Source organism: Sander lucioperca, chromosome 21 (genome assembly GCF_008315115.2).
Source record: "Sander lucioperca isolate FBNREF2018 chromosome 21, SLUC_FBN_1.2, whole genome shotgun sequence".
Taxonomy (NCBI): Eukaryota; Metazoa; Chordata; class Actinopteri; order Perciformes; family Percidae; genus Sander; species Sander lucioperca.
The window spans coordinates 6,508,213-6,572,624 of record NC_050193.1 but is presented as its reverse complement, the minus strand read 5'-3'; the positions used below and the strand labels follow the sequence as shown (position 1 = coordinate 6,572,624).

Below are 64,412 nucleotides of genomic sequence, written 5' to 3'. Positions count from 1 at the left end.
CAAAGCTAACTGGCTATAGTTAGCCTTTATGTATGCTAGCAGACATTAGCTAACGTTGCCGAGCCAGCCAGCAACTTCGGCAGTAGAGTTTCGGCGAGCTAACCATGACAGTATAGAGGGTTTTCACGACGCGTCATCAGACGCGTCATCAGACCCGAAGTCGCCATGTTGGAGTTACTCCGCATCACAACAAAGCACAGGCACTGAAGTAGATCCCGAACGGCGTCAAGGAAAATGGTTAATTAATTAAGTTTTAGGTTGTACCAATAGGTCAGACCGAGAAAAACATTTGGAATATTATCGACTTCCAAAAGTTATTAAAAACCAGGGAGCTGAATGCCAGAAGTTATCAGAGGAAAGGAGGCGCTTGTGGTTGGCAAAGCTTAACCAGGATCTACGAGGGAAAACTCTGTCTTGTTCGGTCTTTGAAATGAAAAAAAAAAAACTATTGAGAGTCACTTGGCTACACCTTGAGTATCGCAATGATATCATACAGTTAAGGTTAGGTAGATTAAAGACGTTATTGCATTACTTACTTTGGCTTCGCAACACATTGGTCGTTAATGACTTGGTACTGCGTCTCCCTCACCCATCCACACACCATCTGGTTATAAGCCTCCAAACTTTTGTAGAATTTAAGGTCTTCCACTGTGTATGGGCTCGGCGAAAAAAACAGGTAGTTCACTATATCGGGATATGCAACTGAAGGAAGAATCACCGGGTCGCCATGGATCCAAGAAGAGGGAGCCAACTTGTAGGGATCTGCACCGCCAGTAAACTTTTTTGTGGTCCAAATCCTTCCATGCCTTTGCATCTTGGATGCGTTTTGATGAGCTTTTCTGTTGTTTAGATATAAAGTATTAAAGCATCCAAAGTGCACAATACTCCATTGCTCCATTCAGTAGTTTACACCGAGTGCCTCCAACATGGCCGCGCATCCAGGTTACCGCCCAGAACGTGACTTCGGTGAAAACCCTCTATTGTCGCCCACAATCAACCTCTGCTGCTAAAAGCAGTCAACCTGCAGTGATGTTTGAAATGGAGACACACATATCGTGCCTTTTCCCGGAGATCCTGGCCATTATTTTTTTCTGTCCTGGACTCGGTCTTGTCTCGGACTTGAACCTTTTTGGACTCTGTCTTGTCTTGGACTCGAACCTCTTTGGACTCGGTCTTGACTTGGTCTCGACTAGTCCTGGTCTTGGACTCGACAAAGGTGGTCTTGACTACAGCCCTGAAATGAGGTACAGCTGCAAACATTACAGGTACTTAACTGAAGCCTGGTGCATGCCTCCCTGACTGTGCAGCGGGAAACAGCGTAATTTAAGCAGGTGCCTGCCTGTTTTCACTCTGCTCAGGGTAATTATCTAAGTAATGCACAAGGCATCATGTTCTCCCACACGGACCATAACACACCATATCACACTACACCTCCATCAATCAAGCCTGATTTCACTGGAATGCAATAAGGAACGAAACTGATTGATTGTCACACACCACTATGTGCAGCAAATCGCTGCTATCTGCACACAAATACACAGCACACAGGCATGCGTAAAGCCATCTGTAAACACGAGCACACGTGGGGTAAATAACTGCTGGTATCTCTTGCAGCGTCGGGAGCAGTGGCGCGAGGCTTCCCCTCAGATTTTGAAAACCCTATCTGTATCAGGAACAGCAAACCGAAAAAAGCAATTTGCTTTGTCACACAGAGACATGCTTGGCTTCACTGAATAATTGCACTGCAGCTCTGGAAAGAGCTGTTTTACTTTTATCTAATGAAGGCCTTCAGGGGAGGGAGCACGGGTGTGTGTTTTGTATCTGCATGTGTGTTTGTTTTGTGTGTGTGTGTGCTGTGGAATATACATGTCTCAGTACTTCTGTATATACATGTATATGTCAACATATCTAAATGTGCAACTGAAAGATAAGCGGTTGAAGCATAAAGAAATCTTTCATTGCTCTGTCTCTATCTGATCCAATCCTGCCAGTTTCCCTCTGCTACTCGCCTTCCTTCCACACCGTTTCCACTGCAATTTATTGATGCATCAAATCTGCATGTTGCCTCTTTGCTGTGTCCAGTTTCAGGTTTGAGGCAGTCCCCTGATTCAATAATGTAGAAGCAGGGTGGAGAATAAAAGCCCCTGTGCCTGCCCTCAGATACTAACTCCTGAGAAGTGCTGAGTCCACACTCTGCTGCCTGCCGGCGGCCTGCCTCTGTGGAGCTTGGCAGAGGAGTGTGGAAGCTGGAGGGACAACTTCAGCTTTCTAACCACTACATAACAGTACAGTACTAAAATTGTAATTTTACCATTATGTCACTTCACCATTGTGTTGTGACCTTATCTTTATATAATTTTATAAATTTTACAACCTGTTTAAATGATTTTTTCTTTTTACTTCTCATTACGCAATTTTCTTTTTTTACATATTTAATGAGCATTGCTGGAGCATGAGATCCAAGATTTCCATTGCTTCTCTGTAATTGTTGTTAGAACTTGAGTACAGAGGACCAGAAGAGGCCCTAGTTAGGATTTGTATAGTTAGGTTAAAGACAAGCCCTTCTTTATGTATAATTGGTCATAGTATCCAGAGGCAAATGAGAAAGGCGTGTTTGATCGTCGGGCTAAGGAGAAGGCCATGGAGATGGGAAAAATGGCAATGCAGACAAAGAGAAAGCAAACATGAGGGAAGACAGAAAGCACCTTCTTTGATGACTGTTTGTATGTTCAGGAAAAAGTTTGTGAATTGCCATAATGACTCTAAAGCATTTATTCCACTGTGGAACTGTAATTAAGCCATCAGCCACAGAGTCTTTAACTTCATAATGAGGCTGAATGTGCGCAGTTCGTGCTCTGTGGATAAGCTGCTGTAATCACTTCTATCTGCTTAATTATGTAAAACCATTCTTTTATCCTAGTGGTGTCTCGCTCTTTATCTCTTCCTCTCACCCTCTTGGTCTCTGTCATGGTCTCTTCTTTTGAATATAACTGGTACCATAAAAGCCCGGGGACGCGGAAGCAATGAGCACACATGCTGGGAGATATCAATCTGAATCAGCTATGCTGGCATTTGTCCGTCCAAATGGCTGCTTGGAGATATCACCCTGAGACAGCTATGCCGGGAATTGTCAAATGGCTGCTGGGAGATAAAGTACAGCGAGAACTGAGTGTTAACAAAGGGCACTATATGAGGGAAAAGGTGAGTTAGCTGTAGCTACTTTAAGAATAAACACAAAGCTCTCACCATTCTGTAGAGCATTTTATTACCTTTCGCCATGTCCCCCTTACTATTGGTCAGAGAGACATTACAGCTCAGATGGAGGTATTGTATAGGCATTTTGCTTTCTTCTCTCTCTCTCTCTTTCAAGCTCACAACTTCACTTGCACATGTTTCCTGAATTCCAATATGAATTTTATTATCATTAGTGGTCCTGCTTTATTGAAACGGAAGTGAAGATGCATGTTGCAGGTTATTTGCAATGGAAATAAACACCTTATATCACCATGTCCCTAATGGAGACCACCTACTTGTTCTCTTTTCCAATAGACCCACATCAAAGCTCTCCTTCTACTTCAGAGACCACTACACCACTACATGATGCACACACACACACACAAACACATGTACTCACTCACACATACACTCACTCTTGTGGCAGTGGAGAGTGGAATCTTGTGATGCTCTGTAACTTTGCATCACAGACAGGCTGCAATGGGGGAAATAAAAGCCCTAAGTGCATGAACAAACATGAAGCTGCTGTGTTTCAATAGAGCATAAAAAACAGTAGAGAAAAATGTCAACAACAAATAGCTGCTGGTTTCTATTGCCGCAGGCGACATGGACTTTGGTTTCCTCATGTTTCTTTCCTCCCGCATTATGCATCATCTTTTCATCCAATTAAACACAAACACAGGCAACAGAGTACAACTCAGGGAGCATGTAGGACTGCTCGTTCAGCGGTAAACAGACAGAGGAGGGATACAGAGGGAGACGTGTGAGGGGAAGAAGGGGAGAAAGGGATGGTTTGAGATAAAGCGATGGGCAGGTGGGATTGTGTGTGTATGTATGGGACAGCTTAGCTTACTTAAAAGATGGAAAATAGTCTGCACACTATGTAATTATACTAAGTGACGTTTCGAGCATCAAGCTCTTCTTCAGATGCTCAAAGCGTCACTTGGTAGTAAATAAATATATGTTCATGGGATAATTATCTACTATTTTTACCGTCTTTTACATGTTCTTCTGTCCAGCACCTAGTATTTAACATCTGGAAATGTGTGCTTTTTACTTAAAAGATGGACCTCTTGGCAGACCATCTGTCTACCAGTCTCCCCTAATGTGTTGATTCTGTAAGTCTGTGGAGGGCAACGCGTCACTTATTTTTGATACAGAGACATGAGCACACTGCCGTGCAGTTCATCTAGATGATGATTGACGATGTTTGCTGAAGTATGGCAAGGCACAGTCAAGAAGCATGGCAGGGCCTCCTTGGCCTGGTTGCCTTGGTTACCTGCAGGTAGTAAAGTGACACAGCCCAAAGAGAGGGTGTGAAAAGCTTTGTCCATCTTCAGGCAGCCCTTGAGGATTTCACACCTTTCCCTCTGGGGCACTCGGGCGAGCATTGCTATGGCAACTGAGCACTCTTAACCTTCTGACCCAACCTTCACACCATCACTAACTTATTATGTATTATTCCAGATGAAAATACATGAGGCTCCTCATTGGTACAAAAGGAGAGAGAAGATTTAGTGAGCTGTCTTTGTCTTAACACTGATCTGACAATCAAGCCTTTCAGAATGGACATTTTAATTGTAAGAATAACAGCTTTTGATGAATTTGGTTAGAAACAGAGGTCCACATTGACCATGTTCAGCAAGCTTTTGCCTGGAATCCTGTATTTTTAAACTTAAATGGTAATTTTGTTTTTTTCAACCTGTTCAACCATTGTCTTCAGACAAGAAGTCATCTTCTGAGATTGATAATGTTGTCAGACACTTTTAATAACAATCTGAGCCTATCAGTGCCAAAACAATCACTTTTAGTGGGCAAAAATCTTACATTGGAGCTCGGTTCGCGCCGGCCCTTCACTGCGTTCTTGCTCAATAGGCTTACTGGACCAATTTCAAAGATTTTTGGTCACATCAGTCTGTTAGACACAAATGCATGGGGAAATGGGGTCCAGGTTGAAAAAAAGCAGGTGGATGAGTGTGAGCTGTGGGAGTCCATTTGGCCATACAAAGACATTGCACTTTTGGGAGTGCTGAATGACGTGTTTCATGCCGTTCACATAGGCGAGAGTTGATTAGACATTCATTAGGAAGCATGGTGTCAACTATGAGATGCATGCATGAGAATGTGTTGTAATGTTTGCACAAGGCTTTTGTGGTGGTTTAGATATCTGTGTTATGTTTGCAGGGGTGCCAGGGTTAACACTTCTTAACATCTGTGTTTTTATTGACATGTTGATGTTGTAGTGTGTTTGTGTGTGACAGATTGCCTGCATGTGTATTAATCACAGAGTATTAAATTTAAGCCAAAGGCAGATAGCTACATCAGCTTAACATTATCCTGTGTGCCCAATGGACTCCCTAATGTAGATGCAACATACTGGATACTTTCAGGAAGCATATGGTCTTTCAGTCCAATTGCATAATAACTCTGCAGTGCCTGCAGTCGCAGTAACATTACGAAGATCAATAACAACCACAATGCTCTGTTATAGGACAGACTCCAATGTTTGCAAAATGGATAGAGCAACTCATGTGTTCCAACTTCACAAAATCCAATTAGACTGTCTATGTATGTTTGTGTGATGATCTACAATATAGTCACTCGATGGGCCTATCCACCTGTCTAACATTCACTATAACCACGAACAAAACATTAAGCTCCTCTTTTTTTGCCTCTGCTCCAGCGCAGTTAATTCTAAGTGTGTTCTTGCTTTCCAATTATTTGTAAGAGAATCAACTCCTGGAAATTGAAAATCTAAATAATGATAGGCTTGGCAATGGTGGCTCAATGCAAATAGTCCTATTTAAACAGCTGTTTCTAATGATGAAGAACTGTACTTCTTGTCAAGCAGATTGCCTGTAGGTAGATCCAAACACGCACGCACGCACACACGCACACACGCACACACGCACACACACACACACACACACACACACACACACACACACACACACACACACACACACACACAAAGCACAGAGATGCTGGTGGTTGTTAAATTTAGACCTAAGGCCACTTCAGTAGATATGTTGCATTGCTTCAAATATTTTAGCAACAAACTCACAAAGAGAAGCACAGAGACAAATCTCAGATTAAGCCACAAATCATGACATACAATCAAACAACCATAAGTCAATAACTAACATAAGTGCCACAGTTGACCACAGTGCCACATTCGCCGAACACAGTGCAGTCTTGTGTGATGTAACAGGAAGAGAGAGATAATGCCTGCCTGAGAGGACACGCTGTAGCCCTAAAGCTCTATTTTTTCCCTTCTCTTGGCCTTCTTGGACTGATCGGGGATAAAAAAGGAGAAAAATGCTGCATCTTTGACAAATGGGTTATGCTTTGTTTGCATTTACCTCAAAAACATTACCCCAGCTCCCTCAACGCCCCAGGTCTCTAAACTGTAACTGTACAGGATGGAGAGTGAGATGGAGGAGAGCAACCAAGACAAGGGAGGAGTCTGTTAGTACAGTGTATCTTGTCAGCATGACCATTAAACACACTGGCACTCTGACCCCATGCAATGACTCAACATCACTTTTACTCACCTTGGCAGCCTTGGGCATCTCTATTAATCTCAGCCTCATGCTCTACTGTATGTACTGTATCTGAGCTGAGGCACTATCCAGGATGGTTTACCATCTGTACATAGTAAAATACAATAACTGCTGAAAACAGCAGCACAGGAAGGCAGGAGTAATTCCTCTACATTTCTTATACACCACTCTTCCCTTGCTCCCCCTCCGCTTCTCATTTCACTTTCCTTGTGGTTTTTTCCTGCTGGTAAAAGAGGTGTGCACCATGCCACTGAGAGCAGCAGGGGTGGAGAAAGTCAACCCTCTGCTGAACCATACAGGGGCTGGAAGGCACAAGCCATCACACTGCCTGATCTAAAATCTTCTCTGAATGTGTTATGAACTAATACCACTGTGTGTTCTAAGGGCGCTTTTCACACTCGATTGCGATGCGGGTAAAGTTGCAACTTTGTTAGATTTTTTTCATTTGGTTCAGTTTGCGTTCAGTCTCTTTTGGTTTTAGCACAAAGAGACTCCGGATAACATTTCAGCTCAGTTTTATAGGGTCCAACAAACATCTTTAAAAAATAAGCATTTACGTCACATGGTTTTGACAGTCCTGCAAACACCCTTGCACACTAAGATTATCTTTAACTTTATCTAACGGTCAGCTTGACCTGCTGTGCATGATGTGACAAATTATCCCCCTCCAAAATTTCAGACCCTTCGGCTTGGCATTTCCCTAATTTTACGTACTTGCTTATGTTCAATGTTCCCCTAGAGAGGGCTGTTATTTGGCTAGATGCTGTTTCCAAATTCTTGGCTTGGTGTTCTCATTACTTTTCAGTAAGGTGTTGATGTTCACTGTTCCCTGGAATGGCTGTTGCTTAGCTGAGATCAGTGGAGGACATCTGAGACCAATTTGACCACCATATATTGTAAACAAATGCCATACGGTCGAAACGGTTCCTTGTTTATTGGACAGAATATCCGAGTGAAACTTGCCGACACTTCCTGGTCTTAGAAATAATTTAATTACTTTAAAGGAAAATGGAGTGGGAGAGCTGAACACCCTCTTTCCAGCAACAGTGTTTTTCATGTTTTGTGGTTTCAGCTTTCTTGACGCTGGTCAGTCATTATAGGGGATTCACCACAGGTGACATGTTGTGCATTTACATCTTTTTCATTCCCAATTCAGGATCCCCAGAAGCTACAAACACAGCCTGCCAAAAAAGCAGGGGAATCACAGGCACACACTGAAACAAACATACAGAGGTTTTGTGCACACCCAATTCCAATCTCACCTGTCCTGGAAAATACTTATTAGAATGCCTAAGCATCATTTAATTATCCGTGTTTGCTAAAGACATTCATTATCTCTATTGTAACTGGGCTTAGAATAATCTTTATCATTTCCCTAAACCCCAGAGAATCCCTCTATTTTGGCATCTTCTAATTTGATATGTGTCCGCGCTAAATTAATGGCATTAATGTGGATTTGACATTCACTGTCTCGATCTTTTACAATGCACTATCACTCCCCATCGGGCTTATAAGCAGGAAGACATTATCAATGCTAAATGTCAGCTCTTTCTTGAGGTATCTGTCACTGTAGTGGAAACATTTTGTGCAGCAAAAAGCTTTATCACTGGAAGCTATCTATCTATCTCTATATTCTCTCTCTCTCTCTCTCTCTCTCTCTCTCTCTCTCTCTCTCTCTCTCTCTCTCTCTCTCTCTCTCTCTCTCTCTCCCCACACGCACGCACGCACGGCCAAGCTTGGCTGCGTCAAAGAGTGGTACTTCTTTGACTGAGCTTCTGGCACATAGCCGTGCTGCTCCTAGCGTCCGCACCTTGCAAGCACAGCAGTCACCTTCCAACCTCTGCGATTCTCCTCCGCTCTTTCTCGCTCAGTTGCAGTTATTCTGCAGGAAGGAGGGGACCGCCGACTGTCCGCTTCGCCAAAATACATTATCGGAGGAGTTTTCCACGCTGGGAAATTTGGAGGTTTTGCTTTCGCTACCCGCAAAAGAGTCTATGCTCCACGGAAGACACGCGGCTGGTCGCTACCGAGCCAGAGAGGGCTGCCGTGCGTCTTGGTGATGAGGTTGGGGGCGCACAGCATTAAAGGAATCCCTCTGTATCTGAAGAAACCGCCCCAGTAAGGGACAATAACGGGGGGGAGAACTGCGGGAACTGGTGTCGGCTGGGACGCTATCATTTCGACTAGGATGCATCTCTTCAGTGCCATGTTCCTGCTTGTGATGTTAGCTGTCATGCACTGTGAGGTGAGGACTCCGGCACAAACGCTTGCACGCTATGAATAAGCATTATTTAAAAGTTCCCAAAGCAGTGCTGAGCGCCTGTAAATGAATTCTGAAATATAGATAATTTAAGTAAGAACCAATGGCTTAAGAAGAGCTGTATCACAGTTAAAAAAAAAAAAAGGGGGGGATATGATGTTAAGTCAGTGCAAAGACTGCATGTTGCAGCATTAAATAGGAAAACTGATATTGTTCTTCTGAATGTATTAGTTTGAAACCTAGCGTGCTAACGAGAAGCAAGGAAAACGTAGCCGAGGTAAACTTCAGGGAAGCTATGACACTAAGCAGAGCTGCAGTTGACGGTAAATCCACCTGAACTTGACTTAACTCACTTGCCGTTTCTTTTCCTGGAATTGATGCCTTGCACATTTTTAGACTGACATAAATCGTGATGCAGTTTATAGTACGAATTACAATGAGTGGAATACATGATGGTTACATGGTGACGACAAAAGGGAAAAGTAAGAATATAAAGTAGCGTGTCCCCTTGACAGTAGGCTATAATTGATTTCTGATACCTTTGATGCCCGGCCCGGAGGTCGTTTTTTTTTACCGACCTTACCTCTCCATCACTGACAGAGGTCCAGGGGCTCCGCGAGATACACTGTGACCGATCGCGCTGATTACGCTGAAAGAACGGCAACACTGACACTTTGTCTACAGTATCTATGTGTGATTTGTGGCTGTGAATACGAGCCATGCGTAATTAGGATCGCCTCAGAGCAGCTCCAACAAATGGTTGTAGATCCTGCAGATGTTTGGCGTGCTGTAGTGCATGACACTCGAGTAAAGCCGCGTCCCTTTGGTGAAAATGACGAGCTTTGATGTGACAGTTGTAAATTGAAGTGAAGGACGGCAAATCATTTGACCCAGAAAAGCTTTCAGTTAAGGCACGAACATTTGAACTTGCAGGGGTTCAGCTGGTCAGCATACATGTAGTGTTGAGCATAAGCCATGACAGCTTAGAAAGTATAAGGTCTGCTTATAAAGTAGCTGCTATGTGGCTGTTATTAGGAGTGCATGAAATCCGATCATTTGTTGGACGGCGCCGGTTCGCACCTTTAGCTCCATGCAGCAATATATTCAGGACCACGCACAGCGCCGTGTCGCGCCTTCGGTTAGTCAGTCTGAGTCAATGTAGCACCACAGACAGCGCCTCCTCGTTGGCGGGGAGTGTTACCATTTGGCCAAGGCCACCAGACAGATCGCGGGGCCTTATACAAAACAACACAAACAATATAAATTTAAAAGGATGCTAAACAAATGAAACAGCAATGTATGCTATTTATGAACAATAAGTGATATAAGAGATGAAAGTAACAGTTAGTGGGATACAGTGTGGTCACTCACCAGGTGTTTCATCTCTAAGGCCCCTAAACAATACAGCTAATAGGCCTATGTGTTTTGGGTTTGGTAGACTTTTCACACAAACTGTCTATGGTTACATCTGTCTATCCTTTGATATATTCAAATAAGATGTGGTCCATTGTTGCAGATGTATCTAACTGAGGAATATGCTGTAACATGTAAAGGCCATATGTTGCAGCATACATTAGTGTTTTATAAACCATGTCTACAGGGCAGGTGGACACTACAGTTGACTTTTAACAGAAGCTATATGCTTTCCGCCTACAGGATGTACGCTGATGAACAGGCTGTACTGTACACCTGTGTGTCAGGTTCAAAGTATAACTTGTGCAGCACAGATGGTATTAGATTAAAAAAACAATTGATTTCATTCTGAAACAAGGTGCAGGAGTTCCCTGGGCTCTTATTGATGTAACAATCACACTGAACACATCCCTAGCTGCACGACAAAATGAACCATGAAGACGTGTTGATGTGCCTCTTAAACCTCCTTTACATTAAATAAGTTATTAAGTTCCCTGATGCATAATAACTAATTTAACCTCAACTGAAAAATAGTCTAAAATCGAATCTTATAACTAATTCTAACACTTCAAGTGAAAAACTGCAAATCCTACAACGTGTCTATGCTAAACACATCCACAGTGCACTATGGATGTTCTTTAATAAATGAAGAGGAATAAATGTCACTGTAAAACACTTGTGAATGTGACATGGAAAATGTAGCTGATGACTTACTATGCTATCTCAACCCCTTCTTCAGTGGGTTCATACTGTAATTGGCCTTAGGGAGCAATTTGTTGTAAGTGTTTACATTAAATATTTAAAGGTCTGAAAGAAAATATAATGCTACCAGTCTCTCTAAGATTGCACGGCAAACATAAAGAATTGATGACTTCTTGCGGATCTACTACAATGAGGGTAACACTCCTAACCAGTGGAGTTGAGATATTCACATATTTTCCGTCACAGTCTCAGTACAGGCCTGTATGAAATATTTACAGGGCTTTAATGAGACAGACGCACTTGTTCGTTCACTGCATGGGTTTGTTAAGTACCCATAAAGCCCAGGGGTCCTTATACAGATGGGCACCTGCTTGACCTTGGCACAGATGTCTTGCTGTGGTGTACACATCAAGCCATGCATGACAGGACACACTGATATGTATGTGTGTGTGTGTGTGTGTGTGTGTGTGTGTGTGTGTGTGTGTGTGTGTGTGTGTGTATTTAGAAGTAATGCATTTACTATACACCCATACATACACTGTACTGCACCATGTACAAACTGTAAAAAGATATAGATAGAGGATATATAATATAATATATAAAATAAAGTATAATTTCAAATGAACCCAAGGCAACTCATCTCCTCTAAAAGTACCAGACATTCAGAGAAATGTGCGCTAACAATCATTCTGCAAGATGCAAACCTTGTTAAATGTATATCATTTTGAAAATTATTTTCAAAATATAAAAAAATATTGCATGAAAAAGCGGCATGTAATGACTCTCATCAGTCAGGAGTTAGACATGATAGTATGTTGGCATCATTTTCTGTGAAACTCAGCATCTTTTCATTTGTCTGGGAAATATTAATGGCTTAGTATTGATTGTTCAGAATGTAAATTTAGTGCAACAGCAGAAATTCTAATGCACAGCCTAATTCATCTTGGAAGTAGAAGATGCTCCATTTAGTGTATGTAGACTTGGATTTCGTGGTGAATTAAAATCATGTGAACAATGAGATTATCAGACATTGTGTTTATGTGTTAAACACAAACAAATAAAGACCACAAGAAAAATCAGTGTTTGTGAAATATCCCCTTTTATCAGTAAATAAATATTAACTTATTTGTTCAAAACAAAGACTTTTATTTAAATCAGCCAAATTCTCAAATGCAAGAAGAATGTTTGTAAATCACAAAGATGTGTGTTTCACTAATATTCCTGTCCAACCATCAAACCAATTTAAAAAGCTTGCTGGAGCCTAACTGAAAGGTGAGGTAATATTGGTTAAGGGGACAACATATTTCTTTGTATCGTTTTCTGTAGTTACTCGATTTCTGCTTAAGTTGTCAAGTATAAAGATTGTTTTGTGTACGTGAAAGATTTACATTCAGGTTTGGAGGCAAAAACTGTTGTGTTGTCCCACTGGAGCAGTGAGCAGCGAGTTATTGGTTTAAGATGTCTGGCCTCGAAGATTCCCAACACTAGCATGGTTGAGAGTGATGGAAATGAACACCTGCTTTGGTGTTTTTCTGTGTGTAGGGGAGAAAACATAATTGCTTGTCATTCTCAGAGGGACTCAGAAACGATCAGTAAGAACAGACCATTTAGGACCTCGTTAAGTTGTTTCCTCATTCTAGATTGGTGTGATGTTTGCACCAGAAACTCACCCAGCCAGGGTCGATTTATACTGTAACTAAAAGTAGTGTAAAGGAGCGAGCACTTGTAAATCACACTGCTGTTTAAAACATCATTTGGCACGGACGTTTAGTTTATTTACACTGAGCGAATTACTGTATACAGTGCTGTACTTTAGTGCTGCAATCAGAAGTGTCACTGAATTGAGATGGTTTTATTGACACAACTGAAACAGTAGCTATGATAAGAAGACTTTCTTAGCTATAAATACTGTAATAATAACTTTTATTTATATAGCGCCTTTCATGAAACCCAAGGACACTTTACAGAATTACAGTGGCTAAGCTAAGGGAGGTTGTAGGCTGTGGTGAACAGGTGGTGTTTCAGGAGTTTTTTTTAAATGTCCAGGGATGTAGCATTTTGGATATCTGCAGGGAGGGTGTCCCAGAGGGACGGGGCTGCAACACTAAAGGCTCTGTGTGCTCTGTGACACTGCTATGTCAGTATTATGAACAAACCTGGCATATATTAGGTCTGATTCCACATACAAACAGGCAAAGTGACGTGAAGCAGTTAGCTGATCTACAGTACAGTGTCTCTGCTTGTGAGGACAACAGTGACAGATCTCAGCTCAATCAGTCAGGCAGGACAAGCAGCTGGATTGGATAATGTCCAATTGAAACAGCTTTAAACAGTCCACCAACCTGGCAGTGACCCTTTGGCCAAAAATCTCTTTTCCTGGTGCCAGTCCAATGAGAGCAAAGCAGCATGATAGCAATAAAAGCCCTCCCCCAGACATGACTATAATCGAGCCACTTGTGGTAAATTTCTGTCCTTGTGTCCATGCCAAAAGCCTATTACACAGCAGTTCTACCAAAACATTAGAGCTTGTCAAACCCTGTAAAAAAAAAATACTAAAATGTTCCCTCTGCTATTATTATCAGTGAGCCTACCTGTTAAAAGCTTTTATAAATATGGAGGAATGCGGCTGGATGTACAGGCAAGAAGGGACAGAGATGTTTCCCAGGAGGAAGGACACTAGGTAGCAGGCTGGACAGAGTGTGCTCTGCCAAGCGGCAGCCTAACCTCCACCGAGAGAATTAAACAAATGAAAAGCTGCGAGAACAGGGTTGTAAATCTGCCAGTGTGAGGCAAAGACACACACTCAACTGTTAAAATCACCTTGCTATGCTACGACAGGTCCGGCTCTTGTCTGAATTACTAACATTGCATGACCACACAAGCCCATTGAAAGGTCAAGCTGAAACACACAGATACAACTTTAAATCTAATAGGAGGACATTACATATTCTGCATGCAGTTCACGCAACATTCATTTTAATAATGTTAACATTTGAAGTACACTAGTATAGCTATAATATGAGCTATATTTTTCTAATACATGTCAATAATATGGAAGCTTGTGTTTCTTGCTCTGTTAAATAAGATAAGCATAACCTAATTTCTGTGTTGCCTGTCAGTCACTAACAATCATCTCAAGCACTATGTGGGTGAGTAAGTGAGCAGGCTGTGTTAGATTAGCCACTATGCCTGCATCCACCTTCATGCACTCCCCATTAATATACAAAGGTGCCGCTTCACAATCATCCACAGATAATGAGGTTGCATTATGCTTGAGTCAGTGCTGCTTGAAGAGATTGAATAGTATGTGCTTGTGTCATGACTGATTAGGGTAGAGCTTGAATCAGTGCACAACAATAATCCCACATTGTGTGAGTCAGAATCTTACCACTGTAAAAGAGATCTGTAAAAGCGATGCTGCTTAAGGAAGGGGACCGGAGCACAGAGAGCTATTGATCCTTTGTGCTGTCTGCTGTTCACTCCCTCATCTTAATGTTTGATGAGCTTTCATGTTGCCTGCTGCTTCATCATCAGAGGCGTGTTAGTAGGAACAAATAATCAGAAGGGACATTGTGGGGACTCACCTGCCATTTGAGAACATAAATTTGGTCCTCAAAGGGTTAAACATTTTTTTTTGAGGTAAGACCTTGTTTTGAGGTTGACTAGTTCAAAGTGTGAAACATGGGGTGTTTGTGGTTCGGAGTTAAAGCAAATCGATGCTGTACAATTTCCTCAAAAATACAGTGTGTGTCTGTGTGGTAGATAAAAGAAGTGGTGGTTAGCATGTGTGCTTTTTAATGAACAGGGAGGTTTGTGTGCCTGTATGAGTGTTTTGCTTTTTGATGATGCTTTACCTGTTTCTGGGTCAATTTTCTAAATGTGGTCTGTTCATGACTCACACAGGGGTGATATTAGCGTATGATGATGGTGGCAGTGAGTTTTTTTGCGGTGCAGCCCTGGGTGTAATGGGTGACTGATTTTACTACTGCAGTGCATGGGTTTGGGGCACGAAGGCAGGCAGCGGTCTGCGTAGTAATTGGTTAACACATAGAAGGCCGGGTAGAGAAGCGTGTGAGGTCAGTGGCCCGACTCTCAGACAAACAATGTGTCCCTGCCATAGTTGGGGCCCCTAAGGTATAGAGGGTATGTCAGCATGGCTTTACCTTTCCAGCTGGAATGCCCTTTTCCGTATGGGTACATATGCAAACACACATGTCCTTCCTATTGAAATAAACAAAACTGTGATCTTATCGTCATACAGTATATTAAAAAAACAAGTGCAGGCTATAATATAAAGTCTAAGACACTCCCCACTAATTAAAACTCCTACAGACGAATCCAGATCCCATGCATGATTCTGATTTTTTTAAGCTTTGTTGTTGAAACCCTGCAAATTTGAGTATTTTGCAGATATTGCAGAGGACATGGGACACTCGCTTGTAACTGGGATTGTCAAAGTCAGAGAGGAAAGTCTGGTAACCTTGGTATTTAGTCCATGTTTTAAATGACCACTTACTCATTCAGAGCCACAGACTGACCACTACTTATGCTTCAGGGCTGTGTGGGCTTTAAATGACCTCTGTTGCCGTTTTCTGTTTTGTTGAAAACCCAGCGGCCTGCTGTACTAAAATGAACATTAGCGACCCCATGGACTGAGCTGGCTGACTCTAGGGCAGCTTATAATTGTCATTAGAAAGGTCTTTAAGGTCTTTTGGGACTGAGTACTGAATACAGTTGTTAGAGCTTTCTCATTTATACAGACATGGTTAACCTGGCAGCTAACCAGCAGCCAGCTGCACACTCAGGGACTGATTCTTTTTTTCATATACGCAGGAGGAAAGAAAAGTAGATTTACATGTGTCCTCTGAGCCTGTTGTGTCGCCTTTTGACCCTAATTCTCTCTTCCAGACAATTTCACAATGACTGACTGATGCACAAATATTTTCTTAAACTATTCTGTGTGCTCGTATAATGTAAAGGATGTTACTTGTATGCTTGCTGTCAACAGTGTATGGATGGATCAGCTTGACTGGTGGGATGAATATCATCCCTATATCGCATTCTCTCCCCCACTTTCTCTCTTTCCTTCTGTGTGAGTGTGCTGGAGGGTGCAGGACTCCCAGAGGTTTATGTCTGTGACTCTAAGCAAGAGTGACATTTCTCTGACAACACCCAGAACAGGCACACACATGCACGCGCAAACGCAGTCTCTCTTTCACACGCACACACACATTGTCTTTTTTCTCTCCCCTTTGCTCTTTCCCTCACAAAACATGTGAGCAATGGGATCCACAACAGACAAAGAGCGAAAAACAACGCATTTAATCGATACCAACAAACATGGCTAAGGCTGTTAAGTCTGTCGTAGGTTATAGTACGAGCAACAATTGAATGCCAATTAGAGTGCAGACATGCTTGATCATCTGGTCAATGCTTGACACACTGCCACCACCAGTAATAAGGGCAACACGCGTTACCCTAGTAACTGCCACTGTGGGACTTACCCAATCTTTTTTTTTTTTTTTTTGGTCCATCTGCTCTTTTTTGCATTGCAGTAGGCACCTCCTGACCAGTTTTTGTACGACCTTGCTTTCCCCTGCTCGATGAATCTTTTATGAGCCTGGCATTGTGGGTTTTCTGTGTAGAAGATTGGAATATAAATATGGCTGTTGCGCCTAGAGCTCCTCTTCCTGCTCTGATACAAAAGCTTTCATAAGACAGATTGGGCAAGCTGCTACTTGAGCGGTGCTCTTCACATCTCTTCGCTTTTATCGGAAGACACACATGCCATATCAGAGAGCGTTACGCATTCTCAAACACCAGACGTAGATTCTGCCTCCACATGGCTGGACAACACACCACACTCCCAGGAAATCTTGTTTCCTTTCAAAAAGGGTTTGTCAAATGTTTTAGTCAGCATAGTTTTACCTTCGAAAGCCCTAGTTAATTACAGATTGCTCACATATATGTTATGGAGAGCTGTAGCAGCAATTGACATTGAGCGCTGCAGAGGAGGGTCTGGCGAGTCCACACAGCATTACGGGATGGGAGAAAAACGTGCTCTGGTTTATTGCCATTTCTTTGAACTAATCACAATTGTCTTGGGCTGTGCAAAGCACTGGACGGAGCCATGGTGCCTCTGCAAAATAGCCTCGGGAAGGACATGTGTACGTTCAAAGATTGTTTTAGTCTTGCAACAGCAAACTCAGATTGGACAGATAGCTGTCTGGATTTACCCTGCAGACATCTGAGGAGCAGTTAACCATAGTCCTCATAAATCGACCGGAGTTTAGAACGCTAACACAAAGAAAGAGGAAGGTAATGGACATCCGGCCGAGATGAGTGACATCCGGCGTAATTTCCGGCGGCACCAGAGCAATCCTGGAAGTGGAACGTGATGGATATAGACTTAATGAGAGGTGATACAAAAGTGCGAGAGTAAACTCCTCAGACTGTCGTAATGCTATTTCTTTGTCACTACCTCTCTCCCTCTTGTGTTTTTCTCAACTTTTTCTCCATCTCCTCCTATTTCACATGATCCTTGCTACCTTCATTCCAGAGAATTCTCTTCTCGCCACCATGTGTGAGTGTGACAGTGTTGGCTCCCATGTTGAAAGCTAACTCAATTACAGGGCTTTCATTTTGGGGAATGAAGGATGAGAGCTATGTGCTGCGGCAGAAGCGGGTGGCAAGAGGAACCATTTAATCGATGTGTTTTCCACGTGGCACTGTCACTGCCACTCAGTAGGGCCATTGATAAGGGAGGCTCTCTCTGACTGCGCCAAGGCTTAAAGGCTCCAGTCAGGGAGGCGTAAGAGCCCAGCAGCCACCAGACACTGCTGCATATCAAGCAGGCTGGCAGAGCTGCTCTCTGCAGCCCCACGATGAGCAAGGTAGAGAGGTCCTTTGATAGAGAAACTACATGTAGGAAAGAGGAGATAACAAGATACTCCAGTGGAAGGAACACCAGCTTACATTACATTATGCTGCCTGATTCTAAACCCCTGAGATTTCTCCAAGTCTACAAAACACACACAGACACAGCAGTGTGTATTACGGGATGCGAACACCACATCTAGAAGTAGGAGTCACAACTAGACCACTCAGTATGTATCATATTAGAGAAAAAGTCAAACGGAATAACATATGTATAGCATTGATGAAATTAACCGAAATACATCTAATCTAGCTTTGACGGATTACATACAATTGGAAGAAAATGATGTAACACACTTGACTTTTGCATTAATTTTTCATAGATCAGAAGGCTCGAATTTAAAAAAGCATATTAGTCGAAAGCAACTTTTCTTGTGAGTTAGTCCTGTGTATCCAGCAGTGCCATGATTCCATTGCCCATTATGCCCTTTTGATTATTTAACAGAGTATATAAACAAAACACTATTTTAAAACCAATGGCCTTGAGCTTGCCCCGAGTGCTCAGTCTGCAACATTTGCCACCTTTTCTTTTTCAATAATCTTCAGCCACAGCCTGTACAAAGAACAAAATGTATTTCTTCCATACTCTAAAGAAAGCTCTTGTCCCTTAGTAATACTCTTGGCAATGGGTATGCATACTGTATGTGCATGTAAATTATGTTATTGAGTACAGCTAAGAAAAATGTGTAGTGTATTAAAAAAGCCTAATGTGCATTACAAATAAAAACCAGAAAATACCATACATGAATAACATGCATTCAGCAACATGAACATACACTGTTGACAGATGCTGTGAACTGAAGATGCTGTGGTGATCAGGGTTGGTGGGCAGTGTCAGAGTCGGCTACAAAGTGAGAGGATGTGGACTGGGTTTGAATTAGTGCCCAGTGGAGTAGCTGAGCAGGGCAGCTTGGTTGTAAAGTGAGAGAGAGAAAGAGGAAAAGACAGAGTGGAGTTGCTAGAAATGAAAATTGGAGATTGCGGGCAGGGATAGAGAAAGAAATAGACAGAGAGTGCCTTCTGACTATGCCTGCAGGGTTATTATCTCTCCCATCATAACCAAAAGAGAATAATAATTAGAGGCCTATTGCTCCATGATTTTATTTCCCTCAATGGCACCGACACTCCTTGCAGATTGTCTTTAATTAGCTCCACATCCCTTAATCAATATGGCCGTGACCGTGACAAAACAATGGCATGTGCATCCTGTCGCTCAGGCAAGAGAGACACAGGAAGCAGCAGGAAGAAAGGATGAAGTGTTGACAAGATGAGAGAGGAAAATGATGTAGAGTGGCATTTCTGTGTGGTGGGGGGGGAGAAGAAACGTCATGCTCTGATAAAAACCTGCTCCCATGACGATTAGAGACTGCACTTGTTTATCTGATATTGAGTTGGTGTGCATGCGGATGTGTAGCAAGATATATATGTCTGCATCTTGCTGCATCACAAGGTGAGAATAGCAAGCGGGTTGAAGTCTCGACTCGCTGTAAATCAGGCAACAGCAATAGTCCTATCATGTCAGAGTATGCTACAGGATCCAATGCAGTAATCCTCGTTATATTTTTGAGCAGCACAGCTGAGTGCTTCAGCCACACTAATGGCGATGTGATGAATAGGTATTCAGGAGAGGTCTCTCTTTAAGCCTTAGTGCCTCAGGCTACTGGCCCTCTCAGGCCCAGCTCTCATCTCTTACTCCTCTCAGTGAAAGCAACAGCATGCAGGGAGCTGGTGGAGGGATCTTCAGTGGAGTACTTCTCACTTGTCAGGCGCATTTTTCTACTTGGTATGTTCTGGATGGATATCTGCAGCTGCCATCCTTTAATCTTTGTTGATCCTTTCCAAAACAGCCCTGAACAAGACTATTAAATGTGAACAGTGATATACATTTACACTGTGAAATAAACGTGGGTATAATCTGTTGATTCAGGGAAACTCCACTAAATTGAGAACAAGGAAATTAAAAAATCTCTTTATTGACTGCAAGGGTAGAATCTTCCTCATATATTAACCCTGTCAAATTAACACCAACACACAGTGGTTTTGCAGAGAGGCCCCTTGCATAGGTGTCATTCAAATCCAAACTAGTGATTTAATCTGTGGGTGGCAGAAATGTCCCCAGAATATGTTATGCTCTTAAACTCATTATTAAACGGTATTTCTGTCATTCTAATCTCCAAATGCTTAGAGGTTGAATCTTATTTTGAATTAATTGTTATCGGTCCATTTTAGCAGAGGCAATCAGGCAATAGTCAACAATGACTTGTCCCAGGGGGAATGAGCAGTGCAGTCGCAGACTGTCATGTCTTAAAGACACCAAATGAAAATATTTATGCTAACGATTAGCAAAGGAAGCGCCTCCTTAAAGGGAAAATTATCACTAATTCCCTCCTGTGCTGCATGTAATATTAATGCAAGGGACGGCCTTACTGATATCGTATCTCTCAGGCTGCATCCACAAATATCATCATTAAGCACTCTAGATACTGTAGATCTGCGTCGTGCATAGAGTGAAGAGCATGCTGCACAACTGCTGCATCAACTAGAATCCTACAGACATAGACACAGTCATACTGTTTCTAGAAATCCACACAGCAGCTGTTTGTTTGTGTATAACACAGATTCGCATTTTGGGATGGTAATGCAGGTTTGTCACTACATTCATTCACTATATAGTTTATTGCCTTGTACCTGCTGAACACGGCATCTGTTGCTCAGAGATCCAGCCTGATGATCCAATGCAACCCCCATGTGGTAAAGCACCAGACTCTATGGCCGCTCTTTACCATTAGAAGCCTGCCTCTCCTCCTTCCTCCCACCAACACCTACCCACTCACAATACTTCTCATCTCACACTCGGCTAACTCTACAGAACATTACCCCTTTATAATATGCAACATACGGCCCTCTCTTTCTGCTCTGTATACTCATTTTCTCAAGTTTGTTGATATCTTCCTGTCTGTTTGTTTGTTTAATCACTGAACGGATCAGCGGCTCCTCATCTTGACAATGCAGCCGAGACTTTGCAGATTACATGGCTGGAATCATCGGCAGAGTGTTGGGGGAAGGAACAAGGAACACGGGCTAACACAAGACTGTTTATTTATACTAATAACTGTTTCAACTCTGTCCACCAGCAAGGCAAAAGTTAATAAAAGCACACAATGACAAGCTAATTTGTTATTTCTCCTAGCCTAACCATTTTTGCCCATAAAATATGTAATATTCAGTTAGGGGCTGTTTTGGTATTTCTCTCTATTGCACACTGTGCCTGTGTTGTACTAATAATGTGTCTCTAATTAAATGTTACAGCTTCTCTGAGCATTAATAATTGGAAGACAGAGGATACAAATGAAGGCTTCAGTGTGAGCTCGGAAAAAGGAGCTGGACACACGACTGCAGGCTGGTCCTGTCCCCTCATTACTAATATACAGTTACAGCTGATGGGTTCTGGTCATTGTTTGCTCCTGACCATGTCGAGCGCAGCAACATTAAGATTTCCTTTCACAATTGGCTGCTGCAAACTCTCAGTCAACCAGACTGTAATTGGCAGGATCTCACCACTCCTCTCTGGCCCTGTTAGTTTCGCTGTTGCAGACGTGGCAGAAAACAGACAAGATGTAAATTCATCACCTCAGGGAGTTTCAAATGCATCACCCGTCCTTTTTCTCTCTTTAATCGGTTTCTCTAGCTGCCTCTCTCTCTCTCTCTGCCTCTCCTAAACATCACAGTCTCTTCTATTACCTTTTAGTCTAAATTTTGTGTTATTCTTCGCTTGTGTTCCTCATGTGTAGCCCACCACAGTGGTTAGCTAATCCTGGTGATACCTTCACTCTGTGACTGGGTGACATTTGTAAACAATGACTCAGACAGACCAAATAAGAAAACGTAGACACTTTGACCACTGGTTTTCTCTTTAGTCATCTGATAACACTAGGTGCATTGGATCTAAGATCAGATCTCAGCTCTTCTGCAGGTAAAGATAGATACATCATTAATGAAACAAAGCACTTTGCCATTACAGTAATAAGACTCTCACTCAACTCCAGCAGTGCAGAAAGAAATTTAAAAATGCTCTCAGCAGAACAGCTATATTCAATATACAGTAGAGGCCTAATACAGATTTGTAAATATTAGCATGCCGAAATAGAAGTATTTATTAGCCGCTATTCAGTTATTTTGGGTGATAGTGGCAAGGCCAGAACCAAAAGTGGCCATGGGGGGGCAGTCTTAATTAGCAGGCTTTCTTTGAGCCTCAGCTACCTTTCTGCCAGACGGAAGACTCCCAATTTGCTGACAGTAATTACTCCATTTACAGGAATAGCTTTCCCTATGCAACAGAGAGAATATTTGATTAGATGGGGTGTCAGAATGCGGTAGTGGATTTCTGCAGATGGATCCAGAAAATGGTGGGTTTTGTGGAATATTGGTAATCAGGTCATGTAGCCAGGAAATAATCATAGTAATTGTGTGTCTGATTGGCGTATGTGTCTCTGTGTGTGTGTGTGTGTGTGTGTGTGTGTGTGTGTGTGTGTGTGTGGGTAATTCAACTGGGCACGTTTAGTACTGCACTGAGTTGTATTCAGCAGGCACTGTTGGCATGAGTAGGTGCAGAACAGTGGATAGAGGCATGCTGTGCTGCAGAATGCATGGCAGCTGATTGCCACATGTAGTTCCTGTCTATTGCTTTGATCAGGCCTTTTCTTTAGCAAGCCTCAAGCAAAATGTGGTGCCCTGCTTGTCCCTGATTGAGCTGATATTCAACCATATACTGTTCATTCATACCAAATACCCTACAAATAATAATGCATAAGCCCCCGTGAACTTTTGAGATTGTAATCAAGGGAGCAATCAGGAGCAATCAATCCTTCTATGAATAAAATTTGACTGCATGTTCCAGCAATATACTCATGAAGCGTCTAAAATAAAGTACACTGAACTAGGATATTTTTTCTTTCCTTTTTTTTTTTTTTTGAACATGTAAATAATTTTGCAATGTAGCCTCTTCAACTGTATCTGTCCCTCTGGTGGGTCATTTAAAAAAGGCAGGTTGAGTGATTTAAGGGAAACATAAAATGACTGTAAAGACATCTACATACTCGATCAAACAATATAATTTGTATACTTTTCACTTTACTAGTACTTATAGAACATTTTGAGAAACAAATTGAGGATGTCAAGAGGCCTGCCATGAGTCTTGGTCCCAGATCTGCAGTCCTGCCTTGTGATATAATATGAATACTTGTCTTTAGTGTGGGTTGATTAGATGGGCTCTACGGTCTATACTGTAAAGACAATGGATGGACTCACCACAGGATATTCTAGGTGTGTTACAGTCAATACAGCCAAGCAGACACATTTACGATATTGATTTTCTTTCTCACATGTTCCCACTGGAAAGAGTAGTTAAGCACTATTGGGCTGAGCCTCTGTTTTGTTCCTTACTATTGTTTCATACAGTAGTGACCGAGATACTGTATATTACGTGCAAGTCACAGCTCAACCGGATTTCTCACACAACACTGTGGCAACCACCATTAAAGGGTACTGTAGACATTTTACAGCTCAGTGGAGAGAAAGCGTGGCTCATGCAAGTGGACACAAATACGGAGAGGCTCACAAACAAATCTATGCACGCATATGTAGACACATACACACAGAAATGGACACATTTATTGTATTTTAGGAGATTAGAAATCCTAAAACTGTGTGTTGATGCAAACTGAACATGCAAGGTTATCTACTCCCGTGTCTTCATGCAAGCCACATTTATCATGTGATGATTCATGACAGTATATGAATCATCACCATCAATGAATCAATCGCCTCTGTGGTCAGAGTGGGACAAAGGTTCATTTGTGGTTAACGCTCACTGCTTGAAATATTGAACATTTTCAACTCAATAGGATGTGTTCTCTGCACTTTTGCATGCAGGGGTCGATGCATGTGTACTCTATAATCCTCCTGTGGTCTCAGTCGCTACTATACAATTTAAAAGCCCAGATGAGTTTCCCTAATCAAAGGCCCACAGGAGCCGTTAATAGATTAAACACTCCATGTTGAAAGCACACCACTGTGTCTGCCTGCCTGAACCCTGGGGTACAGCCTATTTATGCCATTTAAATAGTTGCCATAGTAATGAGGTCACGCTTTGTTTAAGCTGATTTTGATCTTGATCTATTTAGAAGGCAGTGGGCCTCCATGTCCATCATCTAATTAATGAATTATGACTCAGAAAAATAGCCAGTATTCTTTGAGCCGGATGACTCCAGCATCTTTCAGAGCTCAGGCGGGGGCTCGGTTTGTGTGCGGCCTCGCTGCCTCAGTCCAAACAGCTCTGCATCATTATGAAGGATGTCTGTGTAATTAGCTGAGGTGTAATTTGGTCCTGTATTCCAGCTGTGAATCTGTAGCTGGCTGCATGTTTGTGCTCAGTAAGAATGTGGCTAGTGTTTCCCGCTTTCTGCTCCCCAGTATTGTTATCTCACCCAGAGCTTGTCCCTATGACCTCGGGGCTTTGTAGCACTCTACTGCCATCCATGGGTGTGCACAAATGCTGCCATTTCTGCAGTTGGTGGCCATTTTCACCGTTTGAACTGATTAAAAATGCCCTTTATAGAGCATGCCCACAGGCTAGCAGCAGAGTGGATTTTTTTAGATGTTTACGATAAAACACAAGGCCATGTTGGCATTTCTATGTGGACACACTAAAAGGCTGCACAACATGTGTGCATGTAGATGTTCCACAGTGTTATATCTCCAGTATGTAGTGCAAATCTGAGTCCAAGCGTGTGACAAGATAGCTACAATCACCATTGAAAGTGTATGAGCTCAGGACAGAAATAGTTGAAACTAAGACACATGCAGGGTAAAGGAGAAACACATGATATGATGCCATTCTTTCTCTTTGCCAGGGGGGCCAAGAGAGACAACAGAGAGAGGGAGAGAGTAAGAGGAGTTAAAGGCTAAATAAAATTCATAGAAAAGGAGAACAAAAGAGAGCGACAGAGAATTGGAGATAATGACAGAGCAAAGTAGCGGCGAAAATGAGGCTGGACAATTTTTAGAGTGGAAATTATGAGGAATGGCTTTGAAAATTAATCAAAAAGGATTAAATCAATACAGGTTAAATGGCTGACTTCCTCTCTAGCTAATATTTAATCACAGCTTGTTCTGCCAACAGACTCTGTGATTAGACAGTTGATTGGCAGAGTCTGGAATTCTTTGAGCTATGGCAGATTGTCCTTATGACACTCATTTTTCCCATCCTTTATTTGGTCCATCACTTTACAAAAGATGGCATCTGCATTCTGTGAGAGAAATATTAAGTTTGAAAGAGTTCAGGTGCACTTTCGCTCTACATGGGTATAGCAAATACATAAGTTATTTTAGGGTCAAAGACGTGGCATGTCAATTATGGTGTCCAAAACATATTCATAATGCAAAAGATAAATATCAATTTTAAAAAACTACATTACTCAACTCTCCCCTCTTTACTCACATGTATAGGTATTTATTGCAAAAAAATTTAATTCAAAGAGTTATTGAGCTGAGAAGTACCAAACTGTCCCTCCTGGGTAACGTCCGGGCTTAAAATCTAAGTATAAAAATGTGACAAAAATGTCAAAAATAATAATAAGAGCATTAATTATCTACTTTGGCATAATTGTGTCGATGTTTGCAGTGATACCTACAAATATAGTAACAATCCTACCGTTATTTAAAATGTTATTCAAGAAATACTTTTGTCCTTATTTTTGGATTTCCCTAATGTCCTTCCTGGGTAACAGACCTTAAACTCCATAAATTACCCATAATGCAATTGCATAGTCATGAAATATGATATTACATCATAGAGAAGATTTTGGAGGACCCCAAAACATCTGGAGTGTTTAGTAATTCTCTCTTAAAAGTTTTTATTTTGCTTTTTCGGTCACTGGTGCACTATGTCCAAAAATCATGTGTCTTTCTGGATAACGCTAATAAAACACATTTGATGTTTTGATATTTAAAAAATGCCTATTTCATGTGAAATATGGCATTAATGTTTTAAAGGCTAAGATATATTTTATCTGAGTATGCAGTGTTTGACAGAGTTTTGGTGGGAAAATCATGTTTTTGTCCTTCCTGGATAACAGTTTGTCCTTCCTGGATAACGAAGATCTTCTGTTACCCAGGACATGTCCTCTGTTATCCAGATTGGACATGTTAATGAAAATAGTTTTTTTATTAGTATTTATCACTTTTCAAGCATTGTGTTGATAATGTCAGATTATATTAATAAATTAATATTTATTTCTTTAATCTTTTATGGCATTTTTGCATTATGTCATTCCTGGCTAACAGGATGTCATCCCGAGTAACACTGATTTTTTGATTTTTTGTTTTCCTCAGTTGAGTATACAATAAAAACCTGATAACCTTTACTGTAAAGCATTTTAAGACATCTTTCATAATTTTTCTGTTTTTGGCATGGAATATTGTGTGACCAAAATCAAACGATGAGCCCATTTAATTATAAATACCCAAATATATCATATTAATTGTGTTAAAAATGTTAAAAACATTTATATGCTAAAAGATTTTTATATATATAAAATTTAAATATTTTTTAAATCCATTCCTGTTACCCAGGAAGGACATTTTTCATGGAATAAATCACATGATTGATAAAAAAAATTAAATTGCATTTCTAAATTAAATTCCTGTTGTTGAGATGTATATAGAACACTCTAATAAAAATAGAAAGTGCTTGAGTTGCCATTTTTTGACACGTTCATTTATTTTCAAATTTTAAATCCTTATTCGTCTTTGACCCATTAACAACAGTTTTAGATGAAAAGACGCCTTGAAATATAGGAAAAAAGGGTGCAATGGTGACATGATGTGGGGGGTCTGATGGCGGCCGGCCTCTATATAGCTTCAGTTATTATACATTCAGCAGGTGCAGCCTGCACACACAATGTTTTGTAATTGGCACAAATTAATAAAAGGTATCAGAGAAAAAAACAAAACATTGTCATCAAACAAGAGAGAAAATAGAGTTGTCTACACTGCTATTACAAAGAGAGAATAATATAAAGCTGGGGAAACAACAGTTGCCTTTAAGGTTTTCTTTTGATGTGGTAATAATCTATCATCTAAAGAAATAAGAGTCTTAATCCAAAGTCACTGTATTTGAATCTACCTGTGCATGAGCACAGTCCCTTTAGTAATATTACAGTAATATATATGTCTGCTGACTGATTAATATTTATCAGAATTTTGCACCTGTTTATTTAATGATCCCACAAGACAGTTTGGTTTATTTTGTGGCCATGAAAGCTTGTTTTATTATTCTGGAGATCAATAAAAAGCTAAACATAAAAAGAGTTACACACGTAGTGTCTGGCCCATTAAAACTGCTTCCAACTTTGTGAGCACCAATTCAAGTTTTGAGTGACGAAAAAAAAAATGGAAAAGTTAGGACATCCTGGCTTGTCCTCTGTTGATGAAATAGTCCTATTACTAAGAAATTCGGGGCCACTGGGGGAACATTTAAGATATCAATGTACTGTTGATTTCTACTCGCAGTGAATTATCTAGCTTACTTCTTGCACAGTGGCCACAGTTGTACATGGGGTGGGTGGTCTCATTAATTATCCAAGATGGTGCATGAATAAGCAAAATCTTGAATGATTTTTCTTTTTCAGTCAGCCCTCTTACTTCAGTGCCAGGCTTTCTTTGAGGAGGCTGAGTATGGGAGCTTGGTTAAATATAGATACAAGGGTAAAGGACATCCATATCCATGTTTAAATCTTTGCTGCCACCCTGTGAATGTGACGATTACTGCAATCTCTTTAGACGGTGCATCAAACGGAAATACACAGTATGATACATTACAAAAGCATCCTCACCCACACAAAGCTTGCGGGCAAAAACCCTTAAATATATTAATATAATTTCAATATAAATGTTTACACATTATTGTTGCACATCATATTGATCTATTGGATATACTTGTTTAGCGGTTTGTTGAGACCAACTAGATCAATAAGGAATCACCTATGAAATGTAATTACATGATAGATATGTTATCTTGACATGGCTCCAGTCTATTTCCAGCATACCCCTGGACATTGGCATAACCCTACTTAGAAACCAGCAGCAGTGTGTTTGTGAGTGTGTATACTACTCTGCATAGAACCGTTTACTAAAATCTCTGTTAGAAAATGAATGGTATGATTGTAAACAGAGCCGCCACATGCCCCCTCACATCTCCTTGACACACTCCCATAAAGGGACAACTACCTGTCACCAGTTTCAATATTGCACAACAACAAATGACAGACACTTGCTCGCTCTCTGGCTGTGTGTAATGCAGCGTGTTGGGTGCAATGCTACTGGTAACCACACGGGGTCAGTCTCGCTGCAAAAACAGGAGCAGACCCAGGCGTGACTGGGAGCCAGCAGGTGAGCTGAGGAGTGCTGACATTTTTTGGATGGGGCTCAGAAAGCTGTCTCTTCTCATATCACTTCACAGTACACCACACACAGAGGAGCCTGTATCACTCACCCCATGTGACTGTGTGGGGAAGGGAGCCCATCCATGGCTGACAAACTGAATAAGTCAGCAGACCAGGAAGCAGGAAAGAAAGGGAGATGACCTGGCCGTTTTGTCTGAGTAGGCCATTCTGTCATCATTATTCATGGTTGTTTAGGGCGTAACACCACACTGCCAGTGTCCCAGTACCTTGCCGGAAATTGTTGCGAGGAAGGCGTTCAAGCTTTTAGCCAGTTCCCATACCCCTCATTCCATCTGGGCCATTGCAGTAGAGCTAAGTGGCGAATTAAGACCGTTATGATTTGGAGACTGTAATCTAAACTTCAGAAAACTTAAATCTGTCCTGAAATAAACTCAAATTAGGCTCCAGACATACAGTAGTCCCTAAGGTGATATGACACTAATAGGCAGCAAAGCGATGGGTAAGATATCTGACGCGGGCTTACCTGCTGTGATTGTGCTGAAAAGCTAAAGCCATTTGGATTACAGCAATAGAACAATGGTTCACTTGAAAAATAACACGTAATCCCCCTTATTCAAGGAAAGCAGGCTATAGCAGCCAGGCAAGAACAAACTCAAGCTTTATTCATCAGTTTTACATTCAAGGTGTTTTGATAGCTCTAATCTATTCCATCACTTATGTCAATTGAATCATCATCCAAATTTCAACTTGTGCACTAGTTTTATAGCAAAAGGAACAGTAAGTGTCAAGAAGACATGTAGCTGAAGATAGTGATATGGTTACGCCTCAGGCAGAGTAAAGTTGGTAAGATACTGTAAAAGTGCAAGCTACAGGCTGATTTAAGATATGTCATGAAGCAGAATGACGGATGAGCTGTCAGAAGCAGCCGTTGGCAGGAGCTGGATCTCTTCCACATTAATACCTTGCTGCCCATGTCTCCCCCTCACGTCCCTGACCAACCATCTATCCACTCAACCCTCTTCATCCCCAGTCCTCCATCCAGTGTGATGAGGACAGTCTACCTTGCCTGGGATGCCTTTGGCTCACATGCCACATAACAGAGCACAGATCAGCCCTCTGAAATCAGTCTCTCTCTGATCTCCATGCCACAGAAATGCGTGTACACACACACACAGACCAAGATGTGAGTCATAAAGGAATAAAAAGAAAAGCCTTTCAGAGAAAGAGAAAAGAATGGATATATGCATGCAAAACAAGACTGGCAAGAACAGAGCAAATGCTGATTGGGAGGGGTTGAGACAGAGAGGCAGCCAATGCGCAGCTCTGCATCTTGAGGAATAGAGTAAAGAGAGAGGGGGAGAGAGATAAGGGGAGAGTGAGGAGGTGATAGAGATGGAAAGAGAGTGAGAGAGAGGGAGGGGGTGAGGCTGAGGCAGTTACTCTGAGAGGGAAGATTCCAGCGTGATGCTGTTGGATGTGAGCTGCTCTCCTCTAATCTGTCTCTGGCTGTTCCTTTGACTGAGCCAGTGGTGTGTGAGTCTGGTAACTGTGCTTTACCAGCTCTGGGGGCTCTGCCGCTGCTCTGGCTGAGGCAGAAGCTGACTGGCTGGTTCCCTTCCTGGGCTGTCTGGAGCAGAGAGGGGTTTGACTGGAGCCGAGGTCCAGGGCAGGGCAGGGTAGGGCTGGCTGTAGGGCCATTTGCGCCGGGGCCCCACAGGGAGCAAACATGAGTGTTCCCATGCTAAAGATCGGGGCGGTGCTCAGCACCATGGCCATGGTGACCAACTGGATGTCTCAGACTCTGCCCTCTCTGGTGGGACTCAACGGGACCACCATCTCCAGAGGGGGCACCTCGGAGAGGATTGTCAGTGTGCGTATGACTTCCTTTGCTTTTTTGCAAGTGTGTGTGCACTGTATTTGTTTGTGCATGCTCTCGCTGTAAGAAAGAAAGAAGGATGAAAGAGAGTGACACAGCAGAAGACAGAGGGAGGTTGTGAAGAAATGGAAAGATACTAGCATGTGAGTTTGTGTGCGTCTATATGTTTAACTACAGAAACAGCAGATGGGGTTTCAGAGAGTGGTGTATATGGGAGTGGGACTTCGAGACTCTGTCTCGAGGGCTATGATGTATTAATAGTAGAGAGATGATGGAGGTAGACATGCATGTGAGAGCAATGTTTCAACCAAACATGAATGATGCACATGTTGGTCTGTGAGTCACATCAAGTATAATGATGCCAAAATGTGGGCTTGTGACTGTGCGTTATGGTGAGAGGCGGAGGATGCAGTTAGGACGGCTGTGGTAAATCATATGTTTTTGCCAGGGTGACGTGAGGTAGAGAGCTGTTCTGAGTGATGTTCAGGCTGATCCCATCTGTCAGTCACCTCCAGGGTGAGAAGGACAGCGCTCAGATTCAGAGGCGATGGGGAAGATGGGCAGGTTGAGACAATGTTACAGTATGTCTTATTTGTCCCTCGCTCTGTTTGTCTCTAAATCCTCTCAGTCCTCCTCTCCTCAAATAAAACACTCTGGCATGTAGGGAGGTCATACAGGTATAGAAAGGGCATTGGAGGGGTTTTGTAACAAAAAAGTTCCGATATTTAAATTTTGTTTACACAGAAGTTTTTCTTCTGTTTAATGCACACACAAATTGTATGCGTCTGTCTCAGAGTGCTAATAGGGGTAAGATAGACGATGAGAAATATCAAGCCGACAAATAAATTTGATATTTTCAGGTTCATCAGCGGTTAATGATTGTCTTTGCCTCTATCCTGAGTGAGTTTTATGGCACTTTACCCATTAAGCAAATGCCTTGGTCTGTTGAAATGATTGAATAAAATTGAACGTCCCAAGAGATCTGTGACCATCTGGATGTGTGTGTGTGTGTGTGTGTGTGTGTGTGTGTGTGTGTGTGTGTGTACGTGCATGCCTGCGTGTATGTGTGTTTGTTTAAATATGTACCCCGAGTATGTTTTGGCACTTTTCTCAGGGGTGAAGGTCCATCTGTTTAAAGAAGAGTGTTATAATTTATCACGGTTCGTTAAAACATCATGCCTGCTTTATATGTCCTTAATGTTGCAGTGAGGTGTCAGGTTGAAATGTTTTATTTAGATATAAGGTTGTCTTAGCACTTACAGTGTTACCTTTGTGAAAATGTCAAGCATTTCAGTAAAAGCATTTTGCTCCAAATTTGGTTTTATTTCACCTACATATCTCGGCAGGTAATTTTGAGTACAACATCAAAGATGATAAAATCACAATCTAATCTCTGTAGCAATGTCAGAGTGTAAGGCATGTTTAAATTATTTACAGCACTAAACTATATAATCCTATTGAACACCCACCTTTCCCCAGGGGGTATGGCCTGGATAAGACTTCCATTTATTTTCTATACTTGCTTATCTTGCTCAGGGTAAAGGGGAAAAAAAAATGTTGCAAGGTTTCTTTTCAGTAAACTCATTCTAAGCAAGACTCATGACTGGAAGCCTTATCATTTGCATTTCAAAAGACTGGAGACAATAAAATATTATACATAGTTATGAGTGGATATTTTTCTTTCAGGCAACTCTCATTCACAACCAATGGAGGAAAAAGGATGCAGTTGCAGTTCATTTCATCAAAGTTTCATCAAAACTGATGAGCCAGTTGGATTGTGCCAGGAATTATTACAGTATAACAGTCTGTTGTGATGGGAAATGTCTTCGCTTTGAGACAGGAATAATCTCCTCTCATAAACAATGCTGAATAAAACTTTAATGTAAAACCTCGCCTGAAAGTCCCATCACTATTAATGAGACATTTGCCTGTGATGATCTTAGAAGCAGTCATGACTCACACAATGTTTAGAGCTATAATCAAAGACAATCTAGCCACGGTCTTGTGACACAGTGTTGCTAGTGCGCCAGTGGCCATTGCATGGCTGCTCCCCACCCTGGCACTCATGCATGCTGCATCCCATATTCTCCCATCAGCCATTTTCAAAGTCTGCTTCACTTGCTTTCAGTGCCTGTCTTCTAACCAGCTAATCCAAGAACACAGCTGACTGAATTTATATGCGCCTTTCTGCGATGGCACTGAGCACAACACTGCCTGGATGCTTGTTCACATCTGGATAGTGCAAACCCATGTTCTTTAATGGGTTGAAGAGACCCTGGAACTCTAACACTTACATGGAACTGGTGTGGCTGCACAGGATGGTCAAGCCAAGATAAACCACAGACCTGCCAGGCTGTGCACACACAAAATCATATATATAATCATATAATAAGAAATTAATTATTAATCTATTAACAAAATTGGCATTCATTTTGCAGTTAGCTATAATTAATATTGCTTAAGTGGAAGAAAAAACCCTTTTTTCATTAGTTTTAAAACTGAAATCAAGTCAAAGAGAACACATAAAAATCACAGTCACCGCGGCACTGCCATATTTGTTTTGCAACATGTTAATCACTAAAAATGACAACTTTAATTTTATCTGCCTTTAGCTGGAAGAAAATTCCATCTGTAATGCATGGCATCATTTAGTTTAGTATGGTCAGAAAGACATCATACTTGCAAACAAGTTTTCCCAGTGGTTAGATATATAATAAAAAGAAGATTGGTCTAAGACTTGAGCCCTGGTATACTCCACAAGTAGAAAGTCTATTAAGATAAATTATGTCAGCTTTACAGTTCTAGACAAAAATCACTTCAGAAGTACCTGCTTACTGATTCTCTCAGTCTGGATAGCACTTTTAATAAACGCAATAGCACAGTAGTTAAATAAATACATTTTGTCTGTATGTGTTCATGTGTGCATGTAAGATGTGCATACATAAATAAACCTTTACGTACTGTGGCTGTATACCCATAATACCGCACTGAAAGACAGCACAGTAGAGTGTGTGTGTGTGTGTGTGTGTGTGTGTGTGTGTGTGTGTGTGTGTATGTGTGTTTGCGGTAACTCTCCCTTTGATATCTAAAATAAGAAAGCTGTGAGGCAGAAGAGTGAAGAAAATATTCTCACCATCAAAAAGGAGTACGGAACAAATGGCAGAGTACAAAGAGCTAGGGCTCAGAATCTGATTGAGGTCACCCTTGTCTGTTAACGTGCGGGACTGTAAACTTTATCACATCCACTCTGCAATCCAATAAAGCAGATTGTAAAGAGTGATTCTTGGCTATGGATTAAAGATTAAACACAGCTGCAAAAGTTTATTTCAGCACTTTATTTTTATGTTTATTTGTGCTTCCTTCAACCAAACTTTATTTAAGTTCAAACCCTGACAGGTGTCCTCTACTACCTAGTCAATGTGAATTGGTGTGCAAAGCCAGAATCACAGCTAAAGCCAGTCTTGTTATATCATTTCAAATTGTTTTGATACATGCTACAGCTAATTGTGTTGCAGACTGTGTACGAAGCAGTATTGATCCCAGACTCTATAGTTGGGCTCATAATCAGGCTTTTGACATGGTTCATTTGCAGTAATGAGTGTAATTTCAATCCAACTGAATTTATGCCTGAATCATTGCTTTGCCCTTCAAAAGCAATTTGATGATTTTACAATTCACACACTTCTGCAATCCTATTTCGTTCATTGAACCACTGACTGTTCTAACAGTTTATACAGTGTTTTCTCGCACTTGCTACCCTGCTACTCTCGTCTCCCCCCTCTATTTAACACTAGCCGTGATAGAGCTATCTTGTAGCGTCTAACAATAGAGTGGATGCCAAATGCATTACAGGCATGGCACTAGCAGCCTGTTCCAAAAAGTATAAAGTTGTGGCTTGTAAGCGCTGAGCAGGGGTGAGTGTAATTTTCTCTCACTTCTCCAACAGTTCTCCTAAGCCCCCCACTTAAAAAAGAGTGCTTGACGCATCTGTCCAAACCCACTGTCATTCTAGTATGATCTGGATTGGAACGAGTGAGCTGCAGATGGAAAGCGAGCAGGACACCACGCAGGAGGAGTGGCAGTCACGGGAGTGATGGAGTGGGAGGGAGTGCGAGGCAGCAGGGAGGAAAAAGGAGGCAGCAGGGAGAGGGGCATGATAAGTTTATGAGTCATATTATTGACTGGCAACCATGCTGTGCTGATTGTGGTAATCGGTTGTCCTTGGACACAGGAGAGACCAGGGACTTCACTAGGAGTCTTTATTGAATTTTATTGTAAAGGCCAGCAGCTGGCCTCTGCATTAAGGATTGACTGATTGTTCATTTGAAGAGTGGGTAGGGATGTAACGGTATGAAAATTTAATCTCACGGTTATAGTGACCAAAATTATCACGTTTTTGGTATTATCGTGGTATTTTTAAAAGTGTGTTCAATATGTTCAGAAAGCATTGATAGGCCTACACAAGCTGAAATAGTTTAAAAAAGTGTAACAGTGTTTATTATATTACAAAAATATAGGCAATAGGCTTGTAAATACTATTGAAAACTGGCTACTGAAACACTGGCCCGCTGATCCAGGAAGATTTATTTACTAAATTAACTCAAACATGAAGTTAACTATGAAGTTGTATTTGACGTTACATGTGAAGTTGGATGTGGTTCTGAAATATAAGCAAATAATAATGCACATTAATAAGCATCAGACTTAATATGAACATTATTTACCAAAACTAAATGTTATAGCCACCAGAATATATCAAGAAACAATACTAAGAATTACATTCATTTCTCTGTAATAATGAACATAAATGTAACATATTGCTCAGTAACACAAACTGAGAATAAGCCACATCTATTACAGCATATATATCCATAACAGAGCAAACAGCGTAATACACCTTTAATAGCTAAGCATGTGGCTCCACAGCGCTAGTCTGTTTACTGGCGATTGCACGTTGCTAGCACATTGCCCTAACACAACCTGAATATCAACACGTGGCTGCACAAGTAATATTAAACAATCTGCACATCTATCAGCTATGCAATAAGAAACACAGCAACAGCAATATCAAGGCGATAATATATCTCTCTCTCTCTCTCTCCAAATAAATGTCACGTCGTAACACGGGCTAAACTTATGTAGCAGAACACTTATTGAAATATGAATACACGTAGCTTTAACGTTTACACAGATAACGAAGCAGTAAAACCCATGACAGTTTAGCAAGCTACAGAATAGTTTTAACTTACGTTCTGGGCTACACACATCACTTCAACAAGTCTGAAACCGGGGAAGGAATGATAAAGAAAAAGGTTTTACAGCTGCTGCATGCTGTCCCCTTCTCCTGTCTGAGCGAGAGTGATTGGCAGGAGATCAAAGCGACGACTCTTGTCACTGATTGTTCAATCATCTCAGGAGAGAGAGCAAGTGTTACTATGGCCTTTTTTACAAGGCTGATAAATGTCCTGAGCGCTGTCATCTCCTCCTTCCGCCATGATTCCAACTTCAAGAAACGCATGTTGTAGGCTACGCAGTGCGCCCGCGCGGCAACTTTAGGAGACTCGGATGAAGCTAGGAAGGATTAAACACAGAGTTTCCACACTTTGGTAATCCACCGTGATAATAATGATATTTTAAGTGAAAATGTAATTATTATTGTCAACATTATTACCGTGGTTTACCGTTACACCGGTAATCGTTACATCCCTAAGAGTGGGAGTGTGTATTTGCACGGTCAATTAAAGCAATACCCAGCAAATGTGAAAAATGAGGCCTGAATGTTTGGCCATAGTATAGATAGAAGTGAGCTCTGTGTAGCAGGGACAGATGTTTCTACTTTTCTGGGGACAAGCATTTTAGAGAAGTTATTGACTGGCATTGAACATAATTCTGCTGAGGGAGAGAGAGAGGAAAACAAAGTGAAGCTGTAGAACTTGGATTAACAAAGTTGGGATGGAAACAGAAGAAAGAGATGGATTACATCGGTAGCACCTTAATTTGTTACCCTTAGTCGCCGACTATCTCACCTTGACGCCTTTAGTATTCTTAAAATGCTTATTTCTTTCTCTCGACACAACTTTATCTCAGTTCTACTCTTCTTACACTGTCCGTCCCCTGTGTTTCTCAGATGTGATGGCAAGCTCAGTTCATAGTGTAGCGGCCAGCTCTCTCACATATCTCTGGTTTATAACTTCCTGTTTGCCCCTTCTGCGTGCTGCTTATGAAAGTTATTATAGACTTCCCGTCATGCTCATGAAGTAGGGAGCTGTAGATTTATGATCTCATTTAGCTTTGACTTTACAGCAGCCAGCTCCAGAGTCGGTCTAATAAAATGCCAGAGGAAGTTCATCCTGCAACTCTCGACAGCGATACCACCAGCTCGAATGTCTAATTGGATAATCCCTCTGAACTTTGTTAATCACTAAAGAGTTCAGAGCGCCTTTGCACTTTGAGGATGCGCTCAGGTAATAGCACAAGGTGATTAGTTAGTTTTCATAATAATTGCCTCTAAACTACACATATTATCTGATCTGAATCTGATCTCTACTGTCTGCAGTGTACAGGAGGCAGAGGAGGAAAGTTGGAATCACATTTGGTTACTGCTTTTAGCTTAGTAATGGCCACATCCTCTTATCTCATCTCCTCTATCCCACTCTCAGCAGGGATTTAACTAAAGTTGTCATTCAGCATTGTAACTGGGCAGCGTCTGAACTAAGCTCGATGAAATTAGAGCCATCTCTCTCTTTCTCATCAGCCTTTCTAAAACCACAACTCTTTTTTTTCCGCCTATCAGTAACTCATCTTAAATACTTTTTGTATTAGGAGAATGGGAGGTTGTGGTTAGAAGACATACCAGCAGTGGATGGTGGGACTTCATAAGCCTAGGCTGTCACATGTGATGTCATGGGAACAAAGGAAAGGGACAGGACAAAAATCTTAACGAGAAATTTTCACATTAGTGAGCAAGCCCAATTGATTTTTTTCATCCCTTATGCCCTCTGCGGTTTCCTGTTGTTTTCATTGCTGCTGTCTTCTTCCTTAATGGGCTTTTGCATGGCAGCCATGACTGTGACAGCTTCAAATCTGTCACTTACATATTCTATTTTATTCCTCACATCTAATGGGTGGATTTCTGGGACAGTGAACTGAACACCTCCTCTCTCCAGAAACCACCGTCTGCATCTGGGAGGAGAGGATTATCCCCCAGACCTGAAGTGCCCCCAGCTAGTCGCCACTGATTGAATGGCAATGATAGCACAGGTTATGTTATCAAATGTTAACACTGAGGCCTGACCTGCCTGTAGTATGCAAACATCCATTTCACTCTGCTTACCCTGAATATTATTCTGTATAACATTAGATACTGAGGAAGTTGTTTTTCTAGTACTAATGAGATATCTGATGCTGCATGGTGTGCTCAATATGTTAAATGAACCAATGTCAATGACCAACTATTTGCTGCAGAGAGGAGATTTAGTCATATTTACATTTAACCAGTGTTTCAAAAACCTATTCAAGTTTACTACTTGCACCCTGAGAGATCATTTGGATATGAGCGCTGATAGATCGCCATGCAACAGCTCAGGCACAAAGCATATAGGGACAAAGCACATTTGCATTTAAGAATTACCTCTTTCCTGCTGCTCTCAAAACTGCCACTGTGATGAGAATGGGGAAGTTAGTGCAGAATGGATAGGTGGGTAGTAATGAAATTGGAACCAATTCAAATAAGCTCTTAATTTCAGCCCAGCATTTATGAAACATTAATGAAGAGAGGAGATGTGATGCTGTGAAAACTCCCTGGCTAGGGAAAAAGCACATGAGGAGCACAGCATGAGTTTAAACATGTTGGAAAATGAAGAAAGTATTATGATAATGGAACTGACATGCCTCCAATATTACTTTGTTTAATTTTTAATGTATTGCTTATTACTGCCCACTATGTAACATATCATAAAAAAATCTGTGTGACAAGGAACTGTGGCTCACTTTCAGGCTGATAGCAGTATGAAATATTGATGCCCACTTGCATCCTTTTGCAAGAATACTTAACCAAAAGTGAATATTTGGTGCATAGGCAGACAGCCCCCACATGTATGGATATAAGGCAATTTAATTGAATGCAGGAGGCTGCACGTACCCTCAGAGTGAGTAACATAAGTGGATTCGGCAAGCTAACCTCCACCTGTTAACACCACAGGATCAACTGTAACAAGAAGCCGGTGTGCCATGCTGTGGTGTCGAGCACCACTATCTTAAACACGTCCACAGTATTGTAGCTGCCATTACATATGTTCTTCTACAGTCCTGCAGTAATCGTGCATACAGCTGCAGGGATTTCCAAACAAACCCTCTCAGGGGTAGATCAGTAGTGGAGCTGCAGTTTTAAATGCATGTCCAAATGCATGCATTGTCAAAAATCTGTAAGAATTCCATCATGTGCATACTTTACGTAAGACTACACGTATACTGTATATGCTCTTCTTGTACACCAGCAGATATTTACAGATACACACATTAATGCTCACAGACATAAAACACATGAGCACTCACACACTCAAACACACATTGCAATAAACTGCAATAAATCAGAAGTCCTGACAGTAAGTGAGATGCGGGCAGAGCAGCAGACAGAGGAAAAGAATCTCCCTCTCAGGCAATGGCAGAATGAAATAAACAGTCAGATGCAGTTGAAAGAAATTGAAGGAGGCTCTGCTGTGAAGACTAGAGTCACTGCAGGAACTGGCTGCACACTGACTCACAATTGTGCATAAATATTAAGAATAACAGAATAATACTTTAGCAAGAGTGCCAATAAGTTCCACCGTGAGTCATTCGGTCATAGTGAAATATCATTAATGTATGTATGTAATACTGTATGAATAGAATATTACTCTTTCCGTAGTTTAATTAAATTCAGAGAGTCTAGAGAGTCTACTAAATAAATAATGAAAGAGATCAAATAAAAAAAAGAATGTATAATTCAATTGTCATGGCTGACATTACAGCACATTTAAGTGCCTCACGTAGCTATAGTCTGTTGGCCACAATTCGAGTAAATTGAAGCAAGTCCGATTTAAAATCCACTCATTCTGAGAGAGTGAGGGAAAAAGAGGGAAAGGCAGTAAGTGCAGGAGAGGAAAGGGAGAGAGGGGGTGGGGTGCCGAGGGATTGGTAGGAGTGACGAGATGTGACAGTGAGCACATTGGCTTTCAGGGTGGTTGCTACTTTACACTCCAATCACACAGTCCCCCTGTCCCCCAAGACATTTTAATCTGATCCTCCGACCCAAGGAGACAAGAGCACAGCACAACACTGCTCAGAGGAAAGCAGAAGAGTAGCAGCGAGCCGAGCCACAAGATTTTATTTCCAGCCTTTTCCTACCACTTATGTGGATGGGTCTTTAATTTTATCACTAAAATGGCTGCTCCTGCTCTCATTACATTTTGCTTTATAAGCCGAGTGTGTGTAGGTGCAGCCTGAATGAACGGGTCGTCCTGGCCAGGCTTTGCATGTGCTTGCGAGCACACAGCACTACTTTTGATTGGATTAGTCAGAGAGAGACATCCACCCTTTCAGCCTCGACCCTCCTCCACTGGTTACGGGCTGCATTATCGATCCCAAACAGCTCCATTTCCTCTCTGTGTCCTAACTTATTAGATGCTCTGCTTTGACACAGCCTGGCCTGATCCCTCCCTCTTCCTCTTCTCTTTGAAACTCCCATTTTCCTCCCATTCGTCTTTGTCTTTTTTCATCCTCCATCAAGCTCTTACTCTATCTCTGTCATGCCGTTGTGTTTTTCATCCCTTTGTGTATTTTCCACCAATGTTCTTTGTCTTATCTTAAAGGACAATTCCGGCGTAAAATGAACCTAGGGGTTAATAACATATGTGTACCGAGTCAAATGTTCTCTGGGACATGTTTTCATGCTAATCAAATGCGTCTCTAGCTTTTAACAAGCTACTGCAAAACAGGTGGTTACCTGCTAACGCTAGCTTTCGGGGCACTTGGTAAATCACTATTTTCTACCACTAACAAGGCTCAAAATATCACCACACTTAAACAGTAGCATAATGAGGGTCCCTACATGCAAACCGAAGCATTGAGAACTTTGTAAGTGTACAGACAGTTTATTAAAAAGATAGATTATAAAGACAGTAGTGTTCGTGTTTACATTCTACATCACAAACGCTGTGTTTGAGCTATGTTACTGGTTACTGGTTGCACAGCGTTCGTGGTTCGACTGCTCATGACTGTTATCCAAGATGGCGGCCGAATGTAAACACAAACGCCACTGTCTTTATAATCTATCTTTTTAATAAACTGTCTGTACACTTACAAAGTTCTCAATACTTCGGTTTGCATGTAGGGACCCTCATTATGCTACCGTTTAAGTGTGGTGCTATTTTGAGCCTTGTTAGTGGTAGAAAATAGTGATTTACCAAGCGCCCCAAAAGCTAGCGTTAACAGGTAACCACCTGTTTTGCAATGCATTCGAGAGATGCATTCGATTAGCATGAAAACAGATCCCGGAGAACGTTCGACTCGGTACACATATGTTATTAACCCCTAGGTTCATTTTATGTCGGAATTGTCCTTTAATCTGCACCCATTTCTGCTTATTTTCTCCCTCTGACTCTTCTATCCCCCATCTCTCTCTTCCTTCTCCTGTCTCTGTCAATCTCTGGCTTCACTTTCTCTCTCTCTGTTGACTCCATGTAATTTTGAGTAGTTGGAGGGATCAATTGCCATTAATTGCCTTTGGGGAAAAGTAACTTTTGACAGGGTTGCAAGAGAAAAAGAGAATGCCATGGAGAAATTATGACTTTGCAGCTAACGTATGGTGACAGAATGGGCACAACTAATCACGATATGGAATGTATTAAAGAGTCTTTCTTTTCTCCAAACACTTTCAAGTATTAGATACATCTATTAGTTTAGAAATGTTTAATAAGGGTGGAACACTTTTCAGATTACTGTTGATACAGTCTGACAGAATAAAATATATTGTCTACAATCATGCATTTTGAAAAGCCTGCTTTGTAGCAACATAGATAAACAACAGCAGACAGAAGCAACCAGTTTCTTCTCTTGGTCTAAGATATATATGTCTCCATGTTTCTGCAGGCTCTGTACCCAAGCCCAGAGGAGGGCTGGCAGATCTACAGCTCGGCACAGGACGCAGATGGGAAGTGTATCTGTACCGTGGTCGCACCAGCCCAGAACATGTGTAACCGTGACCCACGCAGCAGGCAACTTCGCCAGCTCATGGAGAAGGTGACAGCTGTCAATAACACACTCACTTTGAGACACGACTGTTAACCACGCAGACACACAAACTGCCACATTGCACTGCGCTCGTGTCTGGCACCGTCTGTCACATATAGGATGCTGAAGTGAATAGTTTTACTTCCTTTACCGCACAGTTGAGCAGTCATGCAGATTAATATGACGCCAATCGGAAGATTGTTATTGTTGGTTGAACTTTTCTTTTTTGAGCAGCAGAGCTGCTTAAAGTGGCTTAATAAGATAAATGTCCTAAACTTACCCATGGAATTAGATTCACTGAGCCTTAGCATTCTAAAGTTTCTTTTATAAATATAAATCCATTAGATAAGAATTAAGAAGATTCATTGTTTCACAAATCAGTGAAGATAGCAAATGCTTTGTTTGCATAGTTACACAGTAAATGCTGCACACTAAATCTGTTTATTCAGACTTGTGCTCTTTCTGTATTCCTCTGAGTAAAAAATATAAAGCTTGATTTATGGTTGTGCGGAGGCTCCACGCAGAGCTTTCGCGTAGCCTACGTAAGTAGCCTGATATTTATACTTGTACGTTGGTGTGTGCTTCGAGCCAGCATGTGTGTGTGTGTGTGTGTGTGTGGGGAGTGGGTGATAGAGCGAGGGAGAAAGTGAGAGAGTGACAGCGATTAGCTTCGGAGTGAGTAGTGACTCTAGAGTCATAGTGAGAGAAACAAAGTGTCTCCCCTGTGCTTTCTGACCAAAGTGGGAAATCTGTAGCAGGAAATGAGTAGGGGGAAATGCAACGCTACCAAGCCACGGCCGAGCGACGTACATCGCGACATGTAGTTACATTTTTCGAGAGGTGCACGTCAGGCTACGGCGTAGGTTCGTGTCTCCACGTACCTACGTACGTACGTAGATTTTACGCAGAAGTATAAATCAAGCTCAAGTCAGCTCTCTTTTTTGTGAATACTCGTGTCATGTATGGCAAGCTAATACATGTAATGTCATACAAAAACGTGTACACAAGCAGAACCCTCAAGCACACTACACTGTTTCAGCAACCAGACAATAAATCTATGTTTTATTTACAGCATTATTGACCTACTCTGCAGTGCAGTGCAGTGCATGCAAATGTTATTTCCTGCTAGTGGCTAGTGCATAAACACACCGACAAACACAGATCAGGAGTAAGAGTAAAGGCAGGAGAGGACCTCTGCTTACAAGGGATCCACAGCTGCTTGTTGACTCTCAGATCTGCAACTGCATTCATTGGCGGTTTGCTGATTGGCATCTTTCCATTCTTTAGTTGTCTTTTCCAAACTACATAATACAAACCTGAGAAATAATGTTTAACAGCTTTCACTTACTTGATGGGCCGTGGCAGCTCATTCACAGCAGAGTTGTTCTTGTGGACGCTCCAAACCAGCAAATTGGTGAATGAGAGGGTGGATCCTGGGAGCCTGGGAGTAAACATTTAGAAAAGAGTAGGTAAGAATGACATTGATGTGCTCTTGTGAGGTGAGATGGGGGTAAACTGAGATGCTGGATTGGCTCTGAGATCCTCATGGATCAGTGAGACACCTGAATTCACATATTGCATTCATTCTCACTGACGTTTGCCATTTCCCCTGAAAGTCTCTGTCTGCTGCTGTTTCAAGCACACATTCATACAGACAAAATCTACTCACAAACACGCTTTAAGGGGCGCCTGGGTAGCTCACCTGGTTGAGCGTGCGCCCCATGTACAGAGGCTCAGTACTATTACAGTACTAATACAGTAAGGTACTACAGTACAGTATGTGCTTTGTTCATGTGGATGTACTGTATGTGGATGTCTACCCACCAATGTCCTCATTCTCAGATTAATACAGTAACAATTATGTTTTCTTATTTCGAGGTACGTAATCAGCTGCTCATTGGTATTTCATGCTCATGTTTTTTTTCACCTTCTGCCAGTGAAAAGAACTTCTGAGCTGTCAACATTGCACAGTGATCCTGTTAACTGTAAATATGATGAGCTTTCTTGCAGAGAGAAACAACTTTTGGGGGGGTGAAGACATAAAATACAGGTGAAAATGAGGTTAAACCCATCTGCTCCACTTAAAAAAAAAATTAAAAAAAAATAGCATATTTATCTGTGAAAATCAGTAAAACATTATAGAACAATCAGTTAGAAAAGACATGAATACTACTTTAAAAGTGTATACTATTATTTATTAAATTCTGTCAGAGAAGTGTATATTTCAGCTCTAAATTTGAAGGGGAACACTTTGTGTTGCTGCATTGTATTGCATGTCAATACAATACACAAAATAAGTCTTCAGAAATTACCACAGAGTGAAATCATCGCCTCTCTGTCATGGTCTCTGAATAAGCTTTGCAAATATCTTTTTCTTTTTTTTTTTGGATTGAATTACACAAATGTGGGTGTATGTTTTTGTGTCTACCCTCTGTACATGCACACTGCTTGAAAGACAGCAGTTATCAGAGCCAAGCGTTCCCATCAAAAACAGTCCAAAGCACAGCCTAATGAGGACACCTGGGGTCAGCGCTATTTCAGCTACACACAAGTGAAAGCCACAAGTTAAAAGACTACATGTCTGTATATGTGCACATAACAGCACCATGCACGCTTAGACATCCTCGTTTGAACCCAAAGCATGTGTGGGAATTATTTGAGCGGACCAGATCCACAAAGGCTCTCCCAGACACAGAAAGCCAAGGTTGCACTAACAAAACTGCCCTCTGTTCAAAGAATGTAAAGTAGCCTTGCAGAAAAGCCTCTATTCAGCTTTCTGCAAGGGCAGACTAAATACCATCCAGGGCAGAGTTAGCACTGAAGGACAGTGGTGTGAGAATGCTCACGGCGCTAACTTTAGAACACCTCATCCCCCTTTGACGTTTGCTTAACTAAGTTAAGATGAGATAAATTGTGATAGGAGGGCACAGTCACGCATGCATACACTACACACAAACACTTTAGGATTTGGTACAAAGTGAGTCATTACAGTGGATACCTGTGACTGATTGGATTCTGGGAAGTATAAGTGTGTGGAGCATATTATGCGGCCAGAAGAAAGCGTGAAATGCCTGGTGTGTGTGTGTGTGTGTGTGTGTGTGTGTGTGTGTGTGTGTGTGTGTGTGTGTGTGTGTGTGTGTGTGTGTGTGTGTGTGTGTGTGTGTGTGAATCAGTTATCATGGCTCAGAGGATGGAGCAGTCCCAACTGCCACCACAGCCCAGGAGGATGGTGACACTGCATTTGTTTAGACTCAAGGCAGGTGGAGCCATTTAATGTTACACATTCATCCAACTATTCCATCTGTAGTGCTGTCAAATACGTTTTTAATTGGTGAAGAAAATATATTCTGACCAAATATTCCCTGGCCAGTTCATGAAGCATGTGGGAGATAAGTTGGGTGTAGAAAACTGTAGGCTGGACATAAACTAATTGAGTGGGCTGTCATAGTGTAGGCAAACAGACTTTATGTCATACTGTGACCTTTGAGAATTTGTTTTTGTTAGGAGTGATTTGAATAAATATCTTCTGTGCGCTTGGAGTTTTAGCGTTGCGTGTCTCTGTGGGTGGGTGTCTGTGTGGGTAGTTGGACATGTACACATGAGCCGCCTATATGCACCACAACCCTGCAACATTTGTCAATGTTCGGATGATTTTTGGCCAGTTCAGTGCAACGTGCAGCAGATGAGGGGGTGTATGAAACAGTAGGCTGGTTATGCATCAACAGAGTGGGCTGTCGAATTGTGAGCAAGAGGAGTACTTAGTAAAATTTAAATATAGTGCAAAACTGAGATTAAATAAACACCTACTTGACAGCATGTTTGCACCTCCATGAGATTTATTCTGTTTGCATTATATCTTGTATCCATTAACTTGTGTACACTGTCATAATGGTACTAGGCATGCTACCCTTCTGTTTTGATAGCTGTGGGAGATAGGATATTTAGTTGTTTTTTTTTTGTTTTAGTTTTTTTAGATAGACTTTTATTGATCCCACAATGGGGGAATTCACTTTTCAATTCAATTTCACTTTTCAGAATCAGAATCATAATCAGAAAAGCTTTATTGCCAAGTATGTTTTTTACACATAAAAGGAATTTGTTTCGGTGTTGTAGGTGCATGTCATACATTCTCTAAAATAAGTTAAACAAACAATATAAGTATATAAGTATATATATATATATATATATATATATATATATATATATATATATAGATATATACACACACACACACACACACACACACAGAATGTATTAAAAATAAGAGAGTAAGAATTAAGTGAGTGTTTTATATAGGCCTATCTAAAACTTGTCAATATGCTTTACTCTATTTTATAGTACATAGGCCCTACTGTAGTTAATCTGGAAGAAAATGTTATATTTTATATATTATTTTACATACTGTTGGGTAGCTTGTGGATTTCACCCTGTGGACCAGCCTTATTGATATAATATATATATGATGATATAATAATTCTTTATTGATTATATTTTGTATTGTTAATCTGAGTCTGCAAGTAACTAGTATAGGCCTAGGCTAACTAAAGCTGTCAGATTAATGTAGTGGAGTAAAAAGTGCAATATTTGCCTCTGTAAGTTAATACATTAGAAGTATTAAGTAACGTTAGCAGAAATGGAAATGCTCAAGTAGCCTACTTGTACAGTAGCCCGTCAGCCTACTTGAATGAATGTACTAGTTTCCACTACTGGTAACTGAGAACTTGAGAAACGCCAGAGACAGTTTACGATCTTTGGAAACGCCACGTAGTTAGTGTAATGTTTGCTGTTATCTTTGAATAAAAGATACGACTGGACCATAGACTACTCATCCATTACGCATACCGGCACTGCCATCTTTATTTGTTTACCTCCGGTTACACTGGTGTGCACTTCAATGACATCCGTAAAACATAACATTTTAACAGGAAGTTCCAAGGATGTTACCATAGATAGTATATAAGATGTTACATCCCCCTTCTTTTGAAAACAAAACATGGTCATGAACATACATGTTAGCTGCCATACATATTCATGGACTATGTCGTCTTATGGTATTCAACTCATCAGTCATTTTATCTTGCTTGGCAACGGTGTATTGCTATGTTGCATTACCAACATAAACATTTGAACCATTGGGACGCCATAACTGAAGTGTAACTTTATCAGGTATTTCCTCTGACAGAACTTTAGCTGCATCGTTTAAACATAACAAGGTAAGTATTCATCAAGCAAACAAAAATTTCTCACAAAACATTTTTTTTTTTTTTTTTTGATATAATTTCATAAGTCCAAAACTTCTCTTGGCCGTACTATGCGGCCTGACCTTGTGGTAGTGTAATGCGCTGACGCTATGGGGTTTGCTTGTGTGTCTGGTGTGTGTTCAGTGTTGTGTTGCAGTGTGACAGGCTCTAGTCCATGGCCATTTGGTGGACCTTCATGGTTTGTACCACCTTCTGGAGTCTGCAAGAGGTGACGCCTGTTTCACCTGAGAGTGTGACCTTCATCAGTGCAGATGTTGTATGACCTCTGGGTACCTGCTGTTTCTGTGACTGTTGCAGGTTTCCACGTCCCTGCTGGGAGCTGGTAGCGGACTGTGGCACCCACTGGTAGTGCAGGCAGTGTTTTGGCTGTTCGGTCATAATACTGCTTTTGCCGCCTTTGGCACAGTTCTCTCCTGCAGTGTGCTGTGGTGCAACAGGCAAGCTCTGGCTGCAGTTGCTTTTCAGTGACCGGGAGAATTGAGCGCAGACGCCTGCTCATCAGTAGCTGTGCTGGTGACTTCAGTCCATCAACCGGGGTGTTTCTGTATTCTAATAAGCTGAGGTAAGGATCCGTACCCTATGCACATGCTTTGTCCATGAGGGCTTTGGCTGTCTGCACAGTCTTTTCAGCCAATCCGTTGCTCTGTGGGTACAGTGGGCTGCTTGTGACGTGCTCAAAGTCCCATGCATGAGTGAATGCCCGGAACGCCTGCGAACTGTAACAAGGTCCATTATCACTGATTACAGTCTGAGGGATTCCAAACCTAGCAAACATGGCTTTCAGCTTTTGGATGACGGCTGTGGAAGTGAGGCTGGTGGTCTTCTCTACCTCAAAATATCTGCTGTAATAGTCAACTGCCACTATGTAGTCAGTATTATTCCATGTGAATAAGTCTGTGGCTATTACCTGCCAAGGCCTTTCGGGGATGGGGTGTGAGATCATTGGCTCCTTTGGGGCAGAGTTACATCGCTCGAGGCAGATGATGCAGGATCCTACTAGCGCCTCTATTTGTTTCCCCATGCCGGGCCAGAATACTGCGTCTCTTGCCCGTTGTTTACACTTTTCCATCCCTAAATGTCCTGAATGTATGCATGCAAGCATTTCAGCCCTGAGTGAGTGTGGTACAATGATTTTCTCCCCTTTTAGCAGGATGCCGTTCACCTTGGAGATCTCATCCCGATGATTCCAGTAATCTGTGACAGCATGTGGGCATTTTTTCCTTGATTCAGGCCACCCTGCCAAGGTAACCTGTGTCAGCACTGAGAGCTGTTCGTCTTGGGCTGTTGCAGCTCTGATCTCTGCCATTTTCCTGTCGCTCACCGGAGCGCTGCTGATCACTGTGTGTATTTGTGAGTCCATACCTTCGCTCAGTGACCGTTCATTACATTCAATTGGCTTTCTGGATAAAGTGTCCGCAACTGGGATTTGTTTTCCGGGCTTGTGTGTAATGATGATGTCATACCGTTGCAGCTGCAGTATCATGCGCTGTAACCTGGGCGGTGCAGCGGCCAGTGGCTTTCGCATTATTGCCTCTAGCGGTTTGTGATCTGATTCGACAATCACCTGTCGGCCATACAGGTACTGGTGGAACCTCTTGCATCCAAAGAGCACTGCATAGAGTTCCTTTTCGATTTGTGCGTAGTTCTGTTCAGTCTCATTTACTGCCTTGGATGCATATGCAACTGGCTTCTCTCCCTGGAGCAGGACTGCTCCTAAGCCGCATTTGGATGCATCAACTTGCAGTTTCACATCTTTGGTGTGGTCAAAGTATGTGAGGACGGGGCCAGGCTCCTGTGTTAGGAGGTCTTTTACCTGTGTGAATGCAGCGTCAAGGTTTAAGTCCCATACAAACTCGTTGCCCTCCTTCAGCAGCTGCTGTAATGGATCTGTGGCCTCTGAGAGTTTGGGGGCAAACCTGGAAAGGTAAGTGATCATGCCCAATATGGTCTCCAACTCTGCTCTGTTGCGTGGGGGAGCCATGTCTTTTATGGCCTTTATCTTGTTGGGGTCGGGCCGGATGCCGTCTCGTGTCAGCCTGTGCCCAAAGTAGCTCACCTCTGTCACGCAGATGACACTTTTATCCTTGTTCAGCTTGATGCCTTTCTCTCTTGTTCTCTCCAGCATACCACGCAGGTTGGCATCATGTTCGTCTTTGGTGCGGCCATACACCAAGATGTCATCCACAATAGCGGCGACGCCCGGAAGCCCCTCGTAAGCCTCATCGACTCTCCTCTGAAACTCATCCTGTGCAGAGATGATCCTGAAGGGGAGCCTCTTGAACCGATACCTGCCATAGATGGTATTGAATGTAGTTAACATGGATGACTTGTGGCTGAGTTTTATCGCCCAGTACCCAGACCTGGCGTCTAGTACGCTGAAGTATTGTGCACCAGCTAGTCTGGGTGTGACGTCATCCAGAGTGGGAAGCGGATAGTGGGGTCTTTGAATGGCTTTGTTTAGAGAGCGGGGGTCTAAACATATTCTAAGCCTCCCTGTTTTGGGCTTTTCTACCACTACCAAGGCATTTACCCACTCAGTCGGCTCTGTGACTTTCTGTATAATGTCCATTTCTTCCATCTCTTTTAGTTCGTCTTTGAGTCGGCTCCGCAGGGCATATGGGATGCGGCAAGGCGGACACACCACTGGTGTTACAGCAGGTTGAAGGCAGAGGGTGCACTCCCCAGGAAACAGTCCAATGCCTTCGAATACGTCTGCAAACTCATCTGTGATGCTAGTGTATGGCAGTGCGTTGACCATGTGCACTAGCTTAACCATGTTCAGATCTAAGCATGCTCGCATTCCCAAAACAGGAGGTGCATTTCTTGCACAGACTATGTCAAAGTCTAGCACGACTATTTTTTCTTTGTATCTGCACGTGAGCTTGCATGACCCTTCCACTACAAATCTCTGTTCACCATATCCTGAGATAGTACTGTCTGGTGGGTTAAGCACTTTATTGCCAAACATTTTGTGGAATGTGTGGGCTGGTATGGGCACCCGTGTCTATTTTAAATTTCAATTTGTGCCTCATTTCCCCTATTTGCACCTCTGCATATGCCTGTTCTTTGGCAATGTTAGCATGTAGCTTTGTGACAGCGTCAAAATACAGTTCATCTGGTGGCTGCTCCGCTCCGTCGGCGATAACATGCACTCTCTTGGGCTTGTACTTTGTCTTTGGTTGCTGTGTTTGTGTCCTGCACATTTTAGCAAAATGGTTTGGCTTCTTACATTTGTTGCATTGGCGTCCTTTGGCTGGGCATTCCTCTGTGCGTCCGTGCTCTCCCCCGCATGCTCCACATTCCTTGTTCCATACTGTATTTTTGGAGTCAGTCCGGTTTGTTGTCCATAACGTGTATGCTCCGATTTGAACGGTTTCCTGCTAACTGCATGAGCTGACTGATTAGCTGTGCTAGCAGTGGGACTATGCGTGGTTTTTAGCTGCTGCTGCGACAGCTCATGTGTCCGTGCAATATCAATAGCCTTTTCCAACGTTAGGTCTGTGTGGCATAACAGTTTCTCACGCACTTTAGGAGAGTTTGTGCCAAAGACGATTCTGTCTCTAATCATTTCGTCACTGTAAGGAAAATCGTAATCGTTCACAAGTAGTCTTAGCTCGGTTACAAACAGGTCGCAACTTTCACCCTCCCCTTGTATCCTCTGGTGGAATTTATACCGCGCGAAAATGGGGTTTGCTCTGGGTTTAACATAGGCCTCAAACCTGTCGTAGTACGTCTTGAGTGCTTTCCTTTCGTCTTCTGTGAGTGTCCATGTGCTAAATATATCGCTTCCTTTTTCACCAATCCATAGGAGTAGATAGCTGTACTTTTCTTTCTGCCGTTTGCTGTGTAGCGGTCCGGAGAATATTAGCTCCACATGTTGGCGGAATTTCTTCCATGCGTCGGGCAGATTGGATGAATCCCAATCCATCCGTGGCGTGGGGACACCTGTGTGTTCCATCTTCCGTCGTCAGGTCGATTTGAAACACTGGTCTATTCTGACACCATGTAATGTTTGCTGTAATCTTGGAATAAAAGATACGACTGGACCATAGACTAGTCATCCATTACACATAGCGGCACTGCCATCTTTATTTGTTTACCTCCGGTTACACTGGTGTGCACTTCAATGACATCCGTAAAACATAACATTTTAACAAGAAGTTTCAAGGATGTTACCATAGACAGTATATAAGATGTTACAGTTACCTAGATAGCTAATGCTAGCTAGTTTAGCTTCAGGAAGGTGGCTGCAACAGTCTGCAACTTTCGCCTATTTGTGTTGCGTTGTTCTGGCAGCGGCTAATGTGCCGTTACCGTCACTTTATTTGCTCAGGCTGCATGTCATCAGACTTGACTCATGACAAAGGCTTGCATGCCATGGACATCATTCTCCCGTAACTGTTAATTCACTTTAGCTTGAGCAAAGTGCCGCACTGTAGCCTCCAAACATGACAAGATCAACGTTAATGTTCGGTATGAAAATAAAAGCTTACCTCAAGGTTTGCTGGACACATTCGCCAATAAGCTCCTCACTCATTCATTATTGGATTGTTGATCATTTCCCACTTTTCACTAACTAACGTTACTTCTATGATGCGACCCAGTCGGGAAAACGATTCTAGCTATGATAGGCTGTCAAGTTATATTTTGTTGATCCATGGAGTGTAATGTTGCACTAAATGTGATGTGAAGATCGCGTTATCCCTCATAGCATTTTTTTTTCATTCTCAATAGTCTACCCATTTTTTTTTCTCAATTCATCATTTGGTCTGTAGACTGTCAGCAGCGAACTTTTGTCCAACCATCAATCCCCCAAAACCCCCCAAATATATTCCGTTTGCTGTCATAGAAGGCAAAGAAAATATTTCACATTTGGGGAACTTTTACTTAAATGAGTAATCGATCATCAAAATAGTGATCAACTAATGGGTAAATCGACTAATCAGTTCAGCTCTAATTGCAAGCATGAGGAGTGGATGATTGTGTCAAAAGTCCAATTCCTTTAAGAATTACACTGAAAGTGTGTGTGTGTGTGTGTGTGTGTGTGTGTGTGTGTGTGTGTGTGTGTGTGTGTGACAGGTTCAGAACATTAGCCAGTCAATGGAGGTGCTGGACCTGCGGACGTACAGAGATCTACAGTATGTAAGGAACACTGAGGGACTAATGAAAGTGGTGGATGGAAAGCTGAAGGTGGCCTCGGAAAATCCCCGCAGTCTCAATCCAAAGGGCTTTCAGGTAATTGGCTGTCTGTCACCTTCTGTACAGTGTGTGTGTGTATTATTCTCAAGTGAATTCAGATACTATATGGGGCATTGCTCTCCATGTGCACACAAACTTTGCCAGATGCATCATCTCTTTTGCTCTTCACACACAATAAAATGTTGTATGACTCTTGATAGACTGCCGTATAGATACACAAATTCAATTCCAAAACAATCTTTGAGTCATGGGCAGAGGAAATGTGAACAAATTGCACATGCTCCTGAATTATTAAACTCCTGGAAGAGGAGTGTTTTTTTCTATATTCTTCTCTTTACATCCTTTCCTTTTTCTCTCCCCACTCAGCCTCACTTTCTCTATATACTTAACATTCTGGTGTCTGCTCTTAGATAACATATTCACATTTATCTCTACCTTATCTCTCTACAAACTCAGGCTCAGCAGCCATTATCAGCGGGCCTTTTTGTCTTCCTGTCAGCATGCTGTCTTGTCCAGGCTTTCTCCACATTTCTCACGCCCTTACAGATATTAGATGGACCATAAAATAGTTTGATTAAAAGATGCCTTGATAAATGCTAAGTGTGCTTTACCACTGGGACCCAGCATGAATGGCTGTGTTTTGCTTTGTTTTATGAAAGTGAGGCCAGTGGAGATAATGTAGATGTTTATGAAATTAGCAAATTCCTCAGTTAAGCCTAGAGATGACTAAAATATGCAGGATAGTAAGCATTATATCCCAGGACTTGTCTGAATGCAAATCCGCAATCCAATAAAGAGAAAAAAATCTTTAAAAAGAAAAAAAGGATTTGACCAGAGCAGGTTGGCTGATGAATGCGTGCAGCTCAAAGTTGCCAATGGCAGAGCGCTGGGAGATTAACGAGACCAGATTTTCGTGGCTTGAAAAGGGGAAAATGAGATTTATGATGTGGCGCCACAGGGCTGAGAGCTGCTCCATCACCAGATTTACGATAAACCTTAACAAGGAGGAAACAGCCCCTCCTGTGGCGGCCACACTTTATTGATACAACTATTTCTCTCCTGAGCCTTCTAGCTTCCGAGCAGGCAGCCTGGCTCTCCTGCTGCTTTCTGCACTCCTACCTTAGTACACATTGTTCTTTTCACTTCTAAACACGAGTCACAGACCAAGTGTACATCCTGCAGCATCATGCATGCTCCTTACTGTAGGCGAAAATCACCTGAACCAGCTGAGACAGTAAGTGCATTTGGCCTGATCGAAAATAATGTGTGAATTCAGTGGCTTTCTAATTCACACAAAGGATTGTAAATGGAATTTAATCAACTTACAGATCATAAAAAGAAGCCTGTACAAGTGATGTGTACAGTATTCTAAGATATAGCCAAAGAAAGAGAAATCCAATTTCAATATATATAACGGAAATGTCAGTAATACATGATATCGCAGTAAATTACTCCTTGGTGCAGTTGTACTATGCATTTTATGATGAATACAGGCACTAAGAAGTCGAAGAAACAGCATCCAGCTACAATATGAGCTCCTGATTGAGAGATGATTTACGAACCAGAAGCAATAACTGAAGATTGAAAGGCTAGCTCCTCTGCGCACAAGCCCCTGTACTGACTAGTATGGTCGACATCATCCCCTGTCCTACATTCTCCCAGGGTTTAATCTTCTCCACCCCTTTTTGCTCTTCCATGCGTCTTTCTCTGTGATTACTATCTTAGGAGTTGAAAGACAAGGTGACCCAGCTGCTCCCCCTGCTGCCAGTGCTGGAACAGTACAAGACGGACGCCAAGATGATCCTGCGTCTTCGGGAGGAGGTGAAGAATCTGTCCTTGGTGCTGATGGCCATTCAAGAAGAGATGGGGGCCTATGATTATGAGGAGCTGCGCCAGAGAGTCCTGCTGCTGGAGACCAGGCTCCACTCCTGCATGCAGAAACTAGGTATAAGATATATGCAAATGGGTGTGTGGGTGGATGGGTATTTGGGTCATTGAGTGTTTAATTTGAAAGGAATTCTCAAATATCATTGTAACACTTAAACAATTAGAGGTTAGACAACAGCAATGCAGAAAGGAATTAATGATTAAATTAAGATTATCAATGGTCAAAAGTCTATAAGCCTGAATGAATAATTGATTGTGTTCTCATGTAATGTGCTAGCTTAAACTGATAATTTTACAAAATCCCATAAACTGATGACTTAACAGGACAAGACTGCAGTTACAGTTTGGCCTTTAGGTCATTAGTGTTTTGTTATTGTCTTCCATTCAGCGTGTGCATAAAGCAAATGACTTCATGCGGAGAGATACTGTAATAATTAGAAATAATAATTGCTCGTTAAATATATTTATTTCCAGATAACTTTTAGTATGTACTTTACAATACTGGGGAGGTAAACAAATGCAAATAATATATAAAACTAAGACAATTATGGAAACATCGCAAAATATAACATGCATGGATATTTTAAATATGTCTAGAAAAAACAGTCAATCTATAAATAAAATATTTCATTTTTTTTCACTTATGAATTATCAATCCCATCCCGTGTGTGTGTGTGTGTGTGTGTGTGTGTGTGTGTGTGTGTGTGTGTGTGTGTATAAGTGCCACAGTATGTACATGTTTATGTCCTACATAAATACATACAGTACATACATTTGTATGGCGTCTTACCTCTTTCTCTTTTTTGACCTCCAGGCTGTGGAAAGCTGACTGGAGTCAGTAATCCCATCACAGTACGTGCATCAGGGTCAAGGTTTGGCTCCTGGATGACCGATACCATGATCCCCAGCTCAGACAACAGAGTAAGTCCCTCTGTTTCTAGGCTCACCCCTGAACAAGAACCCTTTAATCCATGCTACCTACTTCATAGTTCAAACATAGAGGATAAAGTAGAACCAAAGTCATTGTCAAAAAAAACTCTGTCAGCTGCTCAATGGATAAAATATCCGTCACAGCAACACTGTCATGTTACTTCGGTGACTGATTGACTGTTTTGCCTGAGTAGGACTCCTCGTGAGCTCTGGAAGAGGAGAGACAAGGAGAGAAATGGGGATGCAAAGCTGAGTAACTGATGGATAGCATCCCTTTTCCTTCTCCCTGTCTACCTCTGTCACTGCAATTTCAGCTGATTAATCACTTCATCATCAGTGGAGAAATGAATGAGTTGTTTGGGCTAAAGTTTTCTAAATCACCTAGGTAATTACCAGGAGTGTGCTGAGATGCTCTGGATCCAGATGATATAGTAATGGCTTCGGCTGATTAGAGATGACATGTGGTTTCGTTTGGGCAGATACTGTACATGGTTAGGGGGTTAGAAGCAGGTGGAAAAAGACAAATGATGGAGAAAATTAAGAGGAATTGTGGGGCCTGGTGAATTGAGGAAGTGGTGGAAAAGTGGAAGAGAATATTAACCATCTGTAGGGGAGAATGGAAACTGATGAAGTTTAAGGGGAGAGATTACGATGGCCTTTTTCCATCCCCACCCTGAATCATAACTAAATAGATATTGCCACAGAGAAGGTGAATTTCTGTGATTGAATGTCCTGATCTTTGTCTTTAATCACCTTACTTGCTGAGATCACATTAGGCTATTTAGATCAATCACTGATTGTATTAATAGCCAGATACATCAACAATATCACATCAACACCCTCACCAATCATGATAATCATATTTGGGGAAACGTCATTGTCGCTGAGGCGCCAAAAAAACATGGTCTGGCTCAGCTCTAGGGACTCTTTTAGCAGGCAGGGGAGAAACAATGCCTAATGTTCCATAATCTCCCCTTCTCCATAATTCAGCTGCTGTACCTCACCTCCCCCGACTCCTCCCATACACTACCTCTCGCCCCACTGGAATTGTTATTGCAGGAGAGTGCCTATTCTACACCTAGAAAGCATGCAAGAGCAGGAAAAGAGAGAAAGTGGAGAAAAACGATGGGTGGAGCATCAGAAGAACGAGAGCTACATATTAGCAAAGCTCCCTTGATATGTTAAGGGAAAAATGAATATCTTAGCCAACTGCAGTTTAATTGAATCAATTAAAGGCTGAACTGTGCCTCTGCGGAAGCATAGAGAAAATGAGATGGGAGATGCAGCCAGAGAGGGGCCATGTCAGTGGAGAGATCCGCTGAGAGTGCTTGAAGAAAACGATAGAGCTGCTAAATGGATTGATTTTCTGTAAATGTGGACTAGAAAGGCCAGGAGCACAAGCAGTGGTTGACTGCAAAGCACAGGCAACGTCTTTACTCCCACACGTGGTAGAGATCAATAGTTCTGCACACACATTCAGGTATGTACATGAAGGCATACACTCACACTCAAACAAGTGGAGATTCACCACATACAAACAACACACTTACTTTGCTCAGGGCATTGCCGCCGGCTATAATGAAACATTGCTCACAATGTTCTTGCAGAGAGGTGTATCAGGTATAACAATATACTCCTGTAACCTCTAGATCTTCTCATTATCTCCTTCAGTTTGTCTCTTCCCAATGGGATTCATTTGTCTTCTCTCCACAGGTGTGGTCCATGGATGGTTACTTCAAGGGACGGCGTGTCCTGGAATACCGCACAATGAATGATTTCATGAAGGGACAGAACTTTGTGCAGCACTTGCTGCCTCACCCCTGGGCAGGCACTGGTCATGTGGTCTACAACGGCTCACTGTACTACAACAAGTACCAGAGCAACATCATCATCAAGTACCACTTCCGTTCTCGAAGTGTGCTGGTGCAGCGCAGCCTGAGTGGGGCCGGCTATAACAACACCTTTCCCTACTCCTGGGGTGGCTCCTCTGACATCGACCTGATGGCGGATGAGAATGGCCTGTGGGCCGTTTACACCACCATCCCCAATGCTGGAAACATTGTCATCAGTCGCCTGGAGCCCCAGAGTCTGGAGGTGCTGCAGACTTGGGACACAGGCTTTCCCAAGCGCAGTGCTGGAGAGTCTTTCATGATCTGCGGTACACTTTATGTCACCAACTCCCACCTGGCTGGTGCCAAGATCTACTTTGCCTATTACACCAACACATCAAGCTATGAGTACACAGACATCCCTTTCCACAATCAATACTCCCACATCTCCATGATGGACTACAACCCCAGGGAGAGGGTCCTGTACACCTGGAACAACGGACACCAGGTGCTCTACAATGTCACACTGTTCCAGGTTATTAAGACTTCTGGGGACTGAGAGCCCTCAGACTGACCCACTCAAATAATGCTGTGATTTTTGTTCGGGGAGGGCAAATGAGCTGTGGAGGTGGGTAGGGCTATGGGTGGTGTGGTTAGGGGGGCTTCAGTGTATGGGCATAGGCTTGGATTTTTTTTTAAAGAATTTCATTCTTCATAGAGTGCTATTATTCACATTCTCAACAAAAAAACACTCCGGCAGCAAGGTCGGTAAAGATACAAAGACTGAGCGCTTCTCTTATTTTTCTTTCTGTGATGAGTAAGCATGGTTCTTTTTATTTGTGATGAGAAATAAATATCAGTCTTTACCATTCATGACTTTGTATTTCATTGTCACTTTTATTTCAAGTAGACCTTTACTGTATCTCGGGAGGGGTGAACAACAAAGGAGAAACTCTGTGTTGTAAAAACATGGCTTCAAACTTTGATGTGTGTACTCCCAAGGTGGGTTCTTCTTAAAAAGGTATAAATAGGTGCAGCATTTATTTTTTTAGTTATGACCAATGTTTCTTTTATTTCTTTTTGGATGAGGGGACATGCAAATATTTATTCCTTGTTGGTCACCGAATCCTATCTGAGATAGAAAATGCGTTTAGAATAAATTGCAGCTGTTTTTCAGCATGAAATCCAAAATACTTCACATTTTAAAATGTTCAATGGCATAATTTCAATGGAATAATTGCATCTATTTAGTGATACTGAGTGGCTATTACCACCACACCCGAATCATAAAATAATGAGGTGACAGCATGTGAATATTGACAAGTCAATCTCCAGGGCTGCATTAAACCATATCTTTGAAAACATTCCATCCAATTTTTTTCCATCTAAAAAAAGCCAGGCCATAGGTTTCTGTGTAATAAAACAGTGTTACATTTAACTGCAATAGGTGGCTATTGCAGTACTTACATTTTATGTTTCAAGGTGAACTGAAAATGAAAGCAAAACATCTGCAGGAGCAGGTGGTGCTGGGAAGGGTCGAGAAGCACAAACAGGGAAGGAGAGACGAACTGTAAAAGGAATTCTAAGAGCATTTACATTTGAGAAATGAGGCTTCACAATTGCTGTTGCATGTCAAGCTCCAATCTGTTTTAATCTTGTTAGTCGCACAGCTCCCCTAAGGTGCTCTCTGCAGAGAAATGTTCAAACACAAGGCATACAGTGGGACACTGCTCACATGAAAGTCTCAAACTAACCTTTTATTGCATCTTTGTTATTATTAGCTACTGCAAATAATTCTGAAGCCACATTGGCACTGTGCTGTCAATGCCATTTAATTCCTTTCATTGATAAGACTTCTTAAAGGCCCTGACACACCAACCCGATTATCGGCCATCAGACAGTCTGGCGAGGTCAGTGACTCAAGTCTGTTCGGTGTGTTCCGTGCCATCATCAGTCAGAGGAGCCATCGGCCTTCATTTAGGCCGAGTTGACATGTTCATCGGAAGGCGGGCAGTCGGACTCAATGGCCAATCTGATTGGTGGAGCGCTAACCCGGAAATGACAAGCAGAATGAGCCTGACGAACGCCTCTCAAAATATGACAAAAATCTTTTAAACTGACCTTTGTCGATCTGAAATGAAGACAGATTCAGCAACTGCATGGCCTATTTCTCGCTTAAAATGTTTTCAGAAACATGTTTCGGTGAACTATCTTCGTAAAATATGAGCTCGTATTCTGAACCAGCCGCCATTATGCTTGTTTGTAAAATCCGGGAGCAGCCAGACCCACGTGACGCGTTCGTCCAATCAGCTGCCAGTTTTCATTTTTTGGGGCGACAATACAGATTAGCGCTGCCTGCTGTTATGGAGACATATTACGTCTCGCACACATGCAGAATGTACATTCAAGTCGGCGTCGCTTCGGTGTGTTCCGAGGCACTTTTTTGACCAACTCGGGGAGGCAGTCAGTCCAACTGCCTTTTCTGCCAAAGGTCGGCCGTCGGGTTAGTGTGTCAGAGCCTTAAGGGTGCATTCATTCTTTGAAGAGTCTGTGGTGGACACAGAAGCCATACAATAAAATAGGAGGTTCCATTTTTTTCTTTCCTTGCGTAACCATGGTGATCTTATTCATCCGGAATGACCTTTCTATCAATAAAGTGCTGTGCTGAAGAGAACCCTGATGAGTTCATACATGGGAGTGGCTGACATTTAAAGCACAATACAATACCAACAATACAGCATACAGTACAGAAAGAGTGCATTATTGAAAGTACACTGTAGAGGGAAAATAAAGTTTTCAAACCTGTGAAATCTTTGTCCAGTCTTCATGAAATTCAATACAGAGCCAGGCTTGACAGGCCCAACATCGTTTTGTAAAGTTACAATAATACAAAAATGTAGATATATATGTAATCGGTTGCATAGTGAACTGAAGTTTCATATAAACATTGAGATGAGAGTGGAAGACTGTTAATATTGTCGTCCTCCTGATCCACCACAGCATCCTATCTCTGCTCGCCCACTGTCTAAACAAAAAATAAAAGGATGATCAGACTGCCCTGTCAGCTGCTAAGAAAATAGCAAACCCTAATTGTGCAAGCAATTGTCTGCACAATTAGGGCAGAACAGGACAGAAGCTTACTTATTATTATTTCACAGATCGTCTTCCATTAAAGTCTGCAGCTGACAGTTGCACCAATACACAAAGGCATTTAATGCTAAGCATGACTGGTTAAAATGGACCTACACTTTCCAGGAAAGGAAATAATGACTGTGCACAGACAATGCAATCTCTATGATTAAACACACTGAAAAATAAAGTCAGCAAACTAGAAAGAAACATTCATGTGAGAAATATAAAAGGAACATCTATCCATTCATGTATGTATTCTACTTACCTAAAACCTGTAACTAAATGGGCTCCACAGTAGACACAAATATATGTACTGCATTTAGTTACAATGAAATATAAGTTATTGCCACCACTTCCACTCAGTATAATTTCTTGCAAATTCATATGTTGCTGAGAGAGAAATGGAAAAAAATGCAATGCTATCACCAAGTAGTGCAGAAAAAAAAGTTGTGTTAACAAAATAATCAATTACTGCGAGTGTTTGCTGCCAGCAGTATAACCATCACCTCCAGCATTTGTGAGGCAAACATCAGCTCCGTGGGCACCAGTGCGTATGCTGTTGTGGCAACTAATGCTCAGAGCCCAGGGCCAGCAAATGAAGTGTTAAACGAAAAAGATCGGAGGACATGACCAACAGCATCAAATTATTATGGCCCCATTTGAGTATTGTATCATCCTATCTGTGTCAGGATATATCATCTCCAGTTAAGGCCTACTTGTCAGTGCACAACCCTTGCTGTGGAGCAACAGCACTTATGTGTCTTCTTTGCTCAAGATCATCCTGAGGGTAACAGAAAAATTGGATGGAAAATGGCAAAGGTTGTGATTCAGGGGGCCTCAAATCACTATGCTGGTTCACACAGTGTGTAAATCTCTCAAAGCTAAGATACTGGAGATATATCTGCAAAATTGTCCCCTGCAACAGACTGCAGGCTTGTCTGTACATCAGAGCTCTTGCTGGGTGTTGTCATTAGAATGCCTATCATAGGCATAAGGTTGTACGGATGCAATGCCATAAAAATGCAAATTGTAAATTATTGACAATATTGCAAAGCATTTGATTATATGGAGATTTTGACCATATTCAAACGTTAAATGGCAAATTGGTTTATAAACTGTTAAATAATTACAAAGGAGCTATTTGGTATGATCATATTAGCACTGTCAACTGAGTGGACAAATGAAAAGTGTGGTGTAAAACTCAATATGATGCAACTACAAAATAGTTGCTAATATGAGATGGCAATGATTAGTTATTGGTTTTGTGCCACCAAGCACCTGATTTATGTTCAAACCCATTGGGACAATACTGAACTGGAGAAAGTGAATTAGGAAAGTCTAAATGTGCAGCTTAAAGTTTCACATAATGATGGTTAGAGTTTAGATTCTCGGCCGTTATTTTCCGCCACATCCTCGGGCCCGGGCCGGACCCTTGATTAAGCAATTTTTTTATTTTTTTTATTTTTTTATTTTTTATCCATTACCTTATTATCCTATTTGGGTGGGGAGATAGCTATGCCATAATCAGAAATATTATAAATATATATATAGGCTATATAAAAGTAACAAATGTGTACAAAAGTTAGGCTGCAGTTACAAAATGCAGCACGTGTCATGCGCGGAGTCTCCTCCTCTCGCACGCATCACACCGGGCCTGCTGTGCTGTATTGTGTATCTTAAGTGCAACATGGAGCTTGAAGATGTAAAGAAAAAAAGAAAAACAGGAGAATTAACTTTGAGCAAGTATGGAGGAAAGTCGGAGGTATGGAAGCAGTTTAAACAAGTCGTGGGCAGTGACAACAATATGTTGTTCATCATTGTTTCTTTTTTTTTTTTACGTTTCTTCATTCGGATCCATTTGCGATCCGTTCCATTCTAAACAAACAGCGCAGTTTACAGGCTTCGTCCTTGTTGTATTATTCTAAACAGATTTCTGCAGTTCAAACAACTCTGAATTGTAGTTGAGAACGTCAGTTATAACGGCCCACGTATTAAAAAAATACGTAATTAGAAAATAATTACAGTTAATGTGTCGGGCCGGGCCGGTCTCGGACGCAACGTGCTCGGGCTCGGGCAGGTTCGGGCTTGATTTTTTGGGCCGATCTAAGCTCTAATGATGGTATTACTGAGCTTGTAAAAAAACTAACTGTAGTGACTCAAATCTCTATACTGAACTAAATGAGCAAAGTGAATCAAGATTTGCAAAGCTGGCAGCCAGACAGTAACTGATGAAAAGTGTGAAACTTGTACATGAGTGTGAAAAAGATGCTTCTGTAAAAAGGCAGGTGGATAATTTGTAGACTCTCAGTGGCACAGGAAGACAAATATTCACATCCCAGATTATAATCAAGTTCAATTTGAGGATGAAAGAGGGCGTTTGATGTCTTTGTTGCAAACGAAAATATAATTATACATGAAATAAATTTGGCATCTGGAGACAGGTGTACAGTCAAAACACATTACAACACTGTAAAGCAGATTACAATAATTGCCATTAGAAATTCAGATCATGTGTCCAAGTTCTTATTGCCAAAACATCGGCAATCTTTTTTTTACTAAATTACCCACTATTGCAAAGAAATTGCTAGGTAATACGTATCCATTCTTGGCAAATAGCACGGCGTAGCATGCAAGGTATCTCTGTATAAAATAGTAAAGGAAAAGTTTAGAGCCAAGCTGTTTGTCGTGCTTGGTGAAACATGGAAACAACTGCAACTAGTTTACCTTGAAAGACCCTCAGCCATTTCTTCACTTAAATTTTTCATTGGTGTAGGGGTCAGTGGTGACTTTGCCATAACATTTCCTTAATGCAGAGTTTTACAGGTCCCTAGGGAAAACAAAAGAACCAACTTTAAATGAAAGCTGGCCTGAATAATAAGCAACCAATTTTTTGGCGAATATATTAACCTACAGAAATCTCTCAGCCTGAGCATGCTGCATTAATGCAGAGCAGAAATCCAAAAGGAACAATAGACCACAGATACCCTGGCGGCTTGGTTTATTTAGAGTGGCTATGAGCATGCATTCTCACATGCACTTGAATGAATTGGGGATAGGTATGGCAGCAATAGAAGTGGTTTGATAGAGTGCACAGGGGTGAGCTTCATAGGCAGGAACCGAGATAGAGACAGCAACTCAATAATTAAGAAGCACGTTCCCACTTTAATCATGCAGCCATCCTCGGGACGAAGAGTTTGTTTTGATGGAAATGCAATCATCTGTGTGTGGAGCTGTTCTTGAGATACAATACTCCTCTTTAATTCAATTGTAGCGTACATTCAGAGTACATTTGCTCTCTGTCCCTTCAATCCATAGCTTAGTTACAACTAAGACAGCAAGGCTCACTATTGGTCCGGCTCTTGTTTCATATGTTTGCAAATTCACCGGTTCCTTCACTGCACCATTCTTCCTCATGTACCCTAAGCCATGCTTGCAACAACACCTCCTCTCTTCCAGATTCACAATAAACAAACTTTTTCTGCCCCTTGAGGTAACACAGAAGCACTCTGAACAGTGCTTTGAACATTTGTTTCCTCATGATTAAACATAACTTGCACTCGGTTTCCTTATTTCCCCCCACATTTGATATTCATGTTTGAACTCAAAAAAGAATGTGAAGGTGCCAGGATGTGAAGATGGAATAACGGTTTAGAGAGAGACAAGGTCATTTTACTCCACTTAACTCTTCAGAGAACCATGCTCATTAATTGGCTCTTTAATTGTGTTTTGAGCTTTCATTGATTCAGCAACCACATCCCTAATCTCATTGGGTACTGTTTTGTGAAGGACAGTAAAGTAGAATCATTCTGGGATGCATCCAGGGGTGATTCAGTTTTATAACCCTGATGTCCTGACATCGCACACTTCACTGAGGCAGTAAAGATTTACTATGAAACATTGAACTGCAGGCTCTCCTGGATACCTCTCCTCTTTCTGTAATTACAGTAAGATTCCGCTGGAGAAAAGAAATGACAGTTTAGCTCTGGTGTGCTGGTAGAGAAGAGGGGTCAGGATACTTTAAAATAAACATCACAATACAGTACAGCTGCAAGCAGTTTTATGAGCAATATGAGTCCAATAAGTGCAATGAGCCAATGTTACAGAAAATGAAAAAGAATATTGAGAAAAAGAAATAAAACACATTTCAGCACTCAATGCCTCAAGATGTTATAACATGTGCAGAAATCAATGCTTTGAAAGTAGACAGAATATAGACTTGAATAAGAAATTGGGCTGTCAATCAAAACTATCATCCCAGCAGAATATGAGCATTTTTATAGTTGCACCTGTGTGGCTAAATGCAGCCAAAAGCAAACGCAGGATCACTTGTCATGTCCACCAAACTGGGTTACAAGACTGTATTCACTGTGATTCAAGAGCAATTTTATTTTTTCAGCCAATTAGCATTGAATATATAAAGGCAAGGCAAGGCAGTTTTATTTATATAGCACATTTCAGC

At 41.7% G+C, this 64,412-nt stretch overlaps 1 protein-coding gene across 4 annotated transcripts; it reads left to right on the top strand.

The window, feature by feature from the left end:
* Positions 1–8,557: 8,557 nt before the first annotated feature.
* Positions 8,558–57,692, top strand: olfm2a (olfactomedin 2a). Of its 4 annotated transcripts, none has more exons than XM_035996886.1 (6): positions 8,558–9,042; positions 41,575–41,724; positions 52,056–52,211; positions 53,901–54,120; positions 54,877–54,983; positions 56,706–57,380. In XM_035996886.1, exons 1-6 carry the CDS (start codon positions 8,986–8,988, stop codon positions 57,378–57,380), a joined length of 1,365 nt encoding a protein of 454 aa, XP_035852779.1. In that variant the 5' UTR covers positions 8,558–8,985. The 4 variants fall into 4 exon arrangements, with proteins under 4 accessions (XP_035852779.1, XP_031168642.1, XP_035852780.1 ...); XM_031312782.2 differs by lacking the exon at positions 8,558–9,042 and adding an exon at positions 30,298–30,441 and having other exon boundaries at positions 56,706–57,692; XM_035996887.1 differs by lacking the exon at positions 8,558–9,042 and adding an exon at positions 30,569–30,590.
* The last annotated feature ends 6,720 nt before the right edge of the window (positions 57,693–64,412 follow it).

What these genes read in the sequence shown, in the direction of transcription:
- olfm2a (XM_031312782.2), top strand. Translation starts at nt 30,298, where the DNA reads ATGAGTGTTCCCATGCTAAAGATCGGGGCGGTGCTCAGCACCATGGCC. An exon ending in CTCCTGCATGCAGAAACTAG is followed by an intron (nt 54,121 to 54,876) that starts GTATAAGATATA and finishes TTTGACCTCCAG; the next exon opens with GCTGTGGAAAGCTGACTGGA. An exon ending in TCCCCAGCTCAGACAACAGA is followed by an intron (nt 54,984 to 56,705) that starts GTAAGTCCCTCT and finishes TTCTCTCCACAG; the next exon opens with GTGTGGTCCATGGATGGTTA.